Source organism: Mytilus galloprovincialis, chromosome 10, assembly GCF_965363235.1.
Source record: "Mytilus galloprovincialis chromosome 10, xbMytGall1.hap1.1, whole genome shotgun sequence".
In the NCBI taxonomy this organism is placed as follows: Eukaryota; Metazoa; Mollusca; class Bivalvia; order Mytilida; family Mytilidae; genus Mytilus; species Mytilus galloprovincialis.
This window is the reverse complement of record NC_134847.1, coordinates 16772342-16841640: the sequence shown is the minus strand read 5'-3', so window position 1 is coordinate 16841640 and position 69299 is coordinate 16772342. Positions and strand designations below refer to the sequence as shown.

The 69299-nt window shown below is 31.8% G+C and overlaps 1 protein-coding gene, 2 long non-coding RNA genes and 1 pseudogene across 4 annotated transcripts; 3 read left to right on the top strand and 1 right to left on the bottom strand.

The window, feature by feature from the left end:
• Nucleotides 1–8623: 8623 nt before the first annotated feature.
• Nucleotides 8624–55270, top strand: LOC143049934 (uncharacterized). Its single transcript, XR_012970368.1, has 3 exons — nucleotides 8624–9542; nucleotides 22017–22098; nucleotides 54934–55270. It is a non-coding gene; the product is annotated as an uncharacterized LOC143049934 (long non-coding RNA).
• LOC143049932 (uncharacterized) lies at nucleotides 30672–39050 on the top strand. Of its 2 annotated transcripts, XM_076223710.1 has the most exons (6): nucleotides 30675–32767; nucleotides 34187–34363; nucleotides 36787–36846; nucleotides 37225–37320; nucleotides 37591–37877; nucleotides 38928–39050. In XM_076223710.1, exons 1-5 carry the CDS (start codon nucleotides 32556–32558, stop codon nucleotides 37814–37816), a joined length of 771 nt encoding a protein of 256 aa, XP_076079825.1. In that variant the 5' UTR covers nucleotides 30675–32555; the 3' UTR covers nucleotides 37817–37877; nucleotides 38928–39050. The 2 variants fall into 2 exon arrangements, with proteins under 2 accessions (XP_076079826.1, XP_076079825.1); XM_076223711.1 differs by lacking the exon at nucleotides 36787–36846 and having other exon boundaries at nucleotides 30672–32767.
• LOC143049931 (uncharacterized) lies at nucleotides 39096–46000 on the top strand (annotated as a pseudogene).
• LOC143049933 (uncharacterized) lies at nucleotides 46884–48851 on the bottom strand. The gene is made up of 3 exons (XR_012970367.1): nucleotides 48631–48851; nucleotides 47398–47620; nucleotides 46884–47016 (listed from the first exon to the last, which is right to left on the bottom strand). It is a non-coding gene; the product is annotated as an uncharacterized LOC143049933 (long non-coding RNA).
• Nucleotides 55271–69299: the final 14029 nt, after the last annotated feature.

Here is a 69299-nt window from a genome sequence, read left to right as displayed (position 1 = left end):
AAAAGAATTATTTTTTGTCTGTGGTGGTAACTGTCGGTTCTTAGAGGTGAAATCCCTAAGAATACATTATAACCGCCAGAGACATGAACACAATTGAAAATTCTTTTCTAAAAGGTGCAACGTATAACAAACGTATTATAAGCGAATTAGTAACGAATAAGTAACAGAGTATTAACGAACGCTGGAACGCCGGGGTACAGCTATAGGGTTATTTCATCTCTAAGAAGACATTGTTGAAGGCCGTACTTTAACCTATAATGGTTTACTTTTTTAAATTGTTATTTGGATGGAGAGTTGTCTCATTGGCACTCACACCACATCTGCCTTTATCTATTGTTACCACCAGAGACATGAATACAATTGAAAATCCATTTCTAAAAGATGCAACGTATAACAAACGTATAATAAGCGAATAAGGAACGAATAAGTAACAGGGTATTTACCAAGCGCTGGAACGGATATATACGCGCTAACAGGGTTATTTCATCTCTAAGAGCACATAGTTACCACTAGAGACATGAACACAATTGAAAAAGGATTTATTTCAAGGTGTAACGTATACCCCACGTATTAAAAACGAAGTAACAAAAAAGTAACAGGCTATTATCCGAGCGCTGGAACGGGTACATATGCGCTAATAGGGTTTTTTCACCTCGGAGAACACATAATTACCGCCAGAGACATGAAAAAAATGATAATCGATTTATTTCAAGGTGCAACGTATACCACGCGTATAACAAGCGAATAAGAAACAAATAAGTAACAAGGTATACCAGTTTTGCGGTGAAACGGGTACATATGCGCTAATAGTTTTTTTTCACGTAAGAGAACACATAATTACCGCCAGAGACATGAAAACAATCGATAATCGATTTATTTCAAGGTGCAACGTATACTACGCGTATTAAAAGCAAATAAGGAACGAATAAGTAACAGGGTATCAGTCGAGCGCTGAAACGGGTACATATGTTTTATTAGGGTTATTTCACCTCTAAGAACCGACAAATTCAAAATGCCTACAGCGAACTCGAGTATTTGTACGATTTCTATGGCAAAGAGTGAAGACCAGTCGTAGTAATACTGCCATTCATTTTAGTGCAATTTTTCAGTATATAAATACTTAATCAAGTTATCTTTAATTTTATAATTAACGAAAACATATGATAAACAATTCAACAACTTAAATATAATATTTAAAACAGGAACATGTTTTATAAAAGGTACATCTCTCTAAACAGAGAAACCACGCCCCACCGGTCATTAACAGAGAAATCACGCCCCAGCGGTCATTATCAGACGAAAACCACGCCCCAACGGTCATTATCAGACGGAAACCACGCCTCACCGGTCATTATCATGTAAAAGTTCGTTAACGATCGGTTTTCTGGTCCGTTTTTTTCTGTTAATGACCGATGGAATTTATTACTGAAGAATAATGAATGTCATGTGACCCCTTTTAATCCAATAAGAGAATCTTATTCTCAACCGATATGAAATAATAACGAATAGGTAACGAATAGGGAATAGGGAGTTAGTAACGAATAGGTAACGAATAGGGAATAGGGAATAGGTAACGAATAGGTAACGAATAGGGAATAGGGAGTTGGTAACGAATAGGTAACGAATAGGGAACAGGGAATATGTAACGAATAGGGAATAGGTAACGAATAGGGAACACTCAACAGGGAATTAGTAATCAACTTGATGTCCATCAAATATCTCTAATATATATATATAAGCGCTAAAAAAACAAATTATGTAAAAATATAAATTATAAAGTCTCGTTACTATAGAAACAACCAGATGCTCCGCAGGGCGCAGCTTTATACGACCGCAGAGTTCGAACCCTGAAAAGTTGGGGCAAGTATGGACACAACATTCAAGCTTGATACAGCTCTGAATTTGGATTGTGATTAAAAAGTTGACACAACATAGGTTTCTGACACAGAATGAATGTGGTCTATGAACTTAAACTTAAAAACTTCAAAATTTTAAATTGAACATTTACCTATTATGGTCCAATAATCCAAAATCTAAATACATGGTTAGATTCAGCATATCAAAGAACCCGTATAATTCAATTTTTTATGAAATCAAAGTTTAATTTTGGACCCTTTAGACCTCAATGTGGACCAATTTGAAAACCGGGCCCAAATATCAAAATCTAAATACATGGTTAGATTCAGCATATATCAAAGAACCCCATAAATTCAATTCTTGTTGAAATCAAACAAAGTTTAATTTTGGACCCCGATTTGGACCAACTTGAAAACTGGGCCTAAAATCAAAAATCTAAATACATGTTTAGATTCAGCATATCAAAGAACCCCAAGGATTCAATTTTTGTTGATATCAAACAAAGTTAAATTTTGGACCACGATTTAGACCAACTTTAAAAACTGGCCCCATAAGCAACAATCTTAATACATGTTTAGATTCAGCATATCAAAGAACCCCAAGAATTCAATTTTTGTTGAAATCAAACAAAGTTTAATTTTGGACCCCAATTTTGACCAACTTGAAAACTGGGCCCATAATCAAAAATCTAAGTACATGTTTAGATTCAGCATATTAAAGAACCCCAAGAATTCAACTTTTGTTAACATCATCAGTATAATTTTGGAGCCTTGGACCTTAATGTACACCAATTTGAAAACGGGACCAAAAATTAAGAATCTACATACACAGTTAGATTCGGAATATCAAAGAACCCCAATTATTCAATTTTTGATGAAATTAAACAAAGTTTAATTTTGGACCCTTTGGACCCCTTATTCCTAAACTGTTGGGACCAAAACTCCCAAAATCAATCCCAACCTTTCTTTTGTGGTCATAAACCTTGTGTTCATATTTTATAGATTTCTATTAACTTAAACTAAAGTTATAGTGCGAAAACCAATGTGTCTTCGGACGACGACGACGACGACGAAAAATATAAAAGTCAGTCAAGCCTATTCAGTTGCTGAGAAAAAAACAAGGACAAAGATTAGAGAAAAATAACACCGTGTAGAACGCCACATGCGGGTTGTCGGCTATATTTAACACGGGGTGGCAATTTCGAAGCGAAGAAAAACTATCAAAGTAAGTTCAAGTATCAAAATTTCTTTTTTTACAACTCTTAGTACCATATAATGTATTGCACGGAAGGAACTGAAACATAATCTAATTCCTGCAAGCAGAAGCAGTTGTTTTCAGTGCTCTGTATTCTCAAACCCGTCTCCCTAGTTTTCCGTGTTGCAGTTTTTGAGGCTTCATATGCAAATTTCTTTCATTATAAAAAGCTGACTTTCTTAACAAGATGCATATTTCATGGCGGTTCATGGAGTTAAAACGACATCCCTTCGTAACGCAATATAAGTTCTACATCTGAGGTAGTGTGGTACGACCGTGAACCACGAGCAACACCTATGAACATGACACAATGTTTGACCTATAATGGTTTACTTTTATAAATTGTGACTTTTGGTGGAGAGTTGTCTCATTGGCACTCATATCACATCTTCTTATATATATCTGAAGCAATATAAACGAAAAAACTTGATTTAGATGTGAAAAAAAAAAAACAAAAGGGAAAGACAGCAATCGGGAAGTTCACATTTAGAAACACCCTGTATAACCCCGATACAGATGAAACCGGACGTTGACGCGTTCGAATCGAACGAACCGTGTAACAATGAGTTCAGACAGTAAAAACATAATAATTTTAAAGAAAATACAATATCTATTCTTCGGATATTTTGCTCCAATATATTCTTTGCCTTAATACTCATTAGATACTAAAAGGTTTTTCAAAAATGTGACATTTTTATATACAAACATTGAAAAACGCACGACGATATCAATGATAAAACGTGCTTGGTATTTTTAGATATTCAAAAATTAATGTTTCTCGTACCTCATAGCTTTAAAAACATACATTTTTGAAAATTTCATAGTTAAAATTAACAAACTCAATAAGACCTTATCTTTTTGTTGTGTCTAGAAACAAAAAAATACACGTTTAAAAGTGTCTTTATTTTCATGTTGTGTAACTTCGTTGTCATTACACCTTTTTATACATAATACATAAGATGTAAAAAAAAAAAAAAAAAAAAAATGGAATGAAATGAAATAACAACTTTAATGCTGGTATTGTCAAGGAGACAATATAATATCTATAAAATTCCAACAAAATCAAATGACGATTTTGAAACAAATATGGTCGGAAATTAATAATATAACAAATATAGCCTTTGTGTGAGGTCAACTACAGGATATATCGACCCAAAGAAGTATATCGACCTCGGACTTCGTCCTCATTCAATATACTTGTTTCAGGTCAATATATCCTTGTGTCGACCTCATGCAAAGGCTATATTTATTTACTATAGGTCACCGTACGGCCTTAAACAATGAGCAAAGCCCATACCGCCTAGTCAGCTATAAAAGGCCCCGATAAGACAATGTAAAACTATTCAAACAAGAAAACCAACGACCTTATTTATATTCATGCATATTCTAGACAAGAATAAAGTAATACGTTTGAGAACTTTGGTCTACTGTTGTCGGAAGTGTGTCTATTGAGTAAGTGTATTATACACATTTTCCCTTGTAAATTGTCAGCTAGCAACTGAAGTTGTTCAAATTGTGTCAGCAAATAATAATTAAATATATGATTATTTCTATATAGATTCAAATCTGGTTGCCATTATGAAATCTAGATATCAGGTGTACGTCTGTTAACTTAAGGACAAATTCGCCTGTTAGTCCGTATTGAAGAGTTTAGACCTCGATAGGTATATTGTAACGTTTGTGGGTCATCGTAAATTCCCCTTTTTCTATTTTTAGATACTATATATAACTATAGTTGTCCGGTCACTTTTTCGCGGGGATCGTTTATCTCGTGCTTGAACTCAATGTCCAGACTAGGATATTTAAACCTCGTCAGGGCAGTATTTCTTTAGATTGGGGAAAACTTTCGTACTGGTAAGTTGTACTTTAAAATTTCATTTTATTTTGTATTTTGATGTTTGACTTAAATATTTATTTCTTCTCATTTGATATATTTCTTTTCGGTCTTGTAGTCAAACAGTTCTAAAATATTAAAGTACGTTTCCGTTCCAGAATAAATAGAGGGAATTGTACACTAGCTAGATATTTTATGATTTCGGGTTTATAAAGAGATGGAGTTCATTTTGATAGCGATATTTAGACAGATGACTAATCCGAGGGGTATTTTGGAGTAACGGTCGTCAATCTACGGAATTGTTCGTGCCTTACTCTGAAATCACAGGCACTTGTCTTAGACAAGTGCCTGTGTCTGAAATAGAATTTTGTATTATCGCATGTTTTGGTTTTGGATCTTGAACTGGTCAATGATATTGAAAAACGTTTTCAGACATTGCTCTGGTTGGATTGAAAATTAAACAGGTATAGAGAAATGCGATGTTTTTTTTTACTGGATCGATTTTTGTTCCCTAGTCATAGAATAATGAGGTTCATGATCTAGTCTAACAAAGTCGGTGGGAACCAGTGGGTATATTTTTTTTTGTCTCGGAAGATTGACGTCACAACTTGATTGATTGGATAATATTTTAGTTAAAGACGACTAGTGTACAGCTCTCAATATTTTAAGAAAACGGACACCTCAAAATTCTAGTATCGTTTTATTTTATTCAAGTAGATAGCACTAAGGCCAAACGCTTCCCTAAATTCGTTAACTTGTAAAGGGTATTTTTCACCTCATCGTTTGGGGAAGTTCGACAATGTATTGAAATTCTGAATTGATATTTTCACATGGAGATACCGCGATATTTATGTATGTATAATGTCTTTGTCTATTAAATATGAAGCTGTTTTATGAATTTTGGTCATTTGTTATATGAGCAAATACATTGCTTGGCAAATCGTCATCACTGTCATATTTTAGGTTTCATATACCTGTCACTTATTGAATTTATTGTTTCGTTGTATTGTCAGTATGCTGTCAGAAGTCCTGGAGCGAAAGCACAGGCCGAACCCTCTCTACCAGTAACTTAAACGGCTGAGCTAGCGGGGTATAATGTCATGAGACAGATTATGAATGGAAAATACGTTAACACACGAAAACCCATTTACGTTGCATTGGCGCCCAACGTGGGGACCAGCTTTACTAGAGTCCCCCCCCCCCCCCCGAAAATCAAATGGTTGCTGCCTAAGTAAAATTGTGTTCATACTTATTTTTAAAAGGAACGAGAGTGACATTATAGGTCTTATAGTCTTTTAAATGGGCAACACATGTAATCCTCCCACAGAAGTTTAAAGCTAAATGATTACATTAGATGTATGTTTCATTATAATATTTTATTTTGAATGGTTAACTGCACATCACGTGTTATTCCGTAAGCAGTTGCATTGCTCAATACAACTGTTCACTCATGATAGCACGTGCTCCAACAATAAAGTGCACAGGTGAATTAAGGTTCATCATAAGGAATTGAAAAATATGGCCGTGTTTACACCTCCAAAATTACTATGAGTACAGACAAACTGGTACATCCAGGAAAGTTTTAAGGCATGGCAGGAACTAGATATATAAAAGTTATATGAAGTCTACGTATCAGAAAATTATAAACTTATAATACCTGGATTTTGATGTTCATTTTTTTCCAGTCTGCAGAAGATAGCAAAATTTGATACGGTCCAAACAGTTACAGTTTAAACCTGTTAAATCACCTATTGTTTACAGGTGTCTATTGTCCATCTATTGTCCATTTAAATCAATACTACTCACAACATTGATTATATGAGGGGAGCTTCTCAATCGTTTTCACTACTTAGTTAATTTTTGCACCTTCTGCAGGAACGAAAAAAAAATGGATAGCAAAATCTAGAAAAGTTTATAATTTTCTGAAACATAAAATGCATTTAAAATTTATATATCTAGTTCCTGCCATCCCTTAAAACTGTTGCAGGTGTATAGGTTAGTCTGTACTCAGAGTAAAATTTGGGGTGTAAATACGGCCATTTTAGCCAAAAGGTTATGATGAACCTTAAAGAATAAAATATATAAAATTCGTGTTTTCATGATCATAGCTAAAAAATGTAATTATAAGTATTGAATGCTTCTTTTTGTAACTTTATAGGGTTGTAAAAGCGTTGACCGACCGTGCGTACATTTTTAGAATGAAGCGCTTCCGCGCTTCATACAAAATGTACTTCGGTCAACGCTTTTACACCCCAATAAATTTACAAAAAGAAGCATTCAATTCTTAAATGTTAACCGAAGGAACGCATAGATGCTTATGACCCCTTATGTAGCCATGTAAATCATGAAATTTTCAAATAGCAATAGTATCAATACAGCAACGATAATGAAAAATAGAGATGGGCCATTTTGTACATGTAGCAAGAGTAAACTTCGGGAAAAGCATTATCATTTTTTGTTTAATTGCATTTAAGGTTCATCATAAGGAATTTCAAAATATGGCCGTGTTTACACCTCAAAATTTACTATGAGTACAGACAAACTGGTACATCTAGGAAAGTTTTAAGGCATGGCAGGAACTAGATATATAAAAGTTACATGTAGTATACCTTTCAGAAAATTAAAAACGTACCTGGATTTTGATGTCCAGTTTTTCCAGTCTGCAGAAGATAGCAAATTAAACAAACACCCGAGTTTCGTTCGATACGGTCCACTCAATTACCCAGTTTAAATCACCTATTGTCTGCAGATGTCTATTGTCCATCTCTTGTCCTTTTAAATCAATACTACTCACAACATGTATTATACGAGGGGAGATTCTCAAACCCAAACTTAGTTTATTTTGGCACCTTCTGCAGGGACGAAAAAAACTGGATAGCAAAATCTAGTAGTTTATAATTTTCTAAAACATAAAATGCATTTAAAATTTATATATCTATTACCTGCCATCCCTTAAAAGTTTGTCAGGTGCATAGGCTTGTCTTTAATCAGAGGAAAATGTGTGGTGTAATTACTGCCATATTAGCCAAAAGGTTGTGATGAACTTTAAATAAGGGACTTTTCCTCAGGAAAGGTTCATTTTACAGTTTTAGAAAGAAAAACTTAATTTTTTTTAATTTTAAGGGGGAAAATTCATGATATTTGGAACAACTTGTTTAAAAGAGCCTGAGGGGTCCCATTATTACAACAATTATTGGACATGTTTTACCATATAATAACAGATACTATGTGTATAGTTCTCACTTCTTTGGTATAAATAATATAAATATGTGCTCATTTGTACTAAAAAGCGTTTTTTACAAAAAATTTATATGTTTTAGCTCCTTATCAATTCATATTCCATGAAAATAAAGGGGCATAATATGTAAACTACTGCTGTTGTTAGGCAGCAACCATTTGATTTCCTGGGGAGGGCTATGGTTTTTTTTGGAAAAAAAAGTTTGTTTCCAGTTTTTGGAGAAAAAAATAATTTGTTTTTGATTCTGAGAAAAAAAAATTGTTTGTTTCACCCTCAGCTGCCACTATATGTAATGCTAAAATTGAAAGAAAAAAATTGTTTTCGACTTGTCGCGAAAAAAATAGATTGTTTTTCGCCGCAGGCGAAAAAAAAAGTTTGCACAGAAAAAAAAACCATAGCCCCCCCCAGAAAATCAAATGGTTGCTGCCTTATAGCATATAATAAGAGCATTGAATAAACATTTTAAAGAAATGAAAATAAGTTATAATTTTACTAAATAAAAATAAAACATATTCAGAAAAGCATATACATTTTCATGTGATGACCTTCTTTGATGTTGGCACTGTCATTATGGTACTTGAGGACAGCTAGGACTTTTTTTTAGCCCTCCCACTTTTTTCCTTAATCTGTTATCCACAACGGTCATTGATATAGATATATATAGAGATAATATATCAGCGACGGCTGTGGATAGTAAGCTTTGAACTGATAGTAAATAGCAAATACAAGTTATTGAAAATAGTATAGAATTAGAATAGAATATTTTTATTTACCAAATTAGGGCCTCATGAGGGCATATAGCATACACACAATATCATTATGAACAATAACATATGCAATACACATATAATATATATGTGACATGTGGGAAACACTGACACAACAAAATTATAGCAATATATTATAATTGAATTAATACTATGTTGACATTGACTCAACTAAATTTATGTTCATAGAACACAGAAAAGCCCGATAATAACTGAAATGAATAAAATATATATATAAAAAGTTATGGATTTTGGAAAAAAAGGGGGAGGGCTTTAAAATATTGTCCTGTACCCAAGTACTTTTGGCCTATTGCTACTTGTAATTTCAGATTATGATATAACATGAAGTCTGATCTTTTTCCATTCTATTTTAGCTGACTTTGTGAAAATATTGTGTGTCGTGGAAAAGTCTTTGAAATACCTGTATGAATCATTGCAATACCGATTTGTTTTTAGTTTGAAGTTGGTCCTATATGATTTTTTTTGTTACTTTTTCAGCATTATTCAATGGCTAAACTATGAGGGATATATGAGAGTTTGGTAAATGAAACACCAAATTATAGCTAAAGAGCAAGCGAGAGATACATTGTAGGTAAGTTTCAAACGAAGGGAGATAATTTCATGAATAACATGAAAACACAACAGTACTGATTTTTGTTAGACATAGCTGGGATAGTGATCCGGCGGGGGTATTAGCTAAGTTCTCAAAAGCTTTATATTTTAGAAGGTGGAAGACCTTGATGCTTCATACTTTGTATATGGATGCCTCGTGTAACGAAGTTTCTGTCATTCACATGTCCAATGTCCTTGACCTCATTTTCATGGTTCAGTGACTTCGTACAAAAAAAAGTTGATTGATTGTAATGTTAAATTCTCTCTTATTATAAGTAATCGGCTTACTATATTTTATATTTGCCTACCTGGCAAGGTCATCATGCTTACAGACAGTTTTCAATTGACCTCGACCTCATTTCATGGATCAGTGAACAAGGTTAAGCTATGGTGGTCAAGTCCATATCTCAGATACTATAAGCAATAGGAGTAGTATATTCAGTGTATGGAATAATTGTAAGTTGTACATGTCCAAATGGCAGGTGTCATCTGACCTTAACCTCATTTTCATGGTTCAGTGGTTACAGTTAAGTTTTTGTGTTTTGGTCTTTTTTTCTAATACTATATGCAATAGGTCTACTATATTTGGTGTTTGGAATGATTGTATTAGGCAACAACCATTTTCTTATCGGGGGGGGGGGGGGGGGGGGGGGGGGGGCCTGGGATTTTTATTGTGTTCATAATTTTTTTTTCAGAACCTTCCTCCGACAAAATATTTTTTTTCTTATGAGAAGGAAAGCAAAATTTTTTTTCCTTTAATGTGGAATAGAAATACAATTTTTTTTCACAAAACCATAAAATTAACATAAAATTCATTTTAATTTTTTAATTGATGTAAAATGTAAAGTGCATGGCTCTGTCTATATCCTGGCATTGGCTGTTGTCTCAGTTGGTTTTTTTAGCCCACTTTCTACATTATGATATCCTCGGAGTCCGTCATACAGGTATCCTTAAATTTTAATACTGCAGTTGAAGTGGCCACCATTGCCATGTCTAATGGCAAATAGTGAGTTACGCTCCAACTTATAAAATCCACTGTTTCCAACTATGATAATTGACATTCCATTGAAAAAAGTGGTATAAAGAATGATACAAACGGAAAATACTACCAGTATACAAGTCTGTGTCATACACAATCAGGGCTATCGTAAAAGACTGCTTATGATACCATATCTATTCCTGTTATAAAATGACCATTTCATGTTTATAATAGTTGCAGTTTTAAGTATGGTCTTACAGTAGTAACATATATATGCGGGAGATTTGGAATTCTTATAAATATTTCTGGATCAAACACTATTATAGGAACATACAAAAAGTGATAAGGTATAAAGATCTATAAATAGAAATCTTAGCTTAATCTGTATACTGGACAGATGTTTATAATCTGCTGTTTCACTGTCTCGTCTGTTGTTAGTTTCACCATTCTCAAATTCAGCAGTGCAAAAAAAAAAAAAAAAAATTCAAGCAGGTGACAGCGTAAACATTTTTTCAGCTTCAGTGCAAAATATAATTTTTTTTTTCGGTCAGCTAGGCCATCAAAATATTTTTTTCAAAAAAATCCCAGGCCCCCCCAGATAAGAAAATGGTTGTTGCCTTAAGGTGTACATGTCTAGCTGTTAAGTGTCATGTGACCTTTACCTCATTTTCATGGTTCAGTGGTTATAGTTAAGTTTTTTGAATTTTGGTCTATTTTTTGTCTCGCTTGACAAGAGTCAAAAAGCGAGACATAGCAGTTCTGCCAACTTTTCATGAAGCAAATGCGTGAGATTTGGCCAAACTTGAAAAGATCAAGATCAAAGGAAAATGCCACCAAAAAAGCACAAACATGCGTGAGACTTGGCAGCCATGACATAGTAATGCTGTTTCTGAAGGCGGCAATGGCGGCGTCAACAATGTACAAGTTTGTGATTAGGTCTAGTTTATGTTGAACCACTAGAAGTATAAGTCAAAGACATTTGGTAGTTTAGTTTAGTTTAAACATATTTATTTAGGCAGCAACCATTTGATTTTCTGGGGGGGGGGGGGGCTATGGTTTTTTTTGGAAAAAAAAGTTTGTTTCCAGTTTTTGGAGAAAAAAATAATTTGTTTTTGATTCTGAGAAAAAAAAAAATTGTTTGTTTCACCCTCAGCTGCCACTATATGTAATGCTAAAATTGAAAGAAAAAAATTTGTCCAGAAAAAAAACCCATAGCCCCCCCCCCCAGAAAATCAAATGGTTGCTGCCTGATAGTGGATTGGGAAACAAGTTTTGCAACTTATATAAATCCCTTTCCACTTTGCGGGTGCGAGTGCTGCCTTGTAGCGGCATAAGCCTGCTCTTTTTCGAAATCTACAAAGGTGTCTTAAACATGCAAGAGATATGACTCTCTCTTAACACGGGTCAGCCATTTATCGTCCCCTTCCGACGGACTATCATCGTTTTCTCGAGACCATACTCGCAAATGGTGTCAAGGGAGATATTTGGTATATATATGCAGTTGTAATAGTATTGGTACATCTCATTACCATGGAGATTATTTTGCCCTGGCCCCTCAAATATGGTCTTTTGACTTTGAAGTATTACTTATTTTTCATGTATTAGTTTGTGATAAGGTCTGTTTATGAGGAACCACTAGTGGAAAGTTAATAATAATTGGTATGCAGTTGCATAAGCATTGGCATATCTCATTTCCATGGAGATTATATGGCGTCGCACCCTCGGTCATGGTTTATTAACTTTGAAATTTTGTTTAGTTTACATGTATTAGACTAAGTATGTGTTTAGGTTTGTTAAAATGGAACTATTTATGAAAAGTCTATGGTATTTAGTATGCAGTTGCATTAGTATTGGCACATTTCATTTCCATGGAGTTTTTTTGGCCCTGCCTCCTCGGTCATGGTTTATTTACTTTGAAATGTTGCTTAGTTTACATATATTAGTTTGTGATAAGTCAATGGTATTTGGTATGCAGTTGTATTATCATTGGCACATCTCATTTCCATGGAATTTTTTTAGCCATATACTTTTAGTCATGGTTCATTGACTTTGAATATTTGCAAAACATACATTTTATTAAAGTGCTAATTTAATTTCAACATTTGCATTATCGAAATTACAAAAAATAGAGATACATCTCTGTGATAACAATTTATTCTTATATTGTATGCGATACGTCTACTATATTTGGTGTTTGGAATGCTTGTTTAAGGTGTACATTTATGGCTGGTAGGTGTCATCTGACCTTGACCTCATTTTCATGGTTCAGTGGTCAGTGTTAAGTTTTTGTGTTTTGGTCTGTTTGTTTCTTAAAGTATAATTAGCAAAAGGTCAACTTTATTTGTTGTATTGAAGAATTGTTAGCTGCACATGTCTGCCTGGCATGGTTCATTGGTCAATGTTTATTTTTTTTTTTGTTAATGTTAAGTTTATGTGACAGTTGTAATAAAGCTTTATATTTAGGATTATCAACATAATATCAATGATAAGTAAAGAAGGCGAGACATTTCAGCGTGTGAACTCTTGTTAACAATTTTTCATAAATTTTTGTAATCTTTTTCAAAAATCTTCTCTAAAACTAGTAAAACAAATTTAACCAAACTTGTCCAGAATCATTATTAGGGAATCTTGTTTACAAAATGTGTCCGATGACCCCACCGGCAATTTAAGATGGCCGCTGTGGCAAAAAAATAGTACATAGGGTAAAATGCAGTTTTTGGCTCATGATCTCTGAAACAAAAGCATTCAGAGCAAATCAGACAGAGATAAAATTGTTTATTAAGTCAAGATCTATCTGCCCTGAAATTTGAAGACCAATCAGGCAACTCGTTCATGTTGTTGGGTTGCTGCACCTGAATCGATAATTTTAAGAATTTTTCAGCTTTTGGTTATTATCTTGAATATTATTATAGATTGAGATAAACTGTAAATAACAATAATGTTCAGCAAAGTAAGATCTACATTAAAAGTCAACATGACCAAAATGGTCAATTGACCCCTTCAGGAACTATTGCGATTTTTACAAAATATTTTCCACTGTAACTACTGAGCCAAGTTCATTATAGATAGAGATAATTGTAAGCAGCAAGAATGTTCAGTAAAGTAAGATCTACAAACGCATCACCATCACTAAAACACAATTTTGTTATGAATCCATCTGTGTCCTTTGTTTATTATGCATAGACCAAGGTGAGCTACACAGGCTCTTAAGAGCCTCTAGTTTATATATGTTACAGTAAATAGGTGAAATTAGGAATTACATGTAATTACTAAAATTTATGAATTACATGTAATCCCCGATGCACCTAGTAAATACTAGTAATTCCTGAAATGGCCTAGTTATTACCAGTAATTTCTAATTTTAAATTGAATTTTTACACCTATTTACTAACTGTTAAAACAATGTTGTAATATGGTCAGCTGATCAAAAGTTAGGGTAATACTAACTATAGAAGATCAGTGAGCAGTCTTAAAAAGTGATTAGCCTAAAATGTATCTTTTTTATAGGAGCATTAGCTACGAATGAAAATGATATAGTGAAATTATAATTCATTTTTAGCAGTCAATCTGGATCTATATTACTAAAAATAAGCTGAGAAACCTGCTTGATGAGTTGTGCACTTGCAAGTGAATAAATGGACCTCATTGAATACTTATTCATGTGACCTTCAATTCAACCCCTAGCTGAAGATGGGTTACCGATGGATTCAGATTTAAAATTGTAAGGGTTTCATGGAACCCAGTATATCGCCTACATTTGCTGTTAGTTGAGCTTAGTCGCAGGCTCAACAAAAATGGGAAAAAAATATTAAAATTTTCCTCCATATACTATCTTTTGTCTAGGACTGGAAGAAGCTTTTGTCCAAATTTGGTTAAAATCAAGGATGGTTTATGAAATCTAATAAATGTTTAAGAAAAACTTTTACCGGAGAGTGTATGTAATGTTAACTGGAGGAAAAAAACAAGTCCATTTATAAGGAATATACGAAAAAGGATTTTTTTTCATCTTTACTTCTGGATATTATCTCATGTTCATAAACAAGCTTCTGTCCAAGTTTGGTAGAAATCCAGGATATTTTGAGAAAGTTATTAAAATCTTAAAAACTTTAACCACAGTGTGAATGTAATGTTAACTAGCATAAAACTAGATTTATAAGTAAAATACGGAAAAACTTGATTTTATTTTTACAAAATTTACTTCTTGAAAATTAGCTTTAATTATCAAAAGCAAGCTTCTGTTCAAGTTTGGGAGAAATCTAGGATAATTTAAGAAAGTTATCAAAATTTGAAGAACTTTAAGAGGGTAGGCATTCAGGTAACACCAAAATTTTCCTCTCGTTTAATTTTTTTTATAGTTACATTATTGAAAAGGTAGGGGTCCATGCATCATCTGCCAAAGTCTTACGGAAATTCACCGTTTCATTTTATGGTTAGGGTATATTGAATATGACCAGTTTGGGGTACCCTACAAAACGGTCGAAAACACTAGTAGGTAAAAATCATTGAGTGTTTTTGCACATGTCGTCATTAGATATACCCCTGACTGTTAAATTGCATAGAAGAAACATATTTAAAAGTAAATCTGAAACATGATGGTAATACAAATAGCCTGAATGTTAAAAAAATACAGTTTTTAATAATTAATATGGCGAAAAGTCTGGCCAGCTCAGATAACACATCTTTTTTCAAATTTAGACAGAAAAAAAATTGTCGTTTAATTTCTGCAAAAAAAGTTTAAACACTTGTTGGTTATTACTCTTTAAAATCACAAAATTTTGCTTTATCGAATGTCTATCATCAAAAAGAGGTGGCGAAGTTGCCTGTAAACTTGTCACAATATTTTTCAATTTTGGAATGATATCATTTGTCTTGCATGCTGAAAATGATTTTTAGGGAGTTTCAAAACTTTAATAACAACCATTTTCCAGTTTCAATTCACAAACACTACAGAGTATACACTTTTAATGTGCCTTATATTCCTTAATCCTTAATTAAGTAAGCTCTAAAATACCTACCCTTTACATTCTTATTTTGTATCTTGAATTATAACTTTAATTTTAAAACAAAAATATCAAGTAAGTAAATAGCTATAAAAATTACAAAAAAAATCAGTGAATACCAGTAATCACTGAAACAACTAGTAAATACATGTAATTACTAAATTGGCTAGTAATTACAGGTATTTACTGAAATGTTTAGTAATTACGTGCAATTCCTCATTTCACCTATTTACTGTGTTACATATACAATATACTATACATACATTCTCTGATATTTTGATTGAATAATGGCCATAAATTGAAATGTTAGGTTTTATTAAACGTAATTTATTGTAACTAATGCATGTATAAAGTGCAAGTAATGTTTTTTCTAAATCTGTTTATGTTACCTTTAACCTTTAAACTATTTCAATTGATATAATATTGCATTTCTGTAAATATTGACAATGCATTTTCCCATAGGAACTCCCTTAATGGCTTAAATTGTACCACTTTTACTATGAAGTTTTGAAAAAAATCATATCCTAGAATGGAAAGTTCATAATGCACTTCTATTTTTTCAAAGGTCAAATTACAGGGCTGTGAGGCATATTTTCAACATTTATATGCCCCGAACTTCTAAGAGTTTAAACTAACACTAAATTTCTTAACTACCCCTGCTCGACTGTAGGGTTACCACAGATTTCAAAATAAACAATATTCACATGTATATTTACTGGTAACATTCCTAAGTTATGTCTCTATGAGATGCAACCTACAAATCAGAACTGGGAACCAGTATGTAAACAAAATTAATTAACTATGAATATTCAAAACCTCCCCAAAAGAGGCGTGGTTTGAGAAACAGCTGTATTTACAAAGTGCAACATATAGTGTTCTATATGTTGTGATGTTTTACTCAGGTCAGGGTGGAGGATGGAGCGTGTTACAGCTTTACTATAAAAGCATGCAAAGCAAACCTTTGGTCAACATGCTTGATATATGTTTGTTTGGAATAGCTGTAAATGTTTAAACTCACTGCAATTGTTTGCACCTGTCCATAGTCCGGAACCTGTTGTTAAGTGGTTGTCTTTTGTTGATGTGCACATGGTTTATGAGTGTTTCTCGATTCTCGTTTTTGACGTTGTAGTGAAGCTGTATATTTTGGACTATCAACATATATATTAATGGTTTGTAAAGAAGGCTAGACATTTCAGGGTGTGCACTCTTATTTTATACTGTATGTAATAGATCTACTATATTTGTGGAAATATTTTATGAAGTTCTAGTCAGTATCTCAGGTTTTATTTGACCTTGACCTCATTTAATAAGTTTATGTGATAGTTGTATTAAAGCTTTATATCAAAACTATTAACATAATATCAATGGTTAGTAAAGAAGGCGAGACATTTCAGCGTATGCACTCTTTTTTTTCTTCATAGATTAGATCTTTGGTTAACCATTTACATTTAGTGGCAAAAAGCCAGAATTGTTTTTTCCTTCAAAATATATTGTTTAAACCCCCCATATCCCCCTTTCAAGATTCCGTCTTGATTATAAACATCCTTGAATCAATCAAATGATTTTATGAACCATCTAAATACAATGAATGATATAGACAATGGCTTTGTAAAGAGAGTACTTTTGATTTAGAAAATTCATTGACAGCTATATCATACCTGTCAACTCACCCGTTTTTTGCGGGTGACACCCGTTATTTTCACCTCTCACCCGGGAGTTTTTCTTTACCCGGCGGGTCCCGGGAATTTCTAACATTACCCGTTTCACCCGGATTTCTGACCGGAATTGTTTCCGGTATTTAGAAGTAATACGACCTTCGGTTTTATCGGTCTTTTTCAATGTAATCAAAAGTCAAAATGTAGGACTGTTTACCTGAGCTAACGATATGAAGAGACAACAAAGCTACAAGATGAGTTCAGTGACTATCAGTTGACCCCATTAGATGAACTTCCACTTTGCACTTCCCCTGAAACTGACATTGGTACATTTTGGGGAGAAATGTCCAAGTTGCATGACATTTTAATTAACAAGCCAAGATTTTTTGTTTTGTCAAAACTTGCTAAAACATTACTGGTTTTGCCAAACAGCAATGCAGACAGTGAGAGGGCATTTTCTTTAGTAAAGAAAATAGCTACAGAGTTTAGGGCTGATCTTAATAAGGATACACTGTGTCCCCCTGCTTTCATGATATTCATGTATTCATGAATAAAGTAGAATATTCATGAATATTCATGAATATTCCACTTCCATTCATGGTTACTATTCCAGTGTCAAAATTATTCATGAATATGAAACATGAATTAAGTGGAATATACATGAATTCTTAATAACTGTTTGGAGACAACAAATAAATGTTCTTAAAATGCTAGTCACTTACTATATCATAGTATAATCAAGTTTCCTTCATTCAAAATTGTTTTTTTGTGGTAATAAAACCCTTTTTGTCAATATGAATAAACATGAATAAGAATGAATGTTTGGACTTAGAATTTTTTTGCATACATTTCATGAATAAGAATGAATAATGAGGAATAAATTTTGGACTTAGAATATTTTTTCCATTGTGTGACAAACATGAATAAGCATGAATAAAGCTGCATGATAATGACTCAGAACTATTTGTGGTAAACGGCATAAAAATTGATAATGAAATTTGTTCTAGGACTTTTGTATACGTATATTTTTACTTGATTGTTGATGCGGAATAACATACATGTACATGTATGTATTCCACAGTTAAATGAAAAAAATATATGATAATTTTAATAGATAGCTCATGTAGGTGATATTCATAACATCTTCATACAAAACACTTTTCGCCCCTGCGAGATGAAATTCATGAACTGATGAACCACCATGAACTGTTCATGAATGTTCATGAACAATGCATGACTGTTCATAATGAGTTCATTAAGTTTCGTTCATGAATTTAGTTCATGAATAGTTCATAAAATGCAGTTCATGAATATTTTCTGAACTTTAATGAACTGTAAGTCAGTTCATAATGTTCATAAATTGTTCATAACACATGTTCATGAACATTTTATGAACTTTAATGAATAAATGAATACATAAAGTTTATAAAAAAATTCATAAATTTGACTGTCATACAAGTTCTCATAAAATTTGACATCCATTACATTGTATCATGACATCACAATTAAAGTGCTTTTAGCATGACCTCTAGTTTATTCATTTACAGATCTTGAGATCATTTTGAGACAAAATTCAGTTGAATAGCAAAAGTGTAAATACATGTATGAGGGGGAGGACAGGGGTAAGGGAGACAGGGAGGAAGGGTGTAGGAGAAAGGAGAAAGGGGGTAGGAGAAAGGAGAGGAAGGCTGGGAGAAAGAGAAAAAGTTGGAGAAAAAAAAATAAAATATGAAAAAATAAAATATCTCTCTTTTTTGTGGTAAATTAAAGAAAATAAAATAATCATTAAAAAAAATCATTTAACAACAGATATTAGCTCAGCACCTTTTTCTTTTTTTCATACTATGCCAGATGAGTGTTACATTTTTAGAGTCATACAAAATTTGGGACTAACTTTGAAGTTTTGTAACTTACTTTGAGCTGGAGATGTTTCTCATGTTTCGTTTTTACAATCATGACAAATTTGGTAAACTTAATTTCTTTCTTCTAAAAATGTAATTTCTGATTGTCTCTCAAAGTTCAAACATGTGCCTTTCTTAACCATCATACGGCACATAGAGGAACTTGGAAAATAAGGACAGATTAATGACAATTCATTCTTTCCCAAACATTGCAGACTGGTGTCAATAATTATCATTATTAATGAATTACGTTTACCTATTGTAAAACGCTTCAATGACTTTGACAAAAGATTACAATGTAGACAAATGATTACAAGTGACTGGGAATAGAAAAACGTCATAATGACGTCAGCAAAATGATGTTTTTGACGCTTACAATACAAATGAAGATGTTTGATGAGGAGTGAAGTAATATAGCTGTCAAAACAAAGCAGATTTGTTATCAGATAAGTAAATTATATATATTTTGATTATATTTTTTTGCTGAATAACTATTTGTTGAAGCATTTTATAATAATTATTGATTAATTAAAATAAATATAAAACACCAGAAAGTAGCCTTTACATTTTACAGTGTTAGTTTAATGATTTCCATTCAGGAATAACTGATAGATTTGTACAATATATTGTATTTCAAGGTAAAAATAATTCATGCTTCAGCCACTCTTATGATTGTGTGTGGGTAAATTAAAAGGGGAAAAAGGGGGGTAGGTACATTATTTGAAATGTCATGAAAAGGCTGAAGTGATATTCATGTTATTAATCTTACTCTATTGATATTTTAATAAAAACAACATTTATTAAATTAAATTATTACATTGTATTATACCTGTTAGAAACTGTTTAATCTTGAGTGCTTATTTATAAAAACAAATATCAAGGACTTTTGATTCTTTGTGGAGTGATTTTTGATTTTGCAGGGGGAAACTCAGATGCATTTATTGATTAAAAGATCTGTTCAACTGTGAAGAATTTCAAGCAGAACAACTGCACCAAGATGTTATTTAGCATTTCTAGTTGGAAGTCCTGATACAGCAATTTTAATTACAGACAGGAAGAGAAGTTTACTTATGATAATAACACAAAAAATGAAAATTCAAAAAAATCCTTTTAAATTATTTCATGAACTTTAGATGAACAGTTCATGAACTACAAGTGGACAGACAATGTTCATGAATTAAATTACTAATGAACAGTTCATAAACACAGTAGTTCATGTGTTCATGAATGATTCATGGACTGGTATGGTTCATGAACAAATTCATGAACAAATTCATGAATCATTCATAAAAAAATTCATGAACTATACATGAACAGGACATGAACTACAAATGGACAAGCGTGTTCATGAACTATAAAATCATGAACAATTCATGAATAATAAAAGTTCAAGAACTATTTTTGTTCATGAACTTTAATGAACCAAAGAGTTCATGAACACTTGCTGTTCATGAATAGTTCATTATTCACTGGTTCATGAACGTGCTTGTCCATTTGTAGTTCATGTCTAGTTCATTAACTGTTCATGAATCTTTTATGAACAATTCATGAATTATGTTCATGAATCATTCATGAATCATCCATGAACTTCATGAACTATTCATAATCATTTCGCAGGGGACTGATGTCAAGAAAATAATAAGCAACAAAAGTGACTTTCAGTCATGTGTCATAGATGTTTTCCTGTTCATTTTTGGAGAAAACTAGCGGGTTGGGTAAAGTTAATGAAAGGAAGAAAAGCCAATGCAAAGGACGACGTCAAGCCAGCATTAGATAGGCCTACATAAGAATTATTGACAATAACAATTTTTGAACAATTCCCAGATAAATGAGAAAAAATATCATTGCATAATTACAAAATGTTCAAAAAGCTATCCGACTAAACAGGTTTGGATTAAATTCTAGATTAAATAGTGGACAATTTTGCTAGCTTTTAATGAAAGTGATTGTAAAATTCATATTTCACAGCTATCATGATTAAAAAATATTTTAAACTTAAATGTCTGTATTTGCTTTTGGTTTTCAAAAAACCTCTCAAGGACACTTATTTCAATATTCATGGTTAATCTAGAATATTCAACCATTCAATATTCATAGTTATTCTAGAATATTCAACCTTTCAATATTCATGGTTATTCTAGAATATTCAACCTTCCAATATTCATTAAATATTCAAGGTTATTCTAGAGTATGTATTTAGCATTCAAAATTGGGATAGATATATATTTTTCATTCATGGTGATTCTAATCATGCATTATTCATAGACATCCTATTTCATGTTCATGAATATTCTACAGATAATTATTCATGTTTAATCGTGGTTATTCAGTTCATACAATATTCATGTATATTCAAGCTTATTCAGCTCATACAATATTCATGTATATTCAAGCTTATTCAGTTCAAACAATATTCATGTATATTCAAGGTGCCATTTAACATTCATGAATATTCATGAATATTCATGAACTGTTACCTTGAATATTCATGAATATTCATGAATATTATTCATGAATATTCATGAATTGTTCATGAATATTCATGAATAATTCAAGGTCAGGAAAGCAGGGTACTGCTCTTCTTTCTTGTAAAATGAATACACATTTGCATTGCTATGAACTGAAACCAAGTGCAGTTCTTTTAAAGAATGCCAAGTCTGCTACTATGGAATATAACAATAGTCTGAAATAAACTTGTATACATGTTCTAACTGTTTCATATACATATTGAGTATATAAATTATATGTAAACATATTTTTGTTCTTCAATTGAGCCCGCAAAATGTCGTACGCGTTATGACCTGAGATTTTTTTACTCAATGCAGGTCATGACCTGACTTTTCATTTTCAGAGGTTGACAGGTATGGCTATATCCTTTTTTGTTACTAAGGAATGTACTGCTTAACTACTTTTTTTTAGATGGAATTTGAATAAGCAGTATGACCGATTGACAAATGAAGAGACAGCAAGCTATAAAGGAAAGCAATTTGGTGGAGGAATGGTAAGTATATTTAGTGATTACATTTTTATTAAGCAAGGAAGAAATAATTTCATAATGATTGAAAACCTGAGTTATCTCCCATATTTAAAGTATTTCCAAATAGCTTAATACATCTTTACTAAATTAAACTAAAAAGAGGGGAAATAAGAAAAGATTATTTTACAAAATCATATTCTATATATAATAGATAAAATAGTTTTTTATGCCCCACCTACGATAGTAGAGGGGCATTATGTTTTCTGGTCTGTGCGTTCGTCCGTCCGTCCCATTTCAGGTTAAAGTTTTTGGTCAAGGTAGTTTTTGAAGAAGCTAAAGTCCAATCAACTTGAAACTTAGTACACATGTTCCCTTTTGGTTGATGAGTTTACTTTTAAGGCCAAATTACATTTTTTACTTAATTTCACGGTCCATTGAACATGGAAAATGATAATGCGAGTGGGGCATCCTTGTACTTTGGACACATTCTTGTTTGTTAATATGCTTGTACCAAATCAGGAACCCATGTATAGTTGTTATATATTATTTTGTCAAAACTAATTGTGATTTTTGTTATTTCTTAGAAATTGGTAAGGCCAAATAAGATGCATGCCTTTTTTCATGCTTGAGAATAGTCTACCCTAAAGTTTATTTTGTAATTTTTCAATAAGCACGGTTAAAGTCGGAATGTCCCTCCTATAGACTCAATGTAAAAACAAAATGTAAAATAAAAAAAATACCTACCTACCTACCCTATTTTTTCAAAGATGTAATAGGAAACACACACATTAATTTTTTTGCCTAGTGGAAGTTCTCGGATAATCTCTGGATTTCTCAACTTGACTAATTTACATTTGCTTGATAAATTCTGACATTACTATAAATGAATTTTCGGCTCTCCCTTGACACCATTTGCGAGTATGGCTTGAGGAAACAATGATAGTCCGTCGGAAGTCGACGATAAATGGCTGACCGGTGTTCAGAGGGAGCCATATCTCTTGCACGTAAAACACACCCTTGTATATTTCGAAAAAAGAGCAGGCTAATGCCGCTACAAGGCAGCACTTGCACCCGCAAAGTAGAAGGGGATTAATATAATTTGCAATAACTTTTTTCCCAATCCACTATAAAAAAAATGTTTAAATTCTATATAAATGATCTCAGATATGTTGACCACCAGATGTGTTTTAATTTTATAAATTATGAATTCATGAATAAAGCATGGATGCAACCATTTCCTGCTTTCCCGTAGATAGATGCTACAGGTCTTGTACACAAGAATGTTATTAGTATGACGTACGACAACAATCCAAAATTTCTTTTATTATTTGTTGTAAAGCTCATATTGCTTAGTACTCTCAACCTTTAGGTAGGTGCACAAAATTCAATCAAACAATTATTAACAGTGATGTTTTAAAAGGTTTTGAGAATTCATTTCAAAGTTAAAATCTATGATTGTAAAGCACTCCATAATGTTAAAAAGTTCAGTGTAGCATAATTTTGCTTATCAGTGTTTACAATCTGTTTCAAAGCAAAATAGATTGTAACCTTTGGTTTGCAAATCACAAGAAAACACAAGCATGGCATGAATTAACATAGCAGCATCATCACAATAACACTACTAATAGCATACATAAGCATATAAATTTAAATGCTATGCTGACTTGCTGATCTTATGGTTGTTTTTATTCTCTCAATTTCTGGTAAATTTGTTTTTAATTGACACAAGTTGATAAATTGATTGTTTTCTGACGTGCTTGTAACCTAATCTGTCCTGTAAGGTTTACAAAAAATATCATAAAATTTCTGCCCAATTTTTTTCCTTATTCACCAGGATCTTCAACAGTGTTTTTGATAGCCATATAATTTTACAAAATTGACTCTGCAATCATATTTTAAAATAAATTAATGATGTTCACAACGATGTGTTAAAGATTTTTATGCCCAACCTACGATAGAAGAGGGGCATTATGTTTTCTGGTCTGTGCCTCCGTTCGTCCGTCCGTTCGTTCGTCCCGCTTCAGGTTTAAGTTTTTGGTCGAGGTAGTTTTTGATGAAGTTGAAGTCCAATCAATTTGAAACTTAGTACACATGTTCCCTATGATATGATCTTTCTAATTTTAATGTCAAATTAAAGTATTGACCCCAATTTCATGGTCCACTGAACAAAGAATAAGATAGTGTGAAGCTCAGGCTAAAGTTTTTGGTCATGGTAGTTTTTGAGGAAGTTGAAGTCTAATCAACTTGAAACTTAGTACACATGTTAACTATGATATAATCTTTCTAATTTTAATGCCAAATTAAAGTATTGACCCCAATTTCACTGTCGAGTGAACATGTAAAATGATAGTGCGAGTGGGGCATCTGTGTACTATGGACACATTCTTGTTTTATTTTGCAATATAAATTTTATCAATTTAAGAATTGTTTGACTTTGCCTTCACATGTTTTAATAAATGAATGATACTATAATTGTTATTTATGATGTTTTTTGTGTGTAATCATTCTTTGTTGCAGTCGGATTAAAACAAGCCCCATCATCCCCTTGCAGAAAAATTAGGGACTGGTTTTAATCCAAATATCTTTGTTGCAGAATGTACTGTAAAGAATTAATGAAGTGTTCAGTATAAAATATAAATATATTTTAACAAGTTTGACTTTGCAATATAATTTTACAAATTTCAGAAAAGTTTGACTTTGCAATCACATGCTTTAATACATGAATGATTTAATTGTTAATCGTGGTGTTTTTTTGTGTGAAATCTTTCTTTTTTGCAGTATGTTCTCTTAAGGAATTAATGAAAGTGTTCAGAAAAAAAGAAAAATATATTTTTAGGTCAATATAATTTAACAAATTAGAGAACATTTTGACTTTGCAATATAATTTTACAAGTTTAAGAAAAGTTTTTGACTTTTGAATCACATATTTTAGTAAATGAATGATATTATTGTTATTTATGATGCTTTTTGTGTGTAATCTTTCTTTTTTGCAGTCTGATTAAAACCAGCCCCACCATTCACTTGCAGTAGGGACTGGTTTTAATCAGACTGTCTTTGTAGCAGATTGTACTTCAAACAACAGAATTATAAGCTCCATTGGGGAGTAGCAAGTATGTTCTCTTAAGGAAATAATGAAAGTGTTCAGAAAAAAAGAAACATATATTTAGGTCAATATAATTTAACAAATTAGAGAACATTTTGACTTTGCAATATCATTTTTCAAGTTTAAGAAAAGTTTTTACTTTTGAATCAAATAATTTAATAAATGAATGATATTATTGTTATTTATGATGCTTTTTGTGTGTAATCTTTCTTTTTTGCAGTCTGATTAAAACCAGCCCCACCATTCACTTGCAGTAGGGACTGGTTTTAATCAGACTGTCTTTGTAGCAGATTGTACTTCAAACAACAGAACTATAAGCTCCATTGGGGAGTAGCAAGTATGTTCTTTTAAGGAATTAATGAAAGTGTTAAGAATAAAAGAAAAATATATTTTAGGTCAATATAATTTAACAAATTACAGAAAATTTTGAGTTTGCAATATAATTTTACAAATAAGAAAAGTTTGACTTTTGAATCACAAGTTTTAATTAATGAATGAAATTGTTATGTATGATGCTTTTTGTGTGTAATCTTTCTTTTTTGCAGTCTGATTAAAACTAGGCCCATCATTCACTTTCAGTAGGGACTGGTTTTAATCAGACTGTCTTTGTAGCAGATTGTACTTCAAGCAACAGAACTATAAGCTCCATTGGGGAGTAGCAAGTATGTTCTCTTAAGGAAATAATGAAAGTGTTCAGAAAAAAAGAAAAATATATTTTTAGGTCAATATAATTTAACAAATTAGAGAACATTTTGACTTTGCAATATAATTTTACAAGTTTAAGAAAAGTTTTTGACTTTTGAATCACATATTTTAGTAAATGAATGATATTATTGTTATTTATGATGCTTTTTGTGTGTAATCTTTCTTTTTTGCAGTCTGATTAAAACTAGGCCCATCATTCACTTTCAGTAGGGACTGGTTTTAATCAGACTGTCTTTGTAGCAGATTGTACTTCAAACAACAGAATTATAAGCTCAATTGGGGGAGTAGCAAGTATGTTCTCTTAAGGAATTAATGAAAGTGTTCAGAATAAAAGAAAAATGTACTTTTAGGTCAATATAATTTAACTAATTCAAGAAAATTTTGACTTTGCAATATTATTTTACAAGTTTAAGAAAAGTTTTTGACTTTTGAATCACATATTTTAATAAATGAATGATATTATTGCTATTTATGATGCTTTTTGTGTGTAATCTTTCTTTTTTTCAGTCTGATTAAAACCAGCCCCACCATTCACTTGCAGTAGGGACTGGTTTTAATCAGACTGTCTTTGTAGCAGATTGTACTTCAAACAACAGAACTATAAGCTCCATTGGGGAGAAGCAAGTATGTTCTCTTAAGGAAATAATGAAAGTGTTCAGAAGAAAAGAAAAATATATTTTTAGGTCAATATAATTTAACAAATTATAGAAAATTTTGACTTTGCAATATAATTTTACAAATAAGAAAAGTTTTGACTTTTGAATCACAAGTTTTAATTAATGAATGAAATTGTTATTTATGATGTTTTTTGTGTGTAATCTTTCTTTTTTGCAGTATGATTAAAACCAGGCCCATCATTCACTTTCAGTAGAGACTGGTTTTAATCAGACTGTCTTTGTAGCAGATTGTACTTCAAACAACAGAATTATAAGCTCAATTGGGGGAGTAGCAAGTATGTTCTCTTAAGGAATTAATGAAAGTGTTCAGAATAAAATTAAAATATACTTTTAGGTCAATATAATTTAACTTATTCAAGAAAATTTTGACTTTGCAATATAATTTTACAAGTTTAAGTAAAGTTTTGACTTTTGAATCACATATTTTAATAAATGAATGATATTATTGTTATTTATGATGCTTTTTGTGTGTAATCTTTCTTTTTTGCAGTATGATTAAAACCAGCCCCACCATTCACTTGCAGTAGGGACTGGTTTTAATCAGACTGCCTTGTAGCAGATTGTACTTCAAACAACAGAATTATAAGCTCCATTGGGGAGTAGCAAGTATGTTCTCTTAAGGAATTTATGAGTGTTTCAGAATAAAAGAAAAATATATAATTAGGTCAATAATATAATTTAACAAATTAGAGAACATTTTGACTTGGCAATATTAGTTAAAAAGTTTAAGAAAAGTTTTTACATTTGAATCACATATATTAATATATGAATGATATTATTGTTATGTGTGTAATCTTTCTTTTTTGCAGTCTGATTAAAACCAGCCCCAATATTCACTTGCAGAAGGGACTGGTTTTAATCAGACTGTTTTTGTAGCAGATTGTACTTCAAACAACAGAACTATAAGCTCCATTGGGGAGTAGCAAGTATTGGCTCTTAAGGAATTAATGAAAGTGTTCAGAATAAAAGAAAAATATATTTTAGGTCAATATAATTTAACAAATTACAGAAAATTTTGACTTTGCAATATAATTTTACAAATAAGAAAAGTTTGACTTTTGAATCACAAGTTTTAATTAATGAATGAAATTGTTGTTATGTATGATGCTTTTTGTGTGTAATCTTTCTTTTTTGCAGTCTGATTAAAACCAGGCCCATCATTCACTTTCAGTAGGGACTGGTTTTAATCAGACTGTCTTTGTAGCAGATTGTACTTCAAACAACAGAACTATAAGCTCCATTGGGGAGTAGCAAGTATGTTCTCTCAAGGAAATAATGAAAGTGTTCAGAATAAAAGAAATATATATTTAGGTCAATATAATTTAACAAATTAGAGAACATTTTGACTTTGCAATATAATTTTACAAGTTTAAGAAAAGTTTTGACATTTGAATCGCATATTTTAATAAATGAATGATATTATTGTTATTTATGATGCTTTTTGTGTGTAATCTTTCTTTTTTGCAGTCTGATTAAAACCAGCCCCACCATTCACTTGCAGTAGGGACTGGTTTTAATCAGACTGTCTTTGTAGCAGATTGTACTTCAAACAACAGAACTATAAGCTCCATTGGGGAGTAGCAAGTATGTTCTCTTAAGGAATTAATGAAAATGTTCAGAATAAAAGAAAAATATACTTTTAGGTCAATATAATTTAACAAATTAAAGAAAATTTTGACTTTGCCATATAATTTTACAAGTTTAAGAAAAGTTTTAACTTTTGAATCAAATAATTTAATAAATGAATGATATTATTGTTATTTATGATGCTTTTTGTGTGTAATCTTTCTTTTTTTCAGTCTGATTAAAACCAGCCCCACCATTCACTTGCAGTAGGGACTGGTTTTAATCAGACTGTCTTTGTAGCAGATTGTACTTCAAACAACAGAACTATAAGCTCCATTGGGGAGTAGCAAGTATTGGCTCTTAAGGAATTAATGAAAGTGTTCAGAATAAAAGAAAAATATATTTTTAGGTCAATATAATTTAACTAATTCAAGAAAATTTTGACTTTGCAATATAATTTTACAAGTTTAAGAAAAGTTTTGACTTTTGAATCACATATTTTAATAAATGAATGATATTATTGTTATTTATGATGCTTTTTGTGTGTAATCTTTCTTTTTTGCAGTCTGATTAAAACCAGCCCCAATATTCACTTGCAGAAGGGACTGGTTTTAATCAAGACTGTTTTTGTAGCAGATTGTACTTCAAACAACAGAACTATAAGCTCCATTGGGGAGTAGCAAGTATGTTCTCTTAAGGAAATAATGAAAGTGTTAAGAATAAAAGAAAAATATATTTTAGGTCAATATAATTTAACAAATTACAGAAATTTTTGACTTTGCAATATAATTTTACAAATAAGAAAAGTTTGACTTTTGAATCACAAGTTTTAATTAATGAATGAAATTGTTATGTATGATGCTTTTTGTATGTAATCTTTCTTTTTTGCAGTCTGATTAAAACCAGGCCCATCATTCACTTTCAGTAGGGACTGGTTTTAATCAGACTGTCTTTGTAGCAGATTGTACTTCAAACAACAGAATTATAAGCTCCATTGGGGAGTAGCAAGTATGTTCTCTTAAGGAAATAATGAAAGTGTTCAGAATAAAAGAAAAATATACTTTTAGGTCAATATAATTTAACTAATTCAAGAAAATTTTGACTTTGCAATATTATTTTACAAGTTTAAGAAAAGTTTTTGACTTTTGAATCACATATTTTAATAAATGAATGATATTATTGCTATTTATGATGCTTTTTGTGTGTAATCTTTCTTTTTTTCAGTCTGATTAAAACCAGCCCCACCATTCACTTGCAGTAGGGACTGGTTTTAATCAGACTGTCTTTGTAGCAGATTGTACTTCAAACAACAGAACTATAAGCTCCATTGGGGAGTAGCAAGTATGTTCTCTTAAGGAAATAATGAAAGTGTTCAGAAGAAAAGAAAAATATATTTTTAGGTCAATATAATTTAACAAATTATAGAAAATTTTGACTTTGCAATATAATTTTACAAATAAGAAAAGTTTTGACTTTTGAATCACAAGTTTTAATTAATGAATGAAATTGTTGTTATTTATGATGTTTTTTGTGTGTAATCTTTCTTTTTTGCAGTATGATTAAAACCAGGCCCATCATTCACTTTCAGTAGAGACTGGTTTTAATCAGACTGTCTTTGTAGCAGATTGTACTTCAAACAACAGAACTATAAGCTCAATTGGGGGAGTAGCAAGTATGTTCTCTTAAGGAATTGATGAAAGTGTTCAGAATAAAAGAAAAATATACTTTTAGGTCAATATAATTTAACTTATTCAAGAAAATTTTGACTTTGCAATATAATTTTACAAGTTTAAGAAAAGTTTTGACTTTTGAATCACATATTTTAATAAATGAATGATATTATTGTTATTTATGATGCTTTTTGTGTGTAATCTTTCTTTTTTGCAGTCTGATTAAAACCAGCCCCACCATTCACTTGCAGTAGGGACTGGTTTTAATCAGACTGCCTTGTAGCAGATTGTACTTCAAACAACAGAATTATAAGCTCCATTGGGGAGTAGCAAGTATGTTCTCTTAAGGAATTTATGAAAGTGTTCAGAATAAAAGAAAAATATATAATTAGGTCAATAATATAATTTAACAAATTAGAGAACATTTTGACTTTGTAATATTAGTTTACAAGTTTAAGAAAAGTTTTTACATTTGAATCACATATATTAATATATGAATGATATTATTGTTATGTGTGTAATCTTTCTTTTTTGCAGTCTGATTAAAACCAGCCCCAATATTCACTTGCAGAAGGAACTGGTTTTAATCAGACTGTTTTTGTAGCAGATTGTACTTCAAACAACAGAACTATAAGCTCCATTGGGGAGTAGCAAGTATTGGCTCTTAAGGAATTAATGAAAGTGTTAGGAATAAAAGAAAAATATATTTTAGGTCAATATAATTTAACAAATTACAGAAAATTTTGACTTTGCAATATAATTTTACAAATAAGAAAAGTTTGACTTTTGAATCACAAGTTTTAATTAATGAATGAAATTGTTGTTATGTATGATGCTTTTTGTGTGTAATCTTTCTTTTTTGCAGTCTGATTAAAACCAGCCCCACCGTTCACTTGCAGTAGGGACTGGTTTTAATCAGACTGTCTTTGTAGCAGATTGTACTTCAAACCACAGAACTATAAGCTTCATTTGGGAGTAGCGAATATGTTCTCTTAAGAAATTAATGAAAGTGTTCAGAATAAAACAAAAACATATATATTTAGGTCAATTTAATTTAACAAATTAAGATAATTTTGACTTTGCAATATACTTTGACAAATTAAATAAAAGTTTGACTTTGCAATATAATTTTACAAATTAAAAAGATTTTGACTTTGCAATAATTTACAAATTTAAGAAAAGTTCGACTTTGCAATCACATTTTGAAGACTATTTTGAGGCCCTGCCCTGTACGTCATTGTCCAGCGACTTTGAATTAATTACCAATTTTTATGTTAAGTTTTCTGCTTAGGTTAATTTGATAGGATACATATATACTTGTTATAGAAAAAGTCTACCTCCAAATTCAACAAATATGTTGTTAATCAGAAACTTCAGCATAATGATCACTTACCTTTTTGTTCACTATCAATGGATTAATTTCAGCTTATAGCTTATCAGCTTGTTTTGGAATATTCGTTTCACAGATGATAAAGGATATGTTCCTTCTGTAGTAACTACAATCCCTTTTCTTGAATGTGACCTACACAATTAGACTTATGGGTTTAAACTAACATGAGCAACACGACGGGTGTCACATGTGAAGCAGGATCTGCTTACCCTTCTGGAGTACCTTAGATCAACCCAATTTTTGGTGGGGTTCATGTTACTTAGGTGGGTTTTTTTTTCTTAGCCATGGTGTTGTCGGTTTATTTCGATTTATGCGTTTAAATGTCCATTTGATATCTTTTGTCCCTCATTTTAAACATTAAGAAAAAGTGTATTTATCTAGCTGAGACTATCAAAGATCTTCATCATCAACAAATTGCTTAATTTAAAAAAAAAAGAATCAGTTTTCATCAGAAACATGTAATGCCATATTTGGATGTCTGGTTAATGATGAGTTATAGGCAATTAAATAAATTTGAGATGTTATTTGGTGTTTATGGCCATAATAATTATCTAATGTTAAGGGGAATATGTGCACTACATTATAAATTGGCAGAAAAATATTTGTATTCAAAAGTAAAATGTTTTAATGCAAATAAATATCAAATTATAAATTCAGAAATACATTTTACTTAAAAGCCATTTTTGTACTAATATTTAACCTACAATCTAACAGACCTAACATTTTTTCTTTATCGTTGGTCATTTCTGAGTTCTGATTTCTTTATTTTTGACTATTTTGCTGGTTTGATTGGTTTCCTTTATTTGATAGTCGAAATGTTTTCTTTAGTTTTATAAGAGTTTCTTAGTTATGTATTTCTGAAGTTTATTCATATGGTATTTTTTTTTAATCTATGGGTGTCTCATTTGATTTATTAACAATTTGATATGTTTTGTAATTATTTCTTAATTATATTACCATTGTAGTGCATATAATTCATTTACTAAAATTGTCAAGATTCTTGTCCAATTTTTTCTTTTATTTGTTGGGTAGAGAATTTGGTGATGATAGCTCTTTAATGGTTTCTGCTTTAAATGTATTCTCAAATTTTAAATGTTCAAGTCTTAAAGGAGCACTAGCTACGATATATAAAAAAAAATAAAGTATGATTTTTTTTTAGATCAATCATTAATCAAATTGGAATAATCAAATAATAATTTGCTTTTAGCAATCAATTTCCTTTAATTTTGTTGAAATAAGCGATTAAACATAATTTTTGACTGATTCACTTGCAAGTGAAAACGTCATTATCATTCTAACCGGTATTCATGTGAACTTGAAATTGACCTTTGTTTGCGCATGTATAAAGCGTGCTTTCAAATTGAACAAAAATGTCGACTCAAGCGAAAGTACGCGAAAATTTGACAGACAATAGATATAGTTCGCTGACAGATTCAGACAGAAAAAGAAAAAAGACAGAAAGAAATAGCCTGACGAACAAAACAAAAATCTTCATAGGGAGTCAGTATGACAGATGGATTGCCATTAAGGGAGAAATTGGAGCAACATCTCATACTGAAGTTGCAAAAGTATTACTTGACAGGTAATTTATAGTCCGTGAGAATAGCTTGCATGGATTTTTTTTTCTAATTTAAGTTCACTGATAACAACATAAGCGCTAGATGGTTATAATGATGAACTTTGTGTAATGCAATTAATTCATTCACACGCGTGCACTTTCTCCTGTTTTAAAACCATTGCAATAAATGTAAACATGCATTCGACTTAGGGGCCTTCAAAGGGGGAACTCTACAATTTTATGATTTTTACGTGTAGCTTGACATTTATAGGTTCAACCTGAGACTACTATAACACATATAGTTATAGTAGTCTCAGGTTCAACCTTATCACATCAACTGACTTATCATAAACATGTAATTATCTTCAAATGCAGAGTGGTACATCATGAAATAATATATGTAATGTACGGTTATAAGTACATGTCATGCATGTATATTCAGGGGCGGATCCAGACATTTTAAAAGGGGGGTCCCAACCCAGGACAAAAAGGGGGGGGGGAGTTCCAACTATATCTCCCCATTCTGAAAATGCATTGATCGGCCAAAAAAATTGGGGTGCCCCCCCCCCCCTGGATCCGTCAATGATATTTAACCACTTTTCTTTCTTTTATCTTAATACTGAATTAATTACTCATTCAATATTAATGAATACTGAATAAAATGAAAACAAATTGTATGCATCAAACATTTTGTCAAAGTCAGTCTTGTCCTCATAGCCTGTAAGTGGACAATCAAGATTTTTAAAATCAGGCAGGAATGAGGTTTGAACATGTACATGTATTTGAAAAATTACAAAAAAGAAAAATGATTTAAAAAATTATTATATAAACTGTATAATCATGAACATTATATATTCTTTACTGCAAGCTTGATTATTACAAAAAAGAGTTTACATATCAAAGAACAAAAATAAAAACAAATGAATTATAACACATTTTCATTCATTGATTGTTAATTGAACAGTGGCAAATGTTATACTCAGATATATTCAGCATGTTCAGGTTAGGAATTAATAAGCAATTGATAAAAATATACCTTCTGCTGGAATTTTTGAAATGCCATTGCTTATTAAGTTGCATAATCAAGTATAATACATGACAACAGGCAACCAGTGCTGTTCACCTTTCCAAAAATTGTTGTAATGATTCATTAACATGGAGAGAGTGTGCATGTGATGCTCATCCTACAAGAGGCATGTGTAAAGAAGTTGCTATTCAGACAACATGTACATGTAATAGAACCATAGACTTCAACAATTCACAGGTTTCTTTATTTTATATGTCTAGCTCTTAAAAGTTTCACAAGTCTATTAAAGCCCATTTGTCTTCATTGAACAGTAAAACATGTTTAAACCAAACTATTGAAGTTTTGAGACCATAAAAACTAATGGTTGAAAATAGTTAAAACGCAATTGTTTTTTAATATATGTTTATATCTAATAGGTATGATGGTAGTAAAAGGGTTGCTGCACCATGGTACGAAATTAATGCCTCTACTCCAGCTGGAACATCAGAGCAGCACAGTCGTATAACAACTACTCACAATAGGATATCAAAAGTAACGGAGCCAGATGTATCAGAGATCTCCTGTTCAGACACAGAAGGAGGTCATAAGTACATGTAAGTGAAATTAATCTATATATTGATTTTCTTTTAAAATTTGTATTTCAACTTAACTCTGTCAAAATAAAAATACATTGTAATTGGTATAACACATTGATATTATTGATACTTTCAACTTTGCGTAGCATGTGGAAAGCAAGAGTATTTCTACAACAAAAAAAAACCCAATTTATTAGATTCTTTTCAGTTACCTGGATTCTAAATGAACTTAGAGAACTTACACTTTGTACATTGGATTCCATTAATATACCCACCAGAACTAGAAATTAAAGAGACCACAGACACGGCTTCCTCTGCCTCATTTTTAGACTTATACCTCGAATTTGACATACACAGTCATCTCAGTACCAGAATCTATGACAAACGAGACGATTTTAATTTTGAAATTATCAATTTCCCCCACCTTAGTAGTAATATACCAACTTCACCTGCATATGGAATATACATTTCCCAACTTATTAGGTATTCAAGAGCTTGCAGCTCCTATTCAGACTTTGTAAAACGTCACCAGTGTCTGAGCAGAAAATTGATGAACCAGGGGTATGTCAAAGAACGTCTCGTCCTTTTTCTAAAAAAGTTCATCGGAAGATACCCAGAACTTGTTGATAAATATTCCGTATCAACTTCACAAATAATACAAGATGGTCTTGAAGCATAGATTTTGCGTACTGACGTTTGTTATCATCTTAATTACGTATTATAGTATTCTTTTATATGTCTTTTTTAGATATTCATTTGAAGTGACTCTGTGGTTACGTAAAACCACATACTTTGAACGGCAAAATTATTTCATTTATTGATATTACTTTTACTTATGGATCTTGACATACTATGAACTTCACAAATAATACAAGATGGTCTTGAAGTATAGATTTTGCGTACTGACGTTTGTTATCATCTTAATTACGTATTATAGTATTCTTCTATATGTCTTTTTTAGATATTCATTTGAAGTGACTCTGGTTACGTAAAACCACATACTTTGAACGGCAAAATTATTTCATTTATTGATATTACTTTTACTTAAGGATCTTGACATACTATGAATGACTTAACTATTTTATTCAATAAGACTACTTTTTCTGTTTAGTCTGTTTTTTATGATATACATTTGACGTGAAACTGTACTTATGTATCCCGTCATACTTTGAACCACACCATTATTTTATTTATTATTATTACTTTTACTGTTAAATCTGGTTTTTGTTATATCTACTTTACGTGAGTCTGCATTTATGTATGCCGTCATACGACAAAATTATTTTTATGTCTACCTGTGCGAATTTCAAACGCGCAATTTTACACCAGTAATGAAAACCTTCTATCATTTATGGGTAGACTTTACATAGATAAATTCAGCCGTATTTGACGTGAAACTGTACTTATGTGTCCCGTCATACTTTGAACCACACCATTATTTTATTTATTATTTTTACTGTAAGTCTGTTTTTTTGTTATATCTACTTTACGTGAGTCTACATTTATGTATGCCGTCATACGACAAAATTATTTTTATGTCTACCTGTGCGAATTTCAAACGCGCAATTTTACACCAGTAATGAAAACCTTCTTTCATTTATGGGTAGACTTTACATAGATAAATTCAGCCGTATAAGAAAAGCAAAATGAGAATGTTAAATTTGATGTATGCCTTTTTGTGCTACTTTGTTACATTTGTTGTTTATGTAGTGATATTAAGATGATAACACAATATTGACTGTTGTACCCCTATTTTTGACATTTTTACTCTTTGAGTATGTTTGTTTTGTTCATGCATCGTTGACAATGTAATGGAATTTGATGCGACTGTCATACAAGTGAGAGGTTTAGCTAGCTATAAAACCAGGTTCAATCCACCATTTTCTACATTAGAAAATGCCTGTACCAAGTCAGGAATATGACAGTTGTTATCCATTCGTTTGATGTGTTTGGACTTTTGATTTTGCCTTTTGATTTTTGATTTTCCTTTTTGAATTTCCTCGGAGTTCAGTATTTTTGTGTTTTTACTTTTTTTTTGTACATGTTGCAAGTAACAGTCATTACTGTCAGTAGATTAAAGAAAGTATTCATTGGACAGTACTATAGAAAAAAGCAATGCAATGTAACCTGATCATGGAGTGGGAAGATACGAGTCTATCCATGGCACAATATATGCACTTGCACAGCAAAACAGTTGACACACGTCAAGCAAAGGAACAGTGCTTTAATTGATGTTCTTTACCTCTGAGTCACAATGAGGCCTTCAACACGATATAAAAACAAACAAACTCATCTCACTACATGCTAAAGACCTAAGATGTAACACTAGCAAATGGGTCCAGGTAAAAATAAGTACATAATGGAAAGTACTACTTAATTTTACATATTTCATTGTTGTTTTTATAGGTTACTTAAACTTTGTATTTCTATTATAACTTTTCAGAGTCTGGAATGTCTGGATTGGAAGATGTGAACAACAACAGCTTTATTAATCCTTTTGAGTAAGTTATTATTTTGAATCTCCTAAAGTATTTTTTTCTTTCAAATTATATTTTAAAAGATGCTAAATTAGGCATACATGTAACAGTATCACTATGTAATAAATTGTTTTGTGTGTGACTTTTTTTTGCAACATATTGGGATTTTAATTCAGTATTCACAAATCTGTCCATCTGTCAGATATTCATTTTATCTATTGTCCAAACCAAAATAGTACTTGTATGACTGCTAGACATTTACTGTCCTGATTGGAATTATTTTTTCTCATGATAACATACAGCTGAGAGATGGCACAAAAACTGTTTAGGGTAAATCTAATATAGTTTGGGGTTAATTATCAAAAGTGTTATTACATCTTTATTTTTTAAATTTTATTTCAGTATCAGTATTGACATGATTGATATTTTTCAAAATGATGATGACTCTGAACAGACATCCGATGAAGACTATGAACCTAGTTTCAACATAACACTAAGGTAAGCTTCAGTATTTTCATTTTTGTATTCACAGTAAAGTGTTTGTATTTCTTTTAAATTGTTATGTTCTTATTATGTTTTAGTGTTATTTTTTTTCCAAACTTTTTATCACATTATCTTATCTTTTCAGCATACATGTGTACATGCCCTTGATATTCAACACTTGCATTGCATATTATTATTATCTAATATACAACAGCTGGAAATGTATTTGTGTCAAGATTTTATTATTCAATAAAGTAACATTAGATTTATTTTTTATATTTCTAGACCAAGTACAGTTGATAATTCGGAGGAACAAGAAACTGAAGATGATGACACAATTGAAGACGACAAATCAGAAGAGGCCGCTATAGAAATGGGTCCAGGAGTGAAGAGATTAACAATTGGAAATATTGACAACTTTATTACAGAACAACCACGTACTGTTGGTTTACAGAGATTGCCTGTTGATGCTAGCAAACACACATACAGTACAGTTGTGTACAATGTCTGATTGTAAAAGTCTGGTTGATTTAAAAACAGAAACTATTGGATCTGCATTTTACATAACATGGGTAAAGTTTCTTCAACACTTTTGTATATATAAGTCTAAGTTGAATACAACTATCAAACCCATACCAGTAGAAAATTAAAAAAACAAATAAATTTGTTTACCTTTTCATTCTGATATGTAGATTTTTTATATAGAGATATATGACCCATTAGATTTAAGAAGATATTGTTTGTTATAAGTTTTTTTTTCATGAAGTATTATAAAAATACAAATGTGCATAAAAAAATGTGGACAATGTATTTGACTCCTGCATGTATCTAGTTTGACCTAAACTTAGATGTAAAATTGTAATTTCCGGTTAAGTAGTAGATGAAAACAAACAATATGGGGTATCCGTCAATGACAAAAAACAGTTTATGTACACCAAAGGCACACAAAAAGCAAAGATTTAACTTCACTTCTGTTGCTGTACTTCATCTTAAAGTCACAGTAAGGCCTACAACACATTATTAACACCTTCTCACACCTCACTTCAATTTTAACATATGTGTTTTTGAACAGGGTTTGGACATCATAGCAATTAAAATCTGTTTATATTTGTTTCCTAAATTGTTCAGGAGATACCAACACGATCATAGACCAAGACAATTAATGCAATTTTCATGCCCCACCTACAATAGTAGAGGGGCATTATATTTTCTAGTCTGTGCATCCGTTCATCTGTTTGTCTGTTCGTCCGTTCCTCTGTTCGTCCGTTTGTCTGTTCGTCCGTCTGACCCACTTCAAGTTGAAGTTCGTCCAATCAACTTGAAACTTAGTACATATGTTCACTATGATATGAGTTTTGACCCCAATTTCACGTTCCATTGAACATAAAAAATGATAGTGCGAGTGGTGCATCTGTGTACTATGAACACATTCTTGTTTAAAGCTTACATTAATTCACTGTTATTTAGGAACAAATTTTGCATTCAATTTCACAACTGCTTGTTAATTATTTTCCATGATTTTCATTTTTATTCATTCTTAGTGTAAAATTTACATGTATATAAAAATTGTCAATTACTTCACAATATGTTCATATGTTCAATCCATTTTATTGCAATTTTAGGTTTGCAAAGAAGGTCATATACTAAATAAGTGGTGTTCTCAACCACTCTTAAATAGAAGAATGCATTGTGTAGATTTAATGTTAACCTCTGCAACAGTTTTGTCAGGAAACAATTTCCAAAAATTGAATTGTTTTGCAAAATACTGGGCGGCCCTCCTTATGATAGTGAGTTCTTCCACATTTCATAAAATGCAGAGATCATACATTGTACCATCAATTGACAAGTTTTGGCAGAAGCATCTTGATGATATTTATACAGAGTTTCAAGGAAAAAAAGTTGTAGTACTGGGTAAATATATTAGTTTGACAGACTTTGACATATATATATATATAAGTCACAACTGTCTTTAAACAAGCATTTGACTTATATATTGCAAGACTGTTATAGTCTGTACAATTTCTATAACTTTATATGGATTATGATTTGGCTATTTCTTTACAAAATTTTCACTGGCCTGTGAATAATGATAGAGACTAAAGAAGATGTGGTGAAATTACAAATGAGACAGCAATCCATCAAATGTCAAGGGATATAGAGACAAGATATGAATGATATGTAAGGGAGCTACCATTTAATTTTTATGGGGGGGGCTAGGATGAAATTTGAAAAAAATAGGCAGGACAGGAGTTTCGAGTAAAAAAAAAAGGCAGGATGAGACACTTGCAAAAAAAAAAAAGTCAGGACGACAATTTAGGTAAAAAAAAGTCAGGATAAACTAAAAAAAAAAAGGCAGGACCGAACAGAGTGAAAAATAAAAAGGCAGGACAGAGATTACAGCTAAAAAAAAATGCAGGACAAAATTTTTCCTCCTAGCCCCCCCATAAAAATCAAATGGTAGCTCCCTAAGTGTTGACACTCAGCATCAATGGATATAAAAATATTTTATATATAACTAAAAGTCAAAACCGATGGCAAATGCATACTATATTTAGTTTCCTTTTCATAATATTTAATAGGAACAAATTATAATAAGTTTATTGAAACAATTAATAAGATTACATGTATATCCATATTTTCATTTGTTTCTGGTACTGGTCTTCTTTAACTGATTTGTGATTTATTTTTCAGGGGATGGTAGGATGGATAGCCCAGGTCATTGTGCACAATACTGCACTTATACATTTATGGAGATGGAAACAAAGAGGATATTATGTATTATAACTATGGACAAAAGGATGACTGAGGGCAAAAGTACTAGTCTGGAGAACGGCTGTTTTGAAAAAGGTTTGAAGATAATGACAGATGCTGGGTTAAATATTAAAGAAGTTGTAACTGATGCACACCCACAGATTGGAGCATTGATGAGTAAGTACACCAAATTAAATTGCACTTTTATCAATATAAAATTTAACTTGATGATGAATGTGATGTGCCAAGAAAGGATCAAGGAGTCTGATCTAAGGCAGGATAACTAACAATACTATTCAATTTATATTGGGAGTTAAATGCACATGCTACATGCACAGTGATTACTACAAATACTAACTTTTGACAGGCTAGTGATACAGTCAATTAACTTCTCACCAAATTAAGTTAAAAAAAGGAATGAAGACTTATGTCACCTACATGACCTAAATGCTTTAACATTGTTCAATATGTTAATATTGATTAAAAAAACATATTTATTTTCCAGAAAAAACACAGTATGCTAATATTAAACACTCTTTTGACATTTGGCATGGCACAAAGAATATTGGAAAAAAGATTTTAAAGGTTTGCATTTAATATTGTATATATATTGTCAGAGGGGACATTTAAGTTTTACCCTTGTCTAACTTAAGTTTGAATCAACTAAATGTTATGAAACTAATTAACCACAGAACTCATATGAAGTACAAATTCAGCTATCTTTAATTTTAAAGTTCTTAATATTAAGTTATTTCCATTTATAATGTTATATGCAAGTGGTGGCATACATTCAACATTTATTTAATGTAAATCAAATAAATTACTACATGTATAACTTTATAAAAGACAATTGTTTTAAAACCTAATATGGCTTTCAATTTATCTTTAAATCAGATTTAACATTGTATAATATACTGATATATATTGAGTATAACATACAAGAGTAAAATTCTGTTTTCCATATAATAACAAAACTAGACATGTTAAAAATCTTACTAAATTTACATATATCAGAAATTAACCTGAAGCAAATGTTTAATCTTGTAATCCTTGAATTCTTTATAGATTTATGATTAATGCTTTATACTTTCAGATGTCTCAGGAAAAAGGGAAGAAAAACAAACCATTATTAGAGTGGACAAGAGAAATTATAAATCATTATTGGCATTGTGCATCTGTTAGTAAAAGCCTTGGTGAATTTAAGGTTAGTTTACCACTTATAAAATCTATCTGGTTCTGAAAAACAACTAAAACTTATTACAGCAATTCCATCAAATACGTATGAAACAAAGATTGGAGTGTTATTTAAATTATTGTTTGATTCTATCAAAAGTATTGACAACTACATTGTGTATCAATGTACATTACTGTATGTTGCCATCTATTTGTATTTAGTGCATGATTTTTGTGTTTGGTTGCTGTCTCCATCATGTATACCCAATATTTTTTTCCTCTTAAAATTTAAAATAGCTCAATTGCATGTTATTGTTCATTTACATTATTTCTACTTAAGTTTCTTCTGATTAAAGTTTGGTTTTAAAGTATTAAACAATTGTATAATGGTTAATCTGTAGTTTTGAATCATCTACAATAGTTTATAAAATTATTTCAGTGCACTTGGTTTGGAATTTTACACCATGTGGTAAATGAGCACAACTGGATATTGTCCTATGATGACACATTTCACAACAACAAATGCAACCATGGACCATTGCCTGAAGAAAGGGAAAAATCATATATGGAAAAATGATCAGATGCTCATAAAGCCTTACGAAGCATTGTTATGGATGCCAGGCTCATTAAAAACATACCTTACTATTTGAATTGCAGGTATGTGTGAATTTCATTTGATCATTATTAAACATTCTAACATAAAAAACAGTACTTATAAATAATTGTGTAAATCTAGGAATATTATATTGTATATTTATGCCCCTGCCAATAAAGTAAGGGGGTATGAACCATGTGAACGTTGTGTGATTGTCTGTATGTCTATTCCTCCAGATTCTAATATGGCACATTGCTTTTGTACCATTGAACTTGGGTTGATAAAATTTGGTATGCAGATACATAAAAAACTGGTGGTGTGCTCAGCTGTATAAAAATGTTGGGTCAGTCTTTAACTCTGTGTTAGTAATTGCTCTTAGGCCACAACTGTGCTTTACAGAACTTAGGTTAACCAAAATATATCAGATAATGAATATGCAGACCCATTATGGCAAGTTTATTTTTTTCTGTAGTATAATCTTCCACTGTTTTTGGTTTCTATGCTTTTTGAAAATGGAAAAGACAACTAAACATTTTGTAGTCTTATAATTACTTTATGTTCAACATATTAATGGGGTTACATTCCAATTGACAATATTGTCACAAATTTTTTTTTCCAGGAGCACCTCAGATTTGGAATCATTCCAAAACCTTATTTTAGCTTATACTTCAAAAAGACATGCCTATACTCCACCTGTGTACCGAGTTAGAAATCGGTTAGCTGATTTGGATCATAACATCCATGTTGGTAGACCTTCTCTTACAAAAGATGATGGAACTCCAAGGTATTTATTCCAAAAAATAAACCAAGAAAATGTGTTATTTGATCTGTCAATTCTTGGTCAAAGCCACAAATTGGTATATATATATTTTGAGATCACAGAAATTATAAAAAGACAATATATTTTTTAAATATGTGGTTGATATTGTGTGTTAGGGTGAAAATATACTTAAAGTCACATCAACAATAGTTATACAATGCATTTCTACATATTGACAATTTACATCTGTGTCCTTGTAAATTGGTGGATACTAGTCTAGGTGGCTATAATACCACTAATTTTTGTTCAGCGTCGGACTTTTGTTGCAGAAAGCTTGACATAGGGATAGTGGTTCTGCATCGTTGGCATTGGCTTCTATACTATTAAACGAGAAGACCTCATTTTGGGTGTCGCTTCTCTTCTTTCCACAATAAATTAATCAACACGCCTCTGTGTCCTATAGGTACAGTGCATAGTCGCATTTGTCATCCATTCATATGATTATTCAGATTGAGTTATTTTGGGAGAAAAACAAGAAAAAAGGCATCCGGATATTGTCCCGTCATTGGACGAAATTTTAAGTCAGATTAGACTTCCGGTTTGCGTTTTTCTGTATAATTTACATATACAAAGAATAAAGTGTATTTTCAGAATTCTATCTGCTATCATTTTCAAGTTTACTATCTACGGCGGTCACAGAGTTTATTAAATAGAGAGAGTCTGTATACCATATCAATGACCCGCATGAATCGATTAGTAAACTTAGAATTTACTATCTACGGCGGTCACAGAGTTTATTAAATAGAGAGAGTCTGTATACTCACGTGTGTATACTATACCAATGACCACCATGAATCGGTTAGTAAACTTAGAATTGAAAGTAAATACACTATATTTATATAGTTACTGTAATGAATGTTCATAATATACAGATAAGCGCTAAAAATATTCATGTGAACTTTTGACACCTTTTCTAAAATTCTCCAGTCATTAAATCTTTTAAATAATTCATTGATTACAAAAAAAAAAGAAGATGTGGTATGATTGCCATGTTGAGACAACTCTCAACAAGAGACCAATAAGACACAGAAATCAACAACTATAGGTCACCGTACGACCTTCAACAACGAGCAAAGCCCATACCCCATACTCAGCTTTAAAAGGCCCCGAACTGACAATGTAAAACAATTCAAACCAGAAAACTAGCGGCCTTATTTATGCACAAAAAATAAATGAAAACCGAATATGTAACACATAAACAAACGACAACCACTGAATTACAGGCTCCTTACTTAAATGTTCATAACATACTAAATGTATGTTCATATTGAAATTGGTAGAAAACCAAAAATTGGGAATTTTGGAAATAATGACCTATGACTTATTATACTTTTGCTGAAATTCTCCAGTCATTCAACATTTTACAAAATTCTTCCAACAACACTTTACATACTTTAAACTACGCTCTGAATGACCGCGATTTCGCGGGTGTGTTCTAGTATTACTTTAAACCTTTATATTTAAGAAGGTGAAAGACCTGGATACTTTATACTTTGTATAAAGATGTCTTACATTACAAGGTTACTTGTCTGACACTTGTCCATTGTCCTCATTATCATGGTTCAGTGATAACTTAAAAAAGATATCTTTTTTGTTATGTTAATTTCTCTCTTATTATGAGTAATAGTATATTAACTGTATTTGGTCGGTGCATACCTTACAAGGTCCTCATCCTTGTAAGACAATTTTCACTTGACCTCAACCTCATTTCATGAATCTTTGAACAAGATTAAGTTTTGTTAGTCAAGTGCATATCTCAGATACTATAAACAATTATAGGTCTAGTAAAATCATTGTATGGAAGAACTGTAAAGTGTAAATTTCCAATTGGTAGTAGTTTTCATGGTTCATTGGTCAATGATTAGTTTTCTTGGTTAAGTCAGAGACATATATGTGTATATATGTCTCTGGTTAAGTCTGTTTCTAATTAACTATAAACAATAAGTCGGCTATATTTGTGTTTGAATGATTATAAGGTGTACCCATATTTTTTGTTTGGTTTATATGACCTTGACCTCATTTTATTGTCATGTTTATGTGCTGGTTGTAGTAAAGATTTATATTTAGGACTTTCAACATAATATCAATTATTAGTAAAGAAAATGAGACACTTTAGGTGTGCACTCTTGTTAAACCTTATGTAGTAATTTGCACTAAGATAAGGAATTATATTTAATGATTTTATCTTCAGATGGAGGAGAGGTTTCAACAAGAAATCTTCAAGATGGTCTGTTCAGGAGATAAAAGAAAAGAAAAGATAAATATCCACATCTTTCGGATGTTATTCACAGTATTTTAACTGCACGCTTGAATGATGAAGTTGGGATGAACAGGAATGTTGTGTTGGAGGCTGATGATCCTAGAAGAATTAAGAGGAACATTGCTCCAATTCCTCCACCTCCAACACAACAAATTGCCCTTGAACAAAAAGCAAGGTCGAACAAAGAAGACCCTGACAAAACTATTGACTATATGTACAGTCCTTTGAACAATTAATTAAAATGATGTCTTCAAGAATTCATCTGATAACACTTGGTGAATTGTTTATGTCTATTGATGTCAGGTCCATTTTGTTTTTTATAAATTTTAGATTTTACGTTTGCAAATTATAGGGTTTTATTCATAAAAAGGGTGATTTTCCATTATTCAGACAAAATCTAAGAAATGTTTTTGGCAGTTATTATTAAAATTTGGTGAATTTTATATATCTAATGAAGTAAGCTCCCTTTAGAATTTTGTAAATTTTAAATTCATCATTTCTGAGTAATGGAGTTTTATTCATTGAAAAAGGTGGGATTATAGAGTTTTCTGATAACTCAAACATGCTGTCAGCATTTCCATGAAACTTTAGGGAATTGTATATATCTACTGATGAAAGTTTCAATTTGATTTTCATGAATTTCTAATAGTATAAAATTGAGAATTAATTTAACTTTATAGTTTGAAAACAAATTAACTAAATATTGCGCACCAGCACAGTGTATTGCACAACAGCAAGAAATCTTTAATTGCATGTAATTTCAATTCTTATAACCAATTTCAAGCTCTTTCAGTACATTTATTCAGAAACATATTAAAAATATCTAATATCAATCCAAATTAGGACCGGAATCAAACTTGAATATTGTGTCCATTTTCGACCCAACTGTTCAGGGTTGGAACTTTCAGGGTGTATCCAGCTGTGCTTAGTAAAGCAGTTTATTTTCAATTTGTTATGAACTTTGAGATAATGCAATACTACATTTTGTTCATGGTTTACCTGCCATAGTTGTATCATCAATGATCTGTGTTTAATTATAGTATTTGTGAACTGTAACATCCATGATAAATAATAAGTAATAATAATTTTTACCATATTGTATTGTCTGTCATGTTTAATTAGGGCCCCGCCTTTAGGCTCGTCGCCCTATAGTGATCAGTCTGTCCGTCCATCCGTCCGTCCGTCCATCGTAACACTTTGTGTCCGCTCCATATCTAGAGAACCATTATGATTTCATACTTTACATGTTTATTAACCACCACCAGAGGGCGTGTCATGATGTATGTTCAACTTCCTAGGTCAAAGGTCAAGGTAAAAAAACTTTGGTTTCAGTTGACAACCCTGTGTCCTGTGGTGTAGATCGTGTCCGCTTTATATCTTGAGAACCGTTATGATTTTAAAGTTTATACTTGACTTGTATATGAACCAACACCAGAGGGTGTGTCATAATTTATGAACGACTTCCTAGGGCAAAGTTCAAGGTCAAAAACTTTGGTTTCAGTTGACAACCCCGTGTCCTAAGGTAAAGATTGTGTCCGCTCTATATCTTGAGAACCGTTATCATTTCAAAGTTTATACTTGACATGTTTACAAACCAACACCAAAGGGTGTGTCATAATTTATGTACAACTTCCTAGGTCAAAGGTCAAGGTCAAAAACTTTGGTTTCAGTTGACAAACCCATGTCCTATGGTAAAGATACAATTTTTTAATGCACATTATTCACAGCGGGGCCCACAGAGATGGCTCCCATCTCAATGATATCTAGTTGTTCTTGTCATGAGTTGATTGTTCAGTAAAGAAATAACAATTCAGGAATGAAAATTGTATTCAAATAAATAAAAATATTTTAGCCAAGTCGACCAGGTTCAAATCCAACATATTGCCCAACTGGATCAGGGTATTTCTCCCTTATCTTCCAAACAACACAGCTTGGTATAACCCGCCTGTTGCCTGCTCCAAGGTAACCATGGATCCATAGGACATACTGCCTATATGCAGCATGCCTATTCCCTCTGTTGAAATTGTCATCATGAGGATCAATCATCAGGTCCTCCCTCATTCGCCTGGCAACCTCCAGGACCAGCTCATCTAACACCACGGTGTTAAACTCCTACAAATGAATGACAGTGATAATTTCATATATATTAAAATGGAGAATAAAAGTAAGCCTTTCTTATTGAGAAGTAGAGAATATTTATCTAAACACAAAATCCAGTATTTTGATGGTTGAATATTGTTAGTACAATAATTGTACTCCAAATTGTTATGCTTGCACAAGGTCAGAAATATACAATTTATACAAAAGTTCACATTAACCACTATTGTCTAAGATCTATACTAGTCTAAAAAAAAATGGACAACAACCAGGCAGGCAAGACAAACATAAAAAAACAACACATTTTCTTAGCTATTTCAATAACCACACAAAATATTCTTTCAATCATAATAATAAGAATATTTTTTAAAATTTTATTTATGGTGAAACACTAACCCTTAGTTGGGAGTGACAGTTGACTGGTGTCTGCTTGCAGCACACTTTTTCAATTGCATTGGGCATTTCTCGGCAAAAACTACATTTGCACCATGACGGAACCTCTCTGTTTGGTGGTATTTCTGGACTGCCATTTCCAGCGTCCCTTACATCAATAATGTCCAAAATAATGGATGGTTGCCTATGATATATCCTCATCATTTGAAATGTTATTCAGATGTTCCTAGAAAAAAGATTTTTTTAAAGTGAAAGATCAAGCATAATTTTTTAATAATGAATGTCACAGCAAAATACAAGAAATACCTTTATAATTGATATATTCTTATTTTCTTAGCAAATATTTTTTTGTCCAAGAAATACATATATAATATCTAAGCAAAACACTGCATTGATACACGACCTTCAACATAAAATAATGAAAATGATTGATTGATAGTGTGTTATTTAACGTCCAGTGGTAAATATTGAAATGAAATTCAACATGCAGAAGTATTAGAAAAATACAGTTGAAGAAAAGGTAAATAAAATATACTGAAAAACTGAGAACTTATCAAAGCTATTTCTTTGTTTGTTTTATTGTTAAACCAATGATTTATTTAAAAGTGATGGCTTGGATCCAGCAATTTCCTTGAACCCCGTCATATTCTGTATGTGCCTGTACAAATACAGGACCTGTAGTTAAAACAGAGAGATGACAGATACCAGAGGGACAGTGAATCTCGTATAAGTACAAGTCGTTTCTTGTTTATGATATTTGTTTTATACATAAATCATATGCTTAGTTTTTTCGTTAGAATTGTTTAACATTTGTCAAGTAAGGGCCTATTAACTATGAGATAACTAACTATAAAGCATTGGTTTTGCTCATTATTAAAAGCCGTACGGGCAACATTTTTTTTAGTTGTTGACCTCTGCGTCATTGGTATCTAGTGGAGAGTTGTATCAATGGCGATAATACTACATCGTATTTTTATATTATTTTGGCATTAGAGTACATTTAAGGATGATCACAATCACCATCTCATTACAACTAAGGTGCCTTTAGTGCGGTCTTGTCATGACAGTTTCTGATATATATGATTCTAAAAACTTATTGATACAAGCTAAGTTCCACAAGAAAATGCATATAAAGGAAATCAAATCTAGGGCGGAACTTTCTATACTATAAGGAACTATTGGATCTGAAACATATTTTTCTAAAATTTATATTATGAGAGCACACTATATTCCTACTTGCACTAATGCTTCTCTGGTAGGTCCTGCATCAGCTACGTTTGGTGCCGCCTCGCCACTTCCCACACTTCTTCGACCTCTAACCTTTCGACCATGACCTCGACCTCGACCTCTCACAGGTCTTGACTGGCCATCTGTCACTTCTGCAACTGCCCCACCTTGTCGGACTCCTCTCCCTCTACCCGTTCCCCTTTGTCTGCCGCCTCTGCCTCTGCCTCGGCCTCGGCCTCGGCCTCGGCTATTTGTAGTCGGAAGTATTTCCGAATTGTCAGTGTTCTTTTATGAAAAATAAATATTTAACAGTTAGCTGCAGGTACTACAAGCGAAGTTCTCTAAAATAATGGGTCAAGCCATGAGCAAGAAAAAAAAAAAGGAAATAAACAGAACAGTTTACTATAATATGTTTAAGATTGTAAGGAGGTTTCGAGATAATATAAGGACAGATGAATTTTTTATTGTTCGTATCCAAAAATCATCCGTAGTGGATGATTTTTGGATATAAAATAGCATCCCCCCACTGATAAAGAGAATATGTAAAAAATGTCCAAATTGTGTTAATATTTATGATTACAGTTAATTTCCTAATGCTTGTAGAGTTAAACTTTGGTTGGATTGCTTGTTTTGTTTGAACCAACATTAACCTAAGCTTTGTAATATTTACATCTTTAAACAATATATATAGGCATATTAAACCTGTATACTATGTAATGATATGATTGGACATTATCCCAATTACAATTGTAAAATATACAAACAAAGCAAGCAAGCTAACCAAAGTCTTGCTCTACGTGCTTTTTGTCGAGCCTGCAACTTTTGTTGCAGAAAGCTCGACATAGGGATAGTGATCCGGCGGCGGCGGCGGCTACGGCGGCGGCGTTAGCTAACTTCTTAAAAGGTTTATATTTTAGAAGGTGAAAGACCTGGATGCTTCATACTTTGTATATAGATGCCTCATGTTACGAAGTTTCCGTCAGTCACATGTCCAATGTCCTTGACCTCATTTTCATGGTTCAGTGACCACTTGAAAAAAAAGTTCAGAATTTTTGTAATGTTGAATTCTCTCTTATTATAAGTAAAAGGATAACTATATTTGGTATGTGCGTACCTTGCAAGGTCCTCATGCCCGTCAGACAGTTTTCACTTGACCTCGACCTCATTTCATGGATCAGTGAACAAGGTTAAGTTTTGGTGGTCAAGTCCATATCTCAGATACTATAAGCAATAGGGCTAGTATATTTGGTGTATGGAAGGACTGGAAGGTGTACATGTCCAACTGGCAGGTGTCATCTGACCTTGACCTCATTTTCATGGTTCAGTGGTTATAGTTAAGTTTTTGTGTTTTGGTCTGTTTTTCTCATACTTTATGCAATAGGTCTACTATATTTGTTGTATGGAATGATTGTAAGGTGTACATGTCTAGCGGGCAGATGTCATCTGACCTTGACCTCATTTTCATGGTTCAGTGGTCAAAGTTAAGTTTTTAAGTTTTGGTCTTTTTATGTAATTTTATATGCCAAAGGTCAGCTATATTTGGTGTATGGAAATATATTATGATCTATATGTCAGTCCCGCAGATTTATTTGACCATGACCTCAATTGCACGGTTCATTGCACAGTGTTAAGTTTTTGTGTTTTGGTCTATTTTTCTTAAACTATAATAAGTAATAGGTCAACTATATTTGTTGTATGGAAGCTTTGTTAGCTGTACATGTCTGCCTGGCATGGTTCATCTGACCTTGACCTCATTTTCATGGTTCATTGGTCTTTGTTTAGCTACTTGGTTAATGTTAAGTTTATGTGACAGTTGTAATAAAGCTTTATACTTAGGACTATCAACATAATATCAATGATTAGTAAAGAAGGCGAGACATTTCAGTGTGTGCACTCTTGTGGAAATAAGCTGTAAAAAACAATAACGTTTTCTTGCTTTTTGAAATAATAAGTTTCAATAGAGTGTAAAATGGGTCCATGATTTTAAAAAGCGGATATAAAATGGGCAACCTCCCAATGAAGCAAAGGCAAATATTTTGAAAGGAAACATCCAAAATGTGAGTGGGCATAACTTGTATTTGATAAAGATTATAATAAAGATTTTTTAAATTGTAATTATGTGCACTAAAAAAGTGTACAAATTTGAGGAAGTAGTTTAGGAGTAGTTTAAGAGATCCCACAGTAAAAAAAACCCGCATTTTCATAAAGAAAAAAGGTACGACTATATTTTTTTTTATTAAAAAAAGGCCTACGAGCTGTTGTAGAAACCAAAGGACAAATGCATGGAACACCATCCCCTTCATACATATCACCCCGCATAGGCGGATTTAGGGGGGGGGGCCCAGGGGGCCCGGGCCCCCCCTTTTTGGGAAAAAATTTGGTTGCTTATATAGGGAATCACTGAAGCGTGACTGGAGCGGGCCCCCTCTTAGGTCAGTCAGTGGGCCCCCACTTATGAAAATTTCTGGATCCGCCACTGCCCCGTTGAATATTTTTTTATAGAATCGTTTGTAGAGCTCTAAATAGAATGAAAAAATGGTTGAAAACAAATTTAATTTCCTATGATCGATAACATATAGCGTCGAGCGGAAGCAAGTAGAACATTTTGTAAATTTAATTTAGACCTATATATATACGTATATATGTACATATTTTTTGTGTGACCAAAGGGGGTATACGCCTCCCCATTTAACCGCAAATTCTTAGCATCATGATGGATAACTTAATTTACATATCTAAACTGGATATAGAATACAATATGAAAAATAGATAGGCCTACAACAAATTATTTATAAAATATAACATTAATAATAGTGCTTTTTTATGAAAGTTACACTCATTTGAAGAAAAGCTTATTGTATAAAACAATCAACAGGTAAAACATGTTTGTTTATAATTATATATAGCATTTGTATATTTTTCGATCGGGAAAAGGAAATCCCTTTATAGCGCCCCAATCAACAATTTTATTAAAGTTTTGCCTTCCCATGATGGAAAACGGCAGTGTTTTATGGCAAAAATATTGTGATGATGGTTAAGTGAAGATTCAGGAAATTTCCCGAAAGTATTTGTTATTTAAGATATGATATAAAACGGAATAAGCAAAACCATCAAGATGTTATACACGTGCTTACCTCAGAATCCATTTCTGTTTATATATCTTTCGGGGTCACCAGTCAAATAGGCAAATTTCGGAGGTCATGATGAACTTTAATGAGATGCCGTCCGGTACAAAATCCGTACGAGATGGTGATGCATTATAACGAGCCATGCATTGTTAAATGATTTTTTTGGACTTTTTTTAATTTGAATATTCGTTTAAGTGTGTTATATATCATATATGTGAATTTTGATGAAATCGGTGAACATGATTTTGACAGCTAGTGCCCCTTTAAATTTAAAACAGATAAAAAAAAACATTGTCAGAATATACTTATAAAGATATATATTTGCGCTATTTCTCCTTTTCATGATCATTAAAAAAAATCGTAAATTTTTGTAATCTTTTACAAAAATCCTCTCCTGAAACTACTATAATGACAAATTTTACCAAACTTGTCCATAATCATCATTAGGGTATTTATAAAAATGTGTCCGATTACCCTGCCCACGAACCTAGATGGCTGCCATGGCTAAAATAGTACATAGGGTAAAATGCAGCTTTTGGCTCATATCTCTGAAACCGAAGCATTTAGAGCAAATCAGGGTAAAATTGTTCATTAGGTGAAGATCTATCTGCCCTTAAATTTTCAGACCATTCAGGCAATCCGTTGATAGGTTGCTGCCCCTGAATTGGTAATTTTAAGGAAATTTTTCAGGGTTTTGTTATCTTGAATTTTATTATAGAAAGAGTTAAACTGTAAACATCAATAATGTTCAGCAAAGTAAGATCTTTGAATAAGTCAACATGACAAATGGTCAGTTGACCCCTTAAGGAGTTATTGTCCTTTATAGTCAATTTTTTACAATTTTAAGGAAATTTTTGTAATCTTTTACAAAAATCCTCTCCTGAAACTACGGAGACAAATTTAACCAAACTGTCCACAATCATCATTAGGGAATTTAGTTTTAAAAATGTGTCCGATGACCCCGCCCGCGAACCAAGATGGCTGCCATGGCTAAAAAGTGTACATATGGTAAAATGCAGCTTTTGGCTCATATCTCTGAAACCGAAGCATTTAGAGCAAATCTAGATAGAATTGTTCATTAGGTGAATATCTATATGCCCTGAAACTTTCAGACCATTCAGGCAACCCGTTGTTGGGTTGCTGCCCCTTAAGGAGTTATTGCCCTTTATAGTCAATTTATTACAATTTTCATAAATTCTGTAAATTTTTACAAAATATTTTCCACTAACAACTGGGCTAAGTTCATTATAGATAGAGATAATTGTAAGTAGAAAAAATGTTCAGTTAAAGTAAGATCTACAAACACATCACCATCACCAAAACACAATTTTGTCAAAAAAAACATACGTGTCCTTTGTTTAATTTGCACATAGACCAAGGTGAGCGACACATGCTCTAAAGCCTCTAGTTATTTTCTGCAACTGAAATTTTCAAAAGTGGTGTTTTAATGAATTATATCAATATGAGGGCCTTTTCTAACATGAATGTAGTGATATGTGCCATAAAATGACAAAACTTATCCTTGCCTTAAATTATAATACAACATTTTCAATCAATTATAATTTTTGATATGAATAACACACCTTTTTGTGTCAGTTTGTTTTTCAAACTCTTAAATATCTATAAAAAGAAGATGTGGTATGATTGTCAAAAAGACAACTCTCCACAAGAGATCAAATGACAGAAATTAACAATTTTCCCAACACACTTATTTACATGATGTTTATCCAAAACGTATTTAAAGTTTATCCAAAACGTGATGTTTATCCAAAATACGTATTTAAAGTATAAACCAAAAAATAACAAAAAATTAACAGAGTTTCAAAAGTTAATAGTAGTTAACAAAATAATATTGTTGATTTAACCAAAACATTTTATGATGCAACAGTTCTTGAATACTTTAATATGTTGTCAATTTTATGCAAAGCAATGTCATCATGACACATTCAAATAATAAGTGCAAGTTGCAGATTATTCTTACAGGGACACAATTTATTATTGTATTTTGTATTATTTTTGTACCATATTGTTGAACTAGTTGACTTTGAAGCTTTATAAAGCAAGGATTAAGTACTCATTTTAGTGCCATTTGAGTGTTGCTTATATTTGGTGTGGAGGGAAAGCTTCAAACTATTTTTAATAGATATTATAATATAATGTTGAACGTGGTCAATAAAAAAAACTAAGCAGATAAAATTGAGAATGGAAATGGGGAATGTGTCAAAGAGACAACAACCCGACCATAGAAAAAACAGCAGAAGGTCACCAACAGGTCATCAATGTAGCGAGAAATACAATAACATAAAGAAAGATTGGAGTTATAAATGAAATGTCCATTCCTCGATAGGGTTTCATGTATCGTTTATGTGCAGAAATTTAGAATATATTGAAAGAAATAAACTGAAGAGTATAAATTGCCAAATACAAATAAGGTTAATAGAGCAATGATTGGATGAAATCTTTATGGGAAGAAATTTACCTGATGTTTAGGTAAGTCAGCATTAGTATAAAAACACTACACAAATGCATTGTTTAGAGACCGGTCTATGCAAATATCCTTGTATGCAAATTTTCTTGTTGAAGAATTCAGATGACAGTTATTTCCCTTATTTCTAGCAGTATATTATATATTTATTATAGTGACATAACAAGCCTAGTTGCTCAGATATTTGATTTCATTAATAAATCATCAATTGAAGACGTACTAATTATATACAAATGTGTGCATAACACAATCATACTGATAAAAATGGAGAAAATGCATTGCTGAAAATATTTATTTCAAGGGAGACGATTTTTGGGGATTTATATTTTCAGGATTAATTTATACAATATTATACCATCATCAAATGAGATCTGCTAATAGGGCTGAAATAAGATCCTGATCTTGCTGTCGGGTTTAACTTTTTATTATCCAAGAACCACAGAATGGCTAAGTTTTACCATTTGAAACATTTTGTATTCTTAAAACAAAATATTTGCCACCTGCCTTGCATTGTAATTGTTCAATGTTGGACACCAAATGGTATAAAATCAAGAACATGTCTGCAGTAAGTAAAACTGTTAATGATTAACCTGATTATGAAGAATAATTATTGCGAAAAAGAAAACTGATTCTCCTTTTCATATTTAAGAACCTTGTGATAGAATTTATCATTCCATTTAAATGTATTGTTCAATTCAGGATTTTTTTGGAGGAAAGGTGAAAATGAAGGATGGACATCATCACACAGAACACAATTTTTAAGAGAAAGAGACTCCGTCACAAAATACAACTCTGGAATTTAATTTGATGTGATAGAATATAGACTACAAACACTAATGGACTCGGGAACAAGATGTGCAAGGGACGAGACATATAAAGATCCAAAAGCAACAGATTCAGGAATATGATGTGCAAAACAAAAAACTTCAAAAACAAAACAAAAATAGACTCAAGAATATGGTTTGATCAACAAACTTTAATTGAACAACAAAACAATAGAATATAATCAGTGATGAAATAAAAAGTAGCATGGACATTTTTGTCGATCCTGCGATTTTTGTCGCAAAAAGCTTGACGGATGCTTCATACTTTGTATATGGATGCCTCATGTAACGAAGTTCCCGTCAGTCACATGTCCAATGTCCTTGACCTGATTTTCATGGTTCAGTGACTACTTGAAAAAAAAAGTTCAGATTTAATGTTAAATTCTCTCTTATTATAAGTAATATGTTAACTATATTTGGTATATGCGTACCTTGCAAGGTCTTCATGTCCATCAAACAGTTTTCACTCGACCTCGATCTTATTTCATGGATCAGTGAACAAGGTTAAGTTTTGGTGGTCAAGTCCATATCTCAGATACTATATGCAATAGGAGTAGTATATTCGGTGTATGGAAGGATTGTAAGGTGTACATGTTCATCTGGTAGGTGTCATCTGACCTTGACCTCATTTTCATGGTTCAGTGGTTGTAGTTAAATTTTGTGTTTTTGGCTTTTTTCTAATACTATATGCAGTAGGTCTATATTTGGTGTATGGAAATGTTTTATGATGTATATGTCAGTTGCGAAGGTTTTATTTGAACTTGACCTCATTTCCACGGTTCAGTGTTAATTTTTGTGTGATTTGGTCCGTTTTTCCTATACTATAAACAATAGGTCGTCTATATTTGTTGTATGAAAGAATTGTTAGCTGTACATGTCTGTCTGGCATTGTTCATCTGACCTTGACCTCATTTTCATGATTCATTGGTCTATGTTTAGTTTTTTTGGTTAATGTCAAGTTTATGTGACAGTTGTAATAAAGCTTTATATTTAGGACTGACATAATATCTATGATAAGTAAAGAAGGCGAGACATTTCAGTGTGTGCACTCTTGTTATTCGTATGTTATAAAATTGAGATTCGTGTGCTTAACATTACAGCGCTTGCAGTTTTATTTGAGCCCTGCCAGTCGTGTGTACAGAGTGACTCATTTTAGTCCAGCCTGCGACAAAAGTCGCAAGAAGCTCGACATAGGGATAGTGATCCGGCGGCAGCAGCGGCGTTAGCTAACTTTATATTTTAGAAGGTGGAAGATATGGATGCTTCAAACTTTGTATATAGATGCCTTATGTTACGAAGATTCTGTCTGTCACATGTCATTGACCTCATTTTCATGGTTCAGTGACTACTTGAAAATAATTTTTGTAATACTACCTTCTCTCTTATTATGAGTAATAGGATAACTATATTTGGTATGTGCGTACCTTGCAAGATCCTCATACCCGTCAGACAGTTTTCATTTCAGTGACCTCGAACTTATTTTATGGATCAGTGAGGAAGGTTAGGTTTTGGTGGTCAAGTCAAGGCAGGAGGATTTGTTTTTAATCGGTTATTTATTTTTGTAAACGGAGAGGACAGATTATTCATTTTCTGCACTATTGAAGCAAGATTTTTCATTTTCATTTAAGCAAAGGACTGATTATTCATTTTCTTTTCACAACTATATTTATGATATTCGAAAACATACAACTTTTAAATGATTTGTTTATTATAAATAATACATGTATAGTCAAGTCATTATGTATTGCATACATACATAGTATTAAAGTTTGGTTGTAACTAGTCTGTTTTAAAAGTATTGGGGAAACATATTTCGCCGAGAGCGAGGCAAATTTTTTTTGAAGGGTTTTGGAGTCACTGAAGTCCCAAGAAGCTATAGAACAAATGATGCAATATCATGCTTTTTGGGTGTTCCATAGACCCTTTCTTTATCTGAAAATGCAAGTTTTGTTTTAATAATTTTTTGACAATATTTTGGTCTCTAAGCAAAATGTATAAACTCAGTGTAAGACTTAAGTTTCTAGGGACAAAATCAAAAGACCAATGTGCATGATAAAGCAAAAAATGGAATTCACATATTTAAGTCTGTGGCTGCTGTTTTTTTCAAACTCATGATCAAGTTCATAACAAAATTACTAGATTACAAATGGAATGCAACACTAACACTAACAGAATACAGAAGGGCAATCAATGAACAAAAGACAAATAAATATGAAACATTAATCCCGAAAAATCAGGGCTACGTCTGAGGGAAAACAGAACTTGCTTCTTGCAAGGCACTCGCAGTGAACACAATTTGATATGGAGACAAGCGTTTGGTTTTGATATTTCCTACATTAGGCATAGATTTGCCTCAATGTAGTTATGGCGCTGTTAAAAAAAAGTGAGGTAAGGTTTCCTGAGACAATATACCTCAAGTTAAATGAAACCAATTTTTAGACATTTCAAGTATATTCAAATAATATTAATACTTTTATTATTAAAAAAAATTGGGAAGTGTTTCCCGATTTTTTTGGGGAAAAAGATGAATTTATGAAGAATTTGATGCCATCTCATACTTTCAATTAGACCTGCTGAGTTATTTATTTTCAATACATCGCAAGTCAGGTAATTTATTTTCAAACTACCACAGAACAAACCATTTATTTCTGTGATTATTAAGGCTGAGTAATTCATTTTCAAAATCCCCCCCCCCCCCCCCCCGAATATCAAATGGTCGTCCCCTAAGCGATAGGTCAACTTTCTTGTATCATGTTAAGTTTATGTGATAGTTGTAGTAAAGCTTTCAATTGTATTGAGGACTATCAACATAATATCAATAGTTAGTAAAGAAAGCAAGACATTTCAGCGTGTGCACTCTTGCTTTTAATTAGTAATGTGTTTAAGACGGGTGGTTGATAATTTTAACAGTACATTGTAAGTCCATGATATTTGATAAACATTTACAACATTAAATAAAATTGAGAAAGGAAATGGGGAATGTGTCAAAGCGACAACAATCCGACCATAGAGCAGACAACAGCCGAAGGCCACCAATGGGTCTTCAATGTAGCGAGAAACATTAATAAATACATAAATATGGGCTGTTTTTGACCATACAATGCACATATATCGGGTAATAGCATTATAAAGTCGTGCTAAATTTCTAAAATCGTCATAATTTTAGCATTTTAGTTAAATTTTAGACCGTTTCCGTCCCAAATGAAAGTGGCCAATTTCATTTTTGACAAAAAAAAAACATCTGAAAAATGACATTTTTTTGGCATATTTGATAGATTTTTCATATTTAAGCTTGAATCAGAGCGTTTTTAGTTAGTAAAGTAAGCAGTCATAGGTCCAATGCTGAAAAGTAAGCTATTAGTGACCCAAAAGTTACTTGTGTAAAACAATCCAAACAACAACAAAAAAAAAAAAAAAAAAAAAAAAAAAAAAACGGCCCAATTAAATATATAATAGGACAAGAAATCTATCCCATCAAAAACAAAAAATATATTGTATAGGAGCCTGTATTTCAGTGGTTGTCGTTTGTTTATGTGTTACATATTTGTTTTTCGTTCATTTTTTTTTATATAATTAAGGCCGTTAGTTTTCTCGTTTGAATTGTTTTACATTGTCATATCGGGGACTTTTATAGCTGACTATGCGGTATGGGCTTTGCTCATTGTTGAAGGTCGTACGGTGATCTATAATGTTAATTTCTGTGTCATGTTGGTCTCTTGTGGACAGCTGTCTCATTGGCAATCATACCACATCTTCTTTTTTTTATTATAGATCCAACGCTGCGATTTTTACAAAACATATCAAATTTTCCACCTTGTCGCACATACATATGGATAAAATCATAACAGCTTATTTCCTAATGCATATGGAGCAAACCTTTGGTTAGCTTGCTTGCTTTGTTTGTATATTGTACAAAATATAAAATATACAAGTTAAACTATGCCTTTATATATATTGTTTAAAGATGTCAATCTTATTTTCAAAGCTTGTATAAACAACTATACAAACAAAGCAAGCAAGCCAACCAAAGTTTTACTTTGCAGGTTTAAGAAATCAGCTGTAATGATTTTATTCAGTTTGGCAAATGTCCGAGCCCGTTAAAAAACGAACAAACTGAAACTACAGTTGCTGACTTCACTACCTTAAAAAAAGGGACCAGTTTGGAAGTCCAATATACTGAAATGTGACCAACAAAAATACTTATAGATTTTGTTAACACTGCCATGTATGTAAGTATTTCTTCGCCTTTTTTACGAACACAAAATTCAAGGATCCCACATTTGCCTTTAATTATCTATACGAAAATTGCTGTACTCTTGAATATCAGCACCGGCTGTTATCGACGGCTTACTTTACACCAGTAAGTTTGTCTCATGGGTAATTGTGTTTTTTCGCTGATGTTTCATTACTTCTGGTGGACAAATACATGAAATCTCTGTGCCATCATCAAACATGTTAATGGCTATATATCGGGTAATTCAAACCCTTTTTTCTTCGCATAGAAACAACTCTTCGTTAATCTGAGCATGGAAGTAATGCTTTATATCACGAACTATAAATGAGGATACACAAAATGAAAAACTAAGCGAAATTGTGAATCCCGCATTGCACGAAAAAATGTGTTGTATTTCAGTAAATAACACGTGTTCTTGGTTGATTGTAAACACGTAGTAGTCCATCATGCATTGTGACTCATTTATTGGATTGGTCAAAAACCTAGGTAAAAATAAATTGCGTCACATGTAAATAAACAATTACATGTGCGAGAACATAAGTATGCTAATTTATGCATTTCCATATAAGGTAGTGGTCCCGACCTGTTTCTGGAAGATAGAATTTAAAAAAACAAAGGTATTTTTAATGTGTTTATTCATTATTGCTTCTGTATATCTTGTGTATAAAAGTATCACCTCAGCCACATTTTTGTCATTTTAGTCTAGGATTTAATTTGCTTTTTACATTAAAAAAATGTATAAATGTTTAAGGGATGACATCAAAAGTTCAATGTAGGATAAAAAAAAACTTAATTCACATAGTTTTTCTCTGACCCCCCACCTAACCCCCTCTTAACGTATATGGGAAAAAATTGATTGACCAATACAGATACATCTAAAATCGATGTCAAATAAACAAAACTTTCAGCAATTTTTACCCATCCCCCCCCCCCCCACCCCCCCACCTCCACCCCACCCCAAACTATTTGAATTAAGTTTTTATTAAATTATCCTTCATTGATCTTTTAAAGTGTTAGATTGAATATAAAAGAAATAAAAAGTAAGATAAGATCTACCATAAACACAGTATCAGTGTATGTAAAGTGCGGATCCTAAAATATCATTTTTACTGTATATGCCATAAATGTCTAATGTAGAATGATAAATAAACAGACGAACTTTTTTTAATTTTTGAAGAAAATGAAGAAAAATAGTTAAAATGTATATGTTCAGAAATGCATAATACTAATAAAACGAAGTAAGAGATGCGAGCGGGATTTATCGCGCCTAAAGCCATCCAACTGTGAAATATATACCAAAATAGCTGAATTTTTAGGACATTTCACGAACAGATCGTGCAGGTGCTTTATAACTAACAGGTGAGATGTTGTTGCAGTAAAAAATATTCATTTTAATACAATTATTAAAGTTGTATAACGTAGAATATGTTTTGTCATTCAGTTTCTTCATATTTAACTAAATTCCACTATGATGATTTCGTAATGCTAGTCATGTTTACTGTCGAATAATGATACTATTCTTTCATTTTAACTGTGGAGCGAATCATTAGTATTGTATATGCGGTGCATTTTCACTGTATAATTATTATTTTTTTTATCTATTACAGCTCATTTCTTTAAGCATGTAGAGCAAGACTTTAGTTGATTTGCTTGCTTTTTTTATTGGATAATCATTATGATAACACCCAATTTAATTCAAATATTAAAAATACAGGTTAAACTATGCCTATTCATATTGTTTAAAAATGTCAATCTTATTTACAAAGTTTGTATAAACAATTATACAAACAAAGCAAGCAAGCCAACCAAAGTTTTGCTTTACATGCATTAGGAAATTAGCTGTAAAGCCTTGATTTAGCCGACTTGCTCAAATAATAGATAAAGTAAGAGAAAGATTTGATAAAATTTAACTTACGGATAAAAGTTTGGTTTTAAAACACTCTACTAAATTCAATAGAAATAACATTTATTTCAAATGTATTCCATTTAGTTTCTTATAAAGCGTATAGAGATCTTTATCCTTATTTTTTTTATCCATTTCCATGACACTTCACCACTAATTACGTACATCTTGATATAGATTGCACCTTTGTTTTCCCGTTTAAAAGGTTTTACACTGGAGCCCTTTATAACTTGCTGTTCGGTGTGAGCCAAGACTCCATGTTGAAGACCGTATTTTGACGTATAATGGTCTACTTTTATAAATTGTGACTCGGATGGAGAGTTGTCTCATTGTCACATACGACATCTATATGGCTCAAAAACGAAACGAGACGGGATAAAAAGGGATGAAAAAATCTACGCTACTTTTTTAATATATTTATAATGGGCTTTATATGAGTCAAAATAGAGTAAAATAGTGGGTCGCATTTGGGTATAAGCGTCACGCCGGATTGCCGATTTTTTGCAAGCGTGACAGGTGAAAGTCAAATGATTGTGTAGAGAAAAACGGGAAATGAAGTCTAGCGGGACACGGATAATTACAAAAAATTAGAACTGCATAGTATAAGCGGGATACGGGAATCTGACAAAACAATAAGCGGAATACGGGAATCTGCCAAAACAGTAAGCGGGATCCGGGATCAGAACCCCCCCAATGAGACTCCAGAAAAAGATATTTTTGTATATTCATCCTATTGTTACAGTCATGCCTTCAATAACAAAAGTATCCGATGCATGCATTTTTTCATATTTTTGGTCCCTTTTTCAATTTTGTGGGGTCCAAATTTATAGACAAAAGTCCTTTAATATAGATATTTGGAATTCGTTGACATGCTGAATCTGACCATGTATCAAGTTTGGGGATTTTTTGCCTAGTTGCTGAAATAGCCCACATAGAGTTCCAAAGGGTCTAAAATCAACAAAAATGAATTGTAGCATGCATTTCGTGTACAATAACCCAAATGTGCATGGTTTTACCTCTGTGGTAGTATCCATTCGCGGATCTAGAATTTTTCATAAGTAGGGGCCCACTGACTGCTTAAGAGGGCCCGCTGCTGTCACGCTCCAGTGATTCACTATATAAGTTAAAATCAAGGAGAACGTAATCTGAAGAATACAATATGACATTTTGAGAATCGCTTTTGTTACAAGTTTGAAAAGCTATATATTTGATGAAGAATGAATGAGGAGTTTGTATTTCAATTGGAAAATACATGTATCATAAATCCTAAAGTCATCAACTAAGTTTTTTTTCATTTGTTGCAAGTGCATTTATCACATAATTCTACAATAAAAATTCCTCGCATCTTTGAAAATTCTACATTAATAATGACTGCACTAACAGTGATAATTCATCGCATCTATAGTTAAAATGGATCGCTTTCAATAATCGATATGCTATATTATGATGCTTTTATAACACTTATTTGAAGTTTAATGCTATGTTTGTATATTATAAAGACATATCACAATGAAAATATGTTAAAACTGAACTTAAAATCCTTTAACTTGATATTTTCAAAACGTAAACAAATACAGTTTTCCCATGATCCTTTATTCTACAATAGACATACCCGCATATAACAGTAAAAATGAACTAGCTGGATTCGCACTTTATATACACTGCAGTATCATCGCCACCGGAAATTGGGTACTAACGAAGCGGAGAGAAATAGAAAAAAAAGTAAACAAGTTAAGAATTCATTCAATTTAAACCATTTCCACTCATTTGATAAGGGTATCGCTTAAGAAATAATTTTCTGATACATAATTCTTTAAATTATGAGACCGATAAGTACAAAATTAAGACCAGATTTTGCGTTATACTCCAAAACTTGCCACTTGGTACCGGAAAATTTCGAGGTCGATCGTCTTCTGTCGCCCCATTTTCAAGATATTCAACTGTTTTTCATAATTTTTCCAGACGGATTTTTAGATTATTATGGTGTGGCATCATATTTACTGAAATTTGTTGTAAAAAATATGTTTTTAAATGAATATGGACAAAACATTGTGTGTTTATTGTACGGCGAATTGCAGAAGGTTGTACGGCGAATTGCAAAATAACAACTTTTGTCTGTACGGCGTCTTGCAATATATTATAATTTTAAGATGATATTAATCACTGTTTAGATAATCTCAAGTGACGATATTTTGTCGATATCAAAGCTTTACAGGCTTACAAATATACAGAATAAACTACATATCAAATATTATAAAAGTTAAGCCTTTTTCAACTGATTTTTATAGTTCGTTCTTATGTTGTACTGTTATACCACTGTCCCAGGTTAGGGGGAGGGTTGGGATCCCGCTAACATGTTTAACCCCGCCACATTATTTATGTATGTGCCTGTCCCAAGTCAGGAGCCTGTAATTCAGTGGTTGTCGTTTGTTTATGTGTCACATATTTGTTTTTCGTTCATTTTTATGCCCCACCTACGATAGTAGAGGGGCATTATGTTTTCTGGTCTGTCCGTCCGTTCGTCCGTCCGTCCGTTCGTTCGTTCGTTCGTCCGTCCGTCTGTTCGTTCGTCCGTCTGTCCCACTTCAGGTTAAAGTTTTTGGTCACATACACAAGTATTGTGGACAGCTCAGCTGGATGGCCTTATCAACTATCCCACAGAGAGTAGTTATCTATGATTTTTTTTAACGTTATTGTCTATGGGGAATTATGACCACTAGTTAGATAAACGAATACTTTGCCTATACTCTTTATATCATATAAAATTAACAAATTATAGAGATTGCACCAATTTTACAGCTTTAAAATGGTGTAATAAAATTCACTTTATCTTGTAATTTACTGGTGTCCTCATCGTGTTGAACGTTGGAGCATCTTCTGGTTGAATATATCAAATACGAAGTATACATGTCTAATAAAAAAAAATCATATTTAATTCATTTTTTATTTTATATTAAATTAATGAATTATACAGTATTGACAAAATGTTTTCCTTTCAAATGGTATAAAAATCATCATTTTAAAATAATGTTTACTGTTGTCCCTATGCTTTTAAAAGTGGAACTGCATAAGTTTTGTTATGCATTACAACGTAAATTCAGACAACTACGATTGACCGTATCCAAAGACTAATTGTGGTTGGTGTTATTTAGTTGAATTCACCTTTTTATGATGTGATTTTTTTTAATTGAATACACGATGATTGATTTGATGAAAAAAAAATAGTTACATTATCTGAAAAAATAAATTGAAATAGAGTATCATGATAAAACGTTACTTCAAAAAGATGGCAACGTGAAATTTTAATGTTATTCAAAACATTTATAAAAAAATATATTCGTTTTGTTTTATGAAAAAGGTAGCCTGTTATTTTTTTAGGGGGTATAGTTGTTTTCATTATATGAAAGAGCTCAATGAGGTAAATGCAAGTATTTTGAATGTAAAAAAATGAAAGATAGTATAGCGTCAAAATCATTGGTACATGTAGGATATGTTATCTTTATGTTCTAATTCGTTCATTGATTCAATTGTTTATAGAATATTCATAAAATGTCGTCTGATAATAAAAATGACAAAATACATCGAAAATCTTTTTTAAGCAAATCTCCATAATTATCGATCTATTATATAATACTTCCATGATCTAAACTGACTGCAATATAAACACGAATGTGTCAACTTATTTACATAGTATATATAAGCGTTCCATGGTGCCACGACAAATCCTTTCCGGTGCTGTATCACAAATCGATACCATATGTTACAATTTTATCTTATCATGGAAGTATTATATTGAAAATAAAGTATTTCACACTCAGGTTCTTGTTGAGTGTCCCCCTTTTTTCATTTTATTTTGGTTAAGTATTTGAAAATATTCTTTTCATATTTCATTTTTTTCTTTCTTGTTAAACTCTTATTCTGGCGAGTTAACCATACTTATCTATATTAATTTTGTTGTCCTCTATTCTTTTGTATGAGAGTATTCTTATTTCTACACATAAGAATATACATGTAAAATTAATTATGTAGAAAACAAAAGGGCCTTGAACACTGTTAAATGGTGTGATCTTTAATCAAAATTATTGTCCTATATCAGTAATATATAAAGATGAATTCTTTGATTTCTTGTTTTAAAGTCATGCCTACTAACAAATTTGACCTCGTTATTTTAGTGGTAAAGATACAACCGATATACAAACGCATTTATGCTGATAACTTTATATCAGCTCGACCCAGGCTGATAACCCATATAAGCCCGACCACATGACGTCACGTAGGGCTGATATTGGTTATCAGCCTGAGTTTGAATTAATAGTTAGTTTACCATCGCTCGTTACGCATACATACAAAATCTATCATATTAATGCTAAATATATGATAAAACCTTTGACCAAAATTATGTTATTTTAACGTACTAGTATTTTTTTGCATGAATTATTTGGTTTAAGGTGGTACCCAACACTTTAACTAAAATTAATTTGGCTCGTTTAATTTTCTTAAAATTTTGACAAAGTATTTACTTTGACCCTTTTACAAAAATATAAAAATTTCAAAAAATTTGAACCAACCGTTTTATCAGAAAAATTACACTGGTTATATATTAATTTGACAAACACCAATTTTGATCATTGAGAAGCTTAATATTCCTTTTACAACTCAACGTAATTAAAACGTTTAGCTGACTTTACAGAGTTATCTCCCTGTAGTGTTAGGTACCACCTTAAGTTTCATGTTTTGTTCATATGATTTGTTATCGTAGGTCTACTTGACTGATAGATGACGGATCGATTTGTTATCGTAGGTCTACTTGACTGATAGATGACGGATCGACAACAGTTTCTTAAATGATCGATGAATAACGAATTGTGTTTTTTGAATCAGTCAATTGACACTTGGACAACAGTCATCAATGATCATGATTTAATGATATTCACCAATAACGACAAAACATTTTTGCAAACTAACAAATAGAAAGGCGATCATAACCTGCCCAATCTATAATGTTATTTGTTGAAAGTTATAAAAATATCACCTTTTATATATTTATTGTGTTGTACATGTAGCTGTTTTGTTAATTTTTCAAATATCGGTTACAGTGTTTATTTATAAAAGTTTGTTCAGTATACCAATTTTGGAAATACAAAAATATCCTTTATAATAGGACGACGTTAGAGAAGCATCTACACTATTGGTGGTAAATCTTGAAGATGTGGATGATGTTCACACAGTCTTTGTCAATAACAAGCAAGATGATTTGGTACCATGGCAGGTAACAGTAGGAATTTTAATCGCCGTACTAATAATTGGAGGAAGTCTTGTAACTGTTGTTATTATCAAATTGTGGCAAAAGTAAGAATTGTTTATTCTATGCTGAAGAAAATCACACATTGAATTTTTATACCATCATTTTCATTTAAAGTTCTGAAACTCATTTCTCCCTGCGAAAGATAATAAATTATTTTCCGTGAATCTTCATATAAGTATGCATTATTTTTTGTTAAAGATAATTATGTAATTTAAATAACACTTTTGAGAAAATATTTTCCAATCTATTTCTACCAACATGACCAAATACTTTATTTTTTTCAAATGATAGTATAATAAAAACAAGATTAGTAAATGTATGCATACCTATATACGTTCTCATAATTTGTATGTTAAATAATATCATCGGGTTGCTATTTCAACGGGTTTGTAGCATATTATCAAATTTTTACATGGATTTTTTTTTATATCAGATGTATTATCAGCCCAAGAGCCGGAGGCTCGAAGGCTGATATTGACCAAGGGCTGTTTATACACCTGATATGAAAAATAACATGTTAATATGATCTTTTTATCATATGCTTCAACAATGGACAAAAATAACAGTTTGATATATTGATCCTTTTAAGTGGTCCTCAAGTAGAAGTACAAAATGTGAACAGTTTACGGACGTCGACCGTCTCATGTGATACATCCGATATGAAATCTGTATTTCATATGCCTCAACAGAGGAGAAAAACAACAGTATAAGATATTTTTTTATCATATACTTAGACTAAATAACAAATGGTTTTTACTGTATGATAATAGCATTAAATTAACGTAAATTCCATATCTTTCGAATTGGTGCTTAGCGGGCTGATATGAAAAGTTTATCACATGCTCCGATTGTTATCACATGTCTTTCCATAACGTTATCACATGGCATTCCGGTGATACTCGGCAAATTCCGGAAAATACACCTTAATGCTACGTTTTCAGTGAAAAACAGTACGAAATAGTGTACAAAACAATTATTTAGATACTGAAAAGTATATTGTGTAAAATAATAAAAAAATAAAAAAATAAATAAATAAATAAAAAAAAAAAAAAAACCAAACAAACAAATTATTAAATAAATGCATTCTTTATAATAGGTTTCAAACATAATTTAGAAATTTACTTTGTAAAGGTTGACTTTTCCAAACAGTGTTCACTATGTATATTGTTTTTTTTTTAAGGGGTTTAAAAATGTTTTCTCCTCTGTTGAGGCATATGGTAGAAAGATTTGATATCGAATGTACTAAATTTGGGTCCGACGTCCGTAAACTTTTCAATCTTTCAACTTCTATTTTGGAACCACGTAAAAGGATCAATATATGATCTGTTATTTTCCTCCATTGTTGAAGCATATGATAAAAAGATCATAACATGTCATTTTTCATATCGGATGTATTATCAGCCCTCGGTCAATATCAGCCCTCGAGCCATGCGGCTCTTGGGCTGATATTGAACCTAGGGCTGATAATACATGCGATATGAAAAATGCCATGTAATAATCTGATAATATTGACGATTTAAAATATTCAACAAAACATATTGAACACTGTTTGGGAAATTCAACATTTATAAATTAACTTTCTAAATTATGCTTGAAACTTTATTGTATAATTTGATATTTTGCATTTTGCATGATTTATTTTCCTGTTTCCCAATAATTGTTTTGTAGCCTACTTTGTTATGTTTTTCACTGAAAACGTACCATTGAAGTGTATTTTCGGGAATGTGCCGAGTAACGTCGTAATGTCATGCGAAACGTCACGGAAAGGCATGTGATAATAGCCGGAAACATGTGATAATTTTTTTCATATCAGCCCGCTAAACACAATTTCGGAAAATGTGGAATTTACGTAAATGCCATGCTATTATCATACAGTAAACATTGTAAGTTATTTACTCTAAATATATAATAAATCCTTACCTTTCATCACTACCTAATCATTAATGTTTCCTATTTACAGGCAGCACACTTCATTTCGTGTTAGTAATCAAAGCAATGTCACAAATGCAGTATCTGGATCAAGTACTACCATTGACAAAAGGACGCAACCGGCAGAAAATCATATTAACCAGATAGTCAGAGGTTTTAGTGATACCTCTGAAATGTGTGAAATCGTTAATTAAAATCCGTCACATGTTTGATTATGCATATCATACAAAAACATTTAACAACTTAACAAGTTACACGTTTGCATAAATGTAAAACAAGAAAAGGATATTTTTAAACATAATTTTATATAAAAATAAATGTAACCATAATCCACCTTTTGTATTTGATGTGGCTTTCAAACTGTTCTTATTTGAGACCGATGACTATTATATTTGCAAAACGTGCGTCTGGCGTAAAAAAAAATAGTCTGGTATTTCTACTGAGTCGCTAAGTTCACATACCACGCATTTTCAGGAATATACTAAACATTCATACAAGATAGTTCGCATTCGTTTTATTTACGCATTGACGTGTTTCATCTCATAGGGACACGGTCAAAATAAATTCACAAGACAACTCGATGAAAAGAAACTGAAAATTAAATAAAAATGTATGTGTTGTGTCTGACTTTAGGACTTCATAATCAGTTCCTTGTATTTGGATGTATACAGCGCATGCGTTGAACGTCAAATTACATTCTCGGTAATGGACTTGACGAAATTAAACCTTGTATGGATAAAAACCTTGTAATGTTATAGACAATATTTTTACAATGAAAAATTAATGCAAAAATAGAAGATCAAAATATGCAGGATTCGTAATTTTATGTAGTCTTTGATGTTGCAATGATCAAAATATATATACTAAACC

Coding starts and splice junctions, on each gene's coding strand:
- LOC143049932 (XM_076223710.1), top strand. CDS start 32,556: ATGTCGACTCAAGCGAAAGTACGCGAAAATTTGACAGACAATAGATAT. Junction 34,364..36,786: donor GAAGGAGGTCATAAGTACAT/GTAAGTGAAATT, acceptor TTATAACTTTTC/AGAGTCTGGAATGTCTGGAT. Junction 37,321..37,590: donor AGTTTCAACATAACACTAAG/GTAAGCTTCAGT, acceptor TTATATTTCTAG/ACCAAGTACAGTTGATAATT.